This window comes from Hordeum vulgare, chromosome 4H (assembly GCF_904849725.1).
Source record: "Hordeum vulgare subsp. vulgare chromosome 4H, MorexV3_pseudomolecules_assembly, whole genome shotgun sequence".
NCBI classification, from domain to species: Eukaryota; Viridiplantae; Streptophyta; class Magnoliopsida; order Poales; family Poaceae; genus Hordeum; species Hordeum vulgare.
Window position 1 is genome coordinate 575,821,661 of NC_058521.1, and position 72,089 is coordinate 575,893,749.

Sequence of the window (72,089 nt, forward strand, 5' to 3'; positions counted from 1 at the left end):
CCGGAGCGGGGCGGGCTGTGCCGGCGCGGGGGCGAGGTTGGGCTGTGCCGGAGCGGGGGCGGGCTGTGCCGGCGCGGGTAGTGCTGGTGTCCGCGGTGGCGCACCACGGACGCGCTCGTTCGCCAGGCGGAGCGTCATCTTAGCTTAAAGGTAGGCGGCCTCCTGTGGAAGAAGCGTGCGGGGTGTGGACGGCGAGGGTGTTCTGGAAGAAGCCGGGCGTAGCATGGGCGCGCTCATGCGCCTAGTGCATCGTCCTCTTAGCCTGCAGGTAGGCGACCTCCTCTAGCAGCATCGCGCGGGCATAGACGACGAGGTTGTCGCCGTTGTCCATGGTTGTTGGGTCGTCGGCGAGGAAACAGAGGGGTGGCGAGATGGGGATGGGGGAGGGTTCTGGAAGCAAATGGCCGAACCCCACCGCACGCTTGGATTAAAAAAGGCCTACCATGGTCGCTGACGCGTGGGCCCGAGGATGGCGGTCGTCATAAATTATGTTAAACGCGGTGGTTGGGGGCGGACACCAAGGGGGCGCGCGGACGCGACGCATTTTAGTCCCAAATTTGGATCGAAAATGGGTCGGCGCGGACGCAAAGCGGACGCGTTTTGGCAATAGGTCGGTGTGTTGGGACATCATTTTTGTCCGTGCCGACCCAAACGGGGCGGCGAACGAAATGGATCACTCCATTAAAGTTACTCTTACGTCCGTAAAACAGACATGAGCGTCCGGATGTGGTCGTCCGACGGTCGGTCCGTCCAACCGGCCACCACATCTTCAATTTTATCCACTTTCAAGCTTTTAATTTAAAACGCATAAGGTATTGTAAAATAATTTAAAACGATAAATTCAAATAACTAAACGTTTCAAGAGTCTTAACGGTCGAACATGCAATTTATACAAAAACAGAAAAACATGGGGCCCTTAGATCGGGCCGTCCGTCGCCACCTCGCTCGTCGTCTTCGCTCGCCGTCGTCCTCGTCTTCATCTTTCCCGATGAGGTCAACGTAGGGGGTGGCTGCCACAGGCGCCCCCCTCGATGCGTGCTATGGTGGTGGCGGCGGTGGTGCTGACCACGGCTCGGCATACATCCACGATGATGGAGGCAGGCTCGATGACACCATGAAGGTTCTCCATGACTGGCCGACAAACATCGGGTTCCATACCAGGTCCTCCTCCATCTCCTCCTTCTTGACCTCCTCCTTGACTGCCACCTCGGGGGATGGTGATGTCGCCAACGGCCGAGAGGACCAACATCACGTCTAGGCCCTCCCATTGGGCCTAGACGTGCTCCCAGACGAAGTCCTCGAGCACTCGACTCATCAGCTCCTCCTCATCGGTTGACATGGTAGGAGGTGCTGGTGGTGGTGGTGTGGGAGAGTGCGCGCACCCATGCATAAACACTTTGTGGTGGGCTTGTGGCACGACTGGCAAAACTGGTTTGCCGACGCATGTCGTGCCATCCCGAAATCACGTGTCCCACAACGGGGAGGACATGGCGTACCTAGGGTTGTTAAGTAGACCTGGTGGTAGGAGGGCGCAACGACAATTTATCTCAACAACCCGTGCATGTTCTCTCATTAGGACAAATGCCACGAGAGCCTGATCTAGGCTCGGGTGCCAGTTGCTGAGGAGGTGGAGGCGGGTCCACGACAACGACGTCCCCATCTCCCAGTACCTCTGGCAAATCTCTGACTTGACGTATGGCGGTTGTGCGACGGGGCCGTCGCCAGGAAGATGGAGAAGGCTGGGGCGACGTTGCGTGGCCACAATGCTCCCGAACGACGCTAACGAGGACTCCCCCTCATGGTCGCTCCATCCCCTCTTGCCTTTGTTCATCCACCTCCACATTCCCATGGGGGGAGGTTGCCGATGGTCGCTACGAGGACAGCGATAGGCTAGGGTTTGTGTGTCGGGCGAGGAGGATGCACATGTCAGAAGTGAAAGTGTGTGGACTGATGAGTCCATGACTTTCACATTAAAAAGGATGCGGGGGTGTGCTACGGCAACAAAAGACCTTCCCCGACAGCGGCGCCAGAGATCCTTCTGCTGATTGCTACGCCTACAGGGACTTCCTTAGCAAATATGCAAAGGATTCCCCCGCGGCCTTGGAGCCTTGCGTTGGTGTTCCCTTGAAGAGGAAAGGGTGATGCAGCACCGCGGCAGTAAGTAGTTCCCTCAGTTTGAGAACCAAGGTATCGATCCAGTAGGAGGATCGCGTCAAGTCACAAGTACCTGCACAAACACAAAGAGCTTGCACCCAACGCTATGAAGGGGTTGTCAATCCCTTATAGATTGTTTGCAAAGTGAGAACTGAAAGCAAAAAGTAAACAAAGCAAAGTAAAAGTGAAAGTGAAGACGATAGTTGTGAATAGACCCGGGGGTCGTAGTGTTCACTAGTGGCTTCTCTCATGAAAGCAAGTAGACGGAGGGTGAACGAATTACTGCCGAGCAATTGATAGAACCGCGCAAAGTCATGACGTTATCTATGGCAATGATCATCATATAGGCATCACGTCCAAAACAAGTAAACCGATACTTTCTGCATCTACTACTATTATTCCACACGTCGACCGCTATCCAGCATGCATCTAGTGTATTGAGTTCATAAGAACAAAGTAACGCCTTAAGCAAGATGACATGATGTAGATGGACAATCTCAAATGTATGATGAAAGTGTTGGAAATATGCCCTAGAGGCAATAATAAATTAGTTATTATTATATTTCTTTGTTCATGATAATCATTTATTATCCATGCTATAATTGTATTGATTGGAAACACAATACTTGTGTGGATACATAGACAAAACACTGTCCCTAGTAAGCCTCTAGTTGACTAGCTCGTTGATCAAAGATGGTCAAGGTTTCCTGGCCATAGGCAAGTGTTGTCACTTGATAACGGGATCACATCATTAGGAGAATCATGTGATGGACTAGACCCAAACTAATAGACGTAGCATGTTGATCGTGTCATTTTGTTGCTACTGTTTTCTGCGTGTCAAGTATTTATTCCTATGACCATGAGATCATATAACTTACTAACACCGGAGGAATACTTTGTGTGTATCAAACGTCGCAACGTAACTGGGTGACTATAAAGATGCTCTACAGGTATCTCTGAAGGTGTTCGTTGAGTTAGTATGGATCAAGACTGGGATTTGTCACTCCGTGTGACGGAGAGGTATCTCGGGGCCCACTCGGTAATACAACATCACACACAAGCCTTGCAAGCAATGTAACTTAGTGTAAGTTGCGGGATCTTGTATTACGGAACGAGTAAAGAGACTTGCCGGTAAACGAGATTGAAATAGGTATACGGATACTAACGATCGAATCTCGGGCAAGTAACATACCGAAGGACAAAGGGAATGACATACGGGATTATATGAATCCTTGGCACTGAGGTTCAAACGATAAGATCTTCGTAGAATATGTGGGATCCAATATGGGCATCCAGGTCCCGCTATTGGATATTGACCGAGGAGTCTCTCGGGTCATGTCTACATAGTTCTCGAACCCGCAGGGTCTGCACACTTAAGGTTCGACGTTGTTTTATGCGTATTTGAGTTATATGGTTGGTTACCGAATGTTGTTCGGAGTCCCGGATGAGATCACGGACGTCACGAGGGTTTCCGGAATGGTCCGGAAACGAAGATTGATATATAGGATGACCTCATTTGGTTACCGGAAGGTTTTCGTGCATTACCGGAAAAAGTTTCGGGCTCATCGGTAGTGTACCGGGAGTGCCGGGAGGGGTGCCGGGGACCATCGGGAGGGGTGTCACGCCCCAAGGGGTCTCATGGGCTATGGGAAGAGATAAACCAGCCCCTAGTGGGCTGGAATAAGTTCCCACTAAGGCCCATAAGGTTTGAGAAGGAAAAAACACAAGGTGGAAAGAGTTTCCAAGTGGGAAGGTGGAATCCTACTCCAAGTAGGATTGGAGTAGGACTCCTCCACCTCCAATTTCGGCCAACCCTTGAGGGTTTGAGGCTGCCTCTTCCCTCCCCCTCCATCCTATATATACTAAGGTATTAGGGCTGATTTGAGACGACTTTCTCACGGCTGCCCGACCACATACCTCCATAGTTTTTCCTCTAGATCGCGTTTCTGCGGAGCTCGGGCGGAGCCCTGCTGAAACAAGATCATCACCAACCTCCGGAGCGCCGTCACGCTGCCGGAGAACTCTTCTACCTCTCCGTCTCTCTTGCTGGATCAAGAAGGCCGAGATCATCATCGAGTTGTACGTGTGCTGAACGCGGAGGTGCCGTCCGTTCGGTACTAGATCGTGGGACTGATCGCGGGATTGTTCGCGGGGCGGATCGAGGGACGTGAGGACGTTCCACTACATCAACCGCGTTCTCTAACGCTTCTGCTGTACGATCTACAAGGGTACGTAGATCACTCATCCCCTCTCGTAGATGGACATCACCATGATAGGTCTTCGTGCGCGTAGGAAAATTTTTGTTTCCCATGCGAAGTTCCCCAACAGTGGCATCATGAGCTAGGTTCATGCGTAGATGTCTTCTCGAGTAGAACACAAAAGGTTTTGTGGGCGGTGATGTGCGTTTTGCTGCCCTCCTTAGTCTTTTCTTGATTCCGCGGTATTGTTGGATTGAAGCGGCTTGGACCGACATTACTCGTACGCTTACGAGAGACTGGTTTCATCGTTACGAGTAACCCCCTTTGCTCAAAGATGACTGGCAAGTGACGGTTTCTCCAACTTTAGTTGAATCGGATTTGACCAAGGAGGTCCTTGGATGAGGTTAAATAGCAACTCATATATCTCCGTTGTGGTGTTTGCGTAAGTAAGATGCGATCCTACTAGATACCCTTGGTCACCACGTAAAACATGCAACAACAAAATTAGAGGACGTCTAACTTGTTTTTGCAGGGTATGATTGTGATGTGATATGGCCAATGATGTGATGTGATATATTGGATGTATGAGATGATCATGTTGTAATAGAAATATCGACTTGCACGTCGATGGTACGGCAACCGGCAGGAGCCATAGGGTTGTCTTTATACTAACATATGTGCTTGCAGATGCGTTTACTATTTTGCTAGGATGTAGCTTTAGTAGTGATAGCATAAGTAGCACGACAACCCCGATGGCGACACGTTGATGGAGATCATGATGATGGAGATCATGGTGTGGCGCCGGTGACAAGAAGATCGTGCCGGTGCTTTGGTGATGGAGATCAAGAAGCACGTGATGATGGCCATATCATGTCACTTATGAATTGCATGTGATGTTAATCCTTTTATGCACCTTATTTTGCTTAGAACGACGGTAGCATTATGAGGTGATCTCTCACTAAAATTTCAAGACGAAATTGTGTTCTCCCCGACTGTGCACCGTTGCGACAGTTCTTCGTTTCGAGACACCACGTGATGATCGGGTGTGATAGACTCAACGTTCACATACAACGGGTGCAAAACAGTTGCACACGCGGAACACTCGGGTTAAGCTTGACGAGCCTAGCATGTGCAGACATGGCCTCGGAACACATGAGACCGAAAGGTCGAGCATGAATCGTATAGTTGATATGATTAGCATAGAGATGCTTACCACTGAAACTATTCTCGACTCACGTGATGATCGGACTTGAGATAGCGGATTTGGATCATGTACCACTCAAATGACTAGAGAGATGTACTTTTTGAGTGGGAGTTCTTAAGTAATATGATTAATTGAACTAAATTGTCATGAACATAGTCTAATGGTCTTTGCAAATTACGATGTAACTTGCGCTATAGCTCTACTGTTTTTATATGTTCCTAGAGAAAATTTAGTTGAAAATTGATAGTAGCAACCTTTGCAGACTGAGTCTGTAAAACCGAGGATTGTCCTCGTTGCTACGCAGAAGGCTTATGTCCTCAATGCACCACTCGGTGTGCTGCACCTCGAGCGTCGTCTGTGGATGCTATGAACATCCGACATACACATTACTGATGACTACACGATAGTTCAGTGCAAGATACTTGATGGCTTAGAAGCAAGGCGCCGAAGACGTTGTAAAACGTCACGGAACATAAGTGATGTTCCGAAGAGATGCAATTGTGATTTCATGCTTGTGCCCTTGTTAAGAGGTACTAGACCTCCAACAAGATTCTTTGACCACAAAGTAAAGGAGAAAAGCTCAATCGTTGAGCATGTGCTCAGATTGTCTGAGTACGACAATCACTTGAATCAAGTGGGAGCTAATCTTCCAGATGAGATAGTGATGGTTCTCCAAAAGTCACTGCCACCAAGCTTTGAGAGCTTCGTGATGAACTATGACATATCAAGGATAGATACAATGATCCTTGAGCGATTCGCGACGTTTGACACTGCGAAAGTAGAAATCAAGAAGGAGCATCAATAGTTGATGGTTTGAAAAACCACTAAGTTTCAAGAAAGGCGAGGGCTAGAAGGGATACTTCGTGAAACGGCAAAACAGTTGCTGCGCTAATGAAGAGACCCAAGACTAAACCCAAACCCGAGACTAAGTACTTCTGTAATGAGGGGAACAGTCACTGAGGCGGAGCAACTCTAGATACTTGGTAGATAAGAAGGCTGGCAAAAGTCGAAAGAAGTGTATTTCATATACATGATGTTGATGTGTACCTTACTAGTACTCCTAGTAGCATGAGGGTATTGGATACCGGTTCGGTTACTAAGTGATTAGTAACACGAAATAAAAGCTACGGCATAAACGGAGACTAGCTAAAGGTGAGGTGACGATACGTGTTCGAAGTGTTTCCAAGGTTGATATGATCAAACGTCGCACGCTCCCTCTACCATCGGGATTGGTGTTAAACCGAAATAATTGTTATTTGGTGCTTGCGTTAAGCATGAACATGATTGGATCGTGTTTGTTGCAATACGATTATTCCTTCAAAGAGAATAAAGGTTACTCTATTTTGCTTGAATAATCACCTTCAATGGTTTATTGAATCTCGATTGTAGTGTTACACATTGGTGCCAAAAGATACGAGTTAATAATGATAGTACCACTTACTCGTGGCACTGCCGCTTGAGTCATGTTAGTATAAATTGCATGAAGAGGCTCCATGCTGATGGATCTTTGTACTCACCTGATTTCGAATCACTAGTGACATGCAAATCATACCACATGAGCAAGGCCTTGTTTTCATTAAGATGAAATAAGATAGTAACTTGTTGGAAGTGATACATTTTGATGTATGCAGTCCAATGGGTGCTGAGGCACGCAGTGGATATCATTATGTTCTTACTTCACTGACGATTTGAGTAGATACTAGAGTATTTACTTAATGAATCACAAGTCTGAAATATTGAAAAGTTCAATTCTGTTTCAGAGTGAAGATCGTCGTAACAAGAGGATAAACTGTCTACGATATGATCATAGAAATGAATATCTGAGTTACGAGTTTTGGTACGCAGTTAAGACAATGTGGAAGTTATTTCGCAGTTCATGCCACCTGGAACATCATAGTGTGATGATGTGTCTGAACATCATAGCCACGCACTATTTGGTATAATACATACTATGATGTCTCTTATAGAATTACCACTATCGTTTATGGGTTATGCATTAGAGACAACCGCACTCACTTTAAATAGGGCACCGCGTATTTCCGTTGAGATGACACAGTATAGACTGAGGTTTAGAGAAATCTAAACTGTCGTTTCTTGAAAGTTTGGGGTTTCGACACTTATGTGAAAAAGTTTCAGTCTGATGAGCTCGAACCCAAAGCGGATAAATGCATCTTCATAGGATATCCAAAACAGTTGGGTACATCTCCTATCTCAGATTCAAAAGCAAAGTGTTTGTTTCTAGAAACGGATCCTTTCTCGAGGAAAGTTTTCTCTCGAAAGAATTGAGTGGGAGGGTGGTGAAACTTGATGAGGTTATTGAACCATCACTTTGACCAGTGTGTAGCAGGGCGCAGGAAGTTGTTCCTGTGGCGCCTACACCAATTGAAGTGGAAGCTGATGATGGTGATCATCGAGCATCGGATCAAGTTACTACAAGCCTCGTAGGTCGACAAGGTCGCGTACTACTGCAGAGTGGTACGGTAACCCTGTCTTGGAGGTCATGTTGTTGAGCAACAGTGAACCTACGAGTTATGGAGAAAGCAATGGTGGGCCCGGATTCCGACAAATGGCTGGAAGCCATGAAATCCGAGAGAGGATCCATGTGTGAAAACAAAGTGTAGACTTTGGTAGAACTACTTGATGGTCATAGGACTATAGAGTAAAATGGATCATTAAAAGAAGACAGACGATGATGGTGATAAGTCACTATTAAGAAAAGCTCGACTTGTCGCAAAGATGTTTTCGAAAAGATCAAACAGTTGACTATGATGAGACTTTCTCACTCGTAGCGATGCTAAAGGTCTGTTAGAATTATGTTAGTTGTTGATGCATTATTTATGAAATATTGCATGTAGGATGTTAAAACATTGTTTCCTCGACGGTTTCCTTGAGCAAACATTGTATGTGATACAACCAGAAGGTTTTGTTAATCCAAAAGATACTAGCAAGTATGCAAGCTCCAGTGATCCTTCAATGGACTGGTGCAAGCATCTCGGAGTTGGAATATACACTTTGATGAGATGATCAAAGATTTTGGGTTTGTACAAGGTTTATGAGAAACTTGTATTTCCAAAGAAGTGAGTGGGAGCACTATAGAATTTCTGATAAGTATATGTGGTTGACATATTGTGGATCAGAAGTAATGTAGAATTTCTGTAAAGCATACAAGGTTGTTTGAAAGGAGTTTTCAAAGGAATACCTGGATTGAGCTACTTGAACGTTGAGCATCAAAGATCTATGGAGATAGATCGAAAGCGCTTAATGGAAGTTTCAACAAGATGCATGCCTTGACAAGTTTTTGAAGGAGTTCAAAATAGATCAGCAAAGAAGGAGTTCTTGGTTGCGTTGTAAGGTGTGAGTTTGAGTAAGACTCAAAACCCGACCACGGCAGAATAAAGAGAATAGACGAAGGTCGTCTTCTATGCCTTAGCCGTAGAATCTAAAGTATGCCATGCTGTGTACCGCACCTGATATGTGCCTTGACTCAAAATATGTTGAGAGGTACAGAGAGTGATCCATGATTGAATCACTAGCAGCGGTCAAAATTTATCCTTAGTAACTAATGGACTAAGGGATTTTTCTCGATTATGGAGGTGGTTAAAGAGTTTGTCGTAAAAGGTTACGTCGATGCAAGCTTTGACACTAATCCGAATAACTATGAGTAGTGAAACGGATTCGTATAGTAGAGTAGATATTTGGAGCATTTCCGAATAGCACGTAGTAGCAGCATCTATAAGATGACATAAAGATTTGTAAAGGACGCACGGATCTGAAAGTTTCAGAACCGTTGACTAAAACCTCTCTCACGAGCAAGACGTGATCAGACCCCATAACTATATGGGTGTTGGATTCATTGGAATCACATGGTGATGTGAACTAGATTATTGACTCTAGTGCAAGTGGGAGACTGTTGGAAATATGCCCTAGAGGCAATAATAAATTAGTTATTATTATATTTCTTTGTTCATGATAATCGTTTATTATCCATGCTATAATTGTATTGATTGGAAACACAATACTTGTGTGGATACATAGACAAAACACTGTCCCTAGTAAGCCTCTAGTTGACTAGCTCGTTGATCAAAGATGGTCAAGGTTTCCTGGCCATAGGCAAGTGTTGTCACTTGATAACGGGATCACATCATTAGGAGAATCATGTGATGGACTAGACCCAAACTAATAGACGTAGCATGTTGATCGTGTCATTTTGTTGCTACTGTTTTCTGCGTGTCAAGTATTTATTCCTATGACCATGAGATCATATAACTTACTAACACCGGAGGAATACTTTGTGTGTATCAAACGTCGCAACGTAACTGGGTGACTATAAAGATGCTCTACAGGTATCTCCGAAGGTGTTCGTTGAGTTAGTATGGATCAAGACTGGGATTTGTCACTCCGTGTGACGGAGAGGTATCTCGGGGCCCACTCGGTAATACAACATCACACACAAGCCTTGCAAGCAATGTAACTTAGTGTAAGTTGCGGGATCTTGTATTACGGAACGAGTAAAGAGACTTGCCGGTAAACGAGATTGAAATAGGTATACGGATACTAACGATCGAATCTCGGGCAAGTAACATACCGAAGGACAAAGGGAATGACATACGGGATTATATGAATCCTTGGCACTGAGGTTCAAACGATAAGATCTTCGTAGAATATGTGGGATCCAATATGGGCATCCAGGTCCCGCTATTGGATATTGACCGAGGAGTCTCTCGGGTCATGTCTACATAGTTCTCGAACCCGCAGGGTCTGCACACTTAAGGTTCGACGTTGTTTTATGCGTATTTGAGTTATATGGTTGGTTACCGAATGTTGTTGGAGTCCCGGATGAGATCACGGACGTCACGAGGGTTTCCGGAATGGTCCGGAAACGAAGATTGATATATAGGATGACCTCATTTGGTTACCGGAAGGTTTTCGTGCATTACCGGAAAAAGTTTCGGGCTCATCGGTAGTGTACCGGGAGTGCCGGGAGGGGTGCCGGGGACCATCGGGAGGGGTGTCACGCCCCAAGGGGTCTCATGGGCTATGGGAAGAGATAAACCAGCCCCTAGTGGGCTGGAATAAGTTCCCACTAAGGCCCATAAGGTTTGAGAAGGAAAAAACACAAGGTGGAAAGAGTTTCCAAGTGGGAAGGTGGAATCCTACTCCAAGTAGGATTGGAGTAGGACTCCTCCACCTCCAATTTCGGCCAACCCTTGAGGGTTTGAGGCTGCCTCTTCCCTCCCCCTCCATCCTATATATACTAAGGTATTAGGGCTGATTTGAGACGACTTTCTCACGGCTGCCCGACCACATACCTCCATAGTTTTTCCTCTAGATCGCGTTTCTGCGGAGCTCGGGCGGAGCCCTGCTGAGACAAGATCATCACCAACCTCCGGAGCGCCGTCACGCTGCCGGAGAACTCTTCTACCTCTCCGTCTCTCTTGCTGGATCAAGAAGGCCGAGATCATCGTCGAGTTGTACGTGTGCTGAACGCGGAGGTGCCGTCCGTTCGGTACTAGATCGTGGGACTGATCGCGGGATTGTTCGCGGGGCGGATCGAGGGACGTGAGGACGTTCCACTACATCAACCGCGTTCTCTAACGCTTCTGCTGTACGATCTACAAGGGTACGTAGATCACTCATCCCCTCTCGTAGATGGACATCACCATGATAGGTCTTCGTGCGCGTAGGAAAATTTTTGTTTCCCATGCGACGTTCCCCAACAGAAAGCCCATCTTGTTACCCTTGATGGCAACAACACGATGCATGCCTTGCTGCCCCTTCTGTCACTGGGAAAGGTCACTGCACGGTATGAACCCAAACCAAGCACTTCTCCCATTGCAATAATCAAAAATCTAGTTGGCCAAACAAAACCCAAGACTCGGAGAGACTTACAAGGATATCAAATCATGCAAATAAGAAATCAGCAAAGACTCAAATATAATTCATAGATAATCTGATCACAAATCCACAATTCATCGGATCTCGACAAACACACCGCCAAAGAGGATTACATCGGATAGATCTCCATGAAGATCATGGAGAACTTTGTATTGAAGATCCAAGAGAGAGAAGAAGACATCTAGCTACTAACTATGGACCCGTAGGTCTGAAGTAGACTACTCATGAGTCATTGGAGAGGCGATGATGTTGATGTAGAAGCCCTCCAACTCCAAAGTCCCCTCCGGCAGGGCACTGGGAAGGGTCTCCAGATGAGATCTCGCGGAAACGGAAGCTTGCGGCGGCGGAAAAGTGTTTTCGTGGATGCCCTGATTTTGTCTGGGATTTTAGGGAATATATAGGCCAAAGAGCTAGGGCAGGGGGGCGCCAGGGAGGCCACAAGCCTGGTCGCCGCGGGGCCCCCTGGCCGCGGCGTCAGGGATTGTGGGCTCCCTGTGGGCCTCCTGCCTTGGCCCTCAAGTCCCCCGATCTTCTTCTGTTCTGTAAAAAAAAATGGGGATTTTATTCCGTTTGGACTCCGTTTCTAAATCAGATCTGAAAAGAGTAAAAAACACAGAAAAAACATGAACTAACACTTGGCACTGAATTAATAAGTTAGTTCCAAAAAAGATATAAAAGGTATATAAAACATCCAAAGTTGACAAGATAACAACATGAAACCATCAAAATTTATAGATACGTTTGAGACGTATCAGGGTGGGCGGGTGTGCGGCTGATTGGAGGGCTGCGCCATGCATGCGAATTTAATGGCGTCATTGAGAAGCCATTGGACGCCGATATGCGGGGCTGGGACGGACAACATGCGGGGCTGGGGCACACGAAGATGATGATAGTGCTCGAACACACACATGATCATCATCTATTTATACTATGATATGGTCACATACAAGAGAAGAGCCATCACTATGAGCAGGTGCAGGATTATGTAGTAGTTCTTGAGTCGGTTCTGATTCCTCTCTGGCGCTAGCATGAACCTCAAGTAAGTATCTTTCATTTGGCCTCTACTTTGAAACCCTTTGTGGCTGCTGTCCGGATAGTAGTCGACTTGGGCTTGACATTCTGGCCACTCGCCGTACACTCATGGAACCCTCCCTATGTACATGGCATATCACTTCTTCACCATCTATAATCTATATCCCCGAAAGATATGCATCGTCATCAGGCGAATTCATCGATAATATGCAATATAATATACTTGAGCAACACGAAGAGAAAGCGGTAGCAAATAGAAGTAACATAGAGTAAACATAATTAACGGAGTTCATCGTACTCAAACTAATTAATTAGAGCGCCACACAAGTTCTAGATGACTATTTACATCACAATGTTTTGTCGTACATAAAATTTAAAGTTTCGTCCTGCACGAAGTACCAATTCAACAGACACATCATCATCATGCTGCCATTCGTCCATATGTGGAGGATGCACCCTAGCTTCATGAAAGGTGTCATGTCCTTGACGTTGTAAGCCTATGTGAGTTCGGACGATAACTGTGGGCCGTCATAGAACATCTCATCCTTTTCGACGGTGTCTTTGATGAGGGTCGTTGCAATGTCCCGGTGGATGAGACAGAAGTCATTTCTGAGTTTACGATCCGGTTCGGCTCCTAAGGCTTCGACTCATTTGCGGATATGGCCATCAGATGTAGATGACATGCTAAGTTTCTGGTGACCCCTTTCATACTCAATCATGAGATGGATGACGTATAATCCATTATTCGTACTTGCTGCCGGTTGATGGACGCAGTAGGAGTCAGTTTTATGGTTCAAAGACGGCACACCCTTTCTTTGTTTCTTGATCTTGATGTGGCCACCCCTCATGCCGAAGCGTATGGGAGCACGATCGAGAACACCCATTATGTGTGTATAGTCTTTCTTATCCTTGATTTTGATGAGTCCAAATACACAATGTGGGAGACTCGTGGTAAAGAATGATAATGATGACGCGCCCCCTCGCTGCGTACGTAGAATAAATACACCTCAAATTAGCCTCCATGCGTGCAAAAAAATTATGCACTATGTTTTATGTTATCTACTTGTTTAAACTCAAAAACAGTCAAATTCAAACAAAAAACATTGATTTTTATAAAATGGTCCGAAGATCAACACAGTTTTTGCCATTTTAAAATTCTAAACCTTGGTTGCGGCGAGGGATGTGTCGTCATTACCGAAAAAGGCTTTCGCCCCGCTTTATATATAAAGCAACGACGAAAGACACATATCCGGATACAACGCGCCACCACCCCACACACCCAAGGCAAGATACAAGGATGTCGATGCACCGCAACACTACCCAGTCGACCACCAAGTACACTACAGATGAGAACTACTTGGGGCCAACGAGGACCTCTTGAGACCTAGCCATCGAGAAGTGAAGTGGGAAAGTGAAGAAACATGGACTCCAAGGCGGTGCTTTCAAGAAGGGCACGACATTGAAAGTCGCCACCGCCCGATTCCGAGGATCAGGTTTTCACCCGGAGCAACGTGGAGAGCTGAGGACACCACGACAGAGGCTTCAAGAAGGAAACGACGCCCGTGGCCGCCGCCATCGTCGGCCGGAGAGGACTGGGCAAGTTATGCACTTTGATGTTAACCCTCCACCAAACAACCATGCTACCCCAAACATCAACAACCATGTCACCCCGTGTGACCATACCTGCCCGACCGCACCAAGACGTGCGCTCCGCCCACGAACACCGCGTCTCCCGCTGCCAGGGCCGCCGCCCTGCATCCAAGCAACTCCGTGAATGCCCAAAGGGCTTGGCTTTGGCCTGACTGGCAGCACCCGCCAATGGAGCAGCAAGCTGCTGCCCTGCCTCGAATATCGTAAGATCCGCACCAAAAGGCACACGACCGAGGAAAGAGGGAGTAGGAGCGGACACGTCCTCACCGGTGCACCTCCGCACCGGTGACGTGTGGCCCCACATCAGCGCCTCCCATCCCTCTTGTGAACTCCTCACCGGACACACCGCCATGTCGCCTCACCGCGACGACCGACGCAGCTCCATGCGAGGCCACCAACGACAACTCGTCCAACCACCGACAAGGAGCATGAAGCCACCCCTCACCCGCAGCCAAGAGTATTCACTGGAGAGCCATCCCGCTTCGTTGGCCATCGTCCAGGGGTCGGAACAGGGGAGGACCGATTGGAGCTCGGCCAGCGTGCACCACCAGCACGCGTGCCCTTCCCGAGCCCGACCACCGTGCCGCACGCAGCAGCAGAAGCGCCCGCACCCTCCGGCAAGGCGCCGCGCGCCGCCCGCACCCGTAGGCCCACCAGATCTGGCCGAGTCCAGATCTGGCCTCCACCGCAGCCACGAGCGCGAGCCGCCCCGTGAAGCCCACCGCGCCGCCACCAAGCCTTCGCTACCCCGCCGCCAGAGCCAACCCGCCGCGCCTCCGCGCCCCTCACAAGCGTGAAGCACCACCGAACGCCGTAGCCCCGCGCCAACAGCCTCTGAGCGGGATGAAGAGGAGCCCCGCCCCCACCGACGTCGGCGAGGGAGGGAAGGGAGGAGGGGGAGGCTTGGAGGTGGTCGCCTAGGGTTTCCTCCCCGGTCGCCACACGGGAGGGACGCGAGGAGGAGGGAGTTTTTTCGATGTGTCGTCATTTGAGCGAGTGTTGACGATCCCTCAATCTTGGGATCTAGTGAGTCCAAGGTGATGCGTGCGCCAAATCGAGTATAGAGATAGGCGAGGTCCGTCTTGGGATGAAGCCACATCGCTAGACCATCTCACTCATCATCCGACCATTGCTCCCAGGTCGTTCGGCACTGGGCCCAGACATTTTGCACTAGAATCTTGCCTTGGTCATGTGATTTCCACAGCATCTGAACCGAGTTGACTGTTTTGACTCTTAGTTCCATCTTCGTGGACCGTCTAGATGTGAATTTATTACACGAGACAACCATTTCCCCCTACCTTAAAAATACTACTCACTCCGTTTCTAAATATATGTCTTTTAAGATATTTTTCTAAATAACTACGTACGAAGTGAAATAAATGAATCAACACTCTAAAGTATGTCTATATACATACGTATGTAGTCTCTTAGTGAAATCTTTAAAAAAACTTATATTTAGGAACGGAGGGAGTACCATTCTCCCCGACGAAGTAGAGTTAGCGCTTCTAGCTAACATTGGACCAAACTCCCATTGCTATTCCTCGCTCTACCGAGCCTCCATTTGTTGACTGTTTGTGATTGAGAGAGATAAGTTGAGACATGGTTTAGAGAGAAGCTACCCTGAGTTGAAATCCAAGCACCACCCATTTCTTTAATTGAAAGAGACCCCTTGATCTTGTTACTGTTTGAGGTTGAGACGAACCAATTCTTCAAAAAAAATCCGCTATGAAATTATTGTGCCGTTATGCAATGATTTGAAGAAAACAATATTTGATAAATGCATGGGTGAGTTCCTCGATGACTTTTGGCCATGTCATGCAAGCAAGCATTGAGGACTACACATGGGATGACATGATCAACAACTAATGATATGAACTCGCAAGTGCACAAAAGGATTGCATGTAGGATTGATTTTGGTGTCTCTGCCTTAAATTTATGTAGACAGAATATTTGATGACTAACGAGAAGATGGTGTCGCTTATGTGATAAATCAAAGGAGTAGATTGAGCGAGAAAATCAAGGATTATGTTGGTCAATTAGATACTCAAAAATATCATGACCGATCAACTTCTATGCCTATCATGGTCGTGTCAGGCCCATGTATCCGACTCCCGCGCATAGTATACCATGGCTAATAGATCATTCTTCTCCTCCGAAAAGTTAGAAAATGATTTGGTGGTAGATTAAGATTGAAAGGCAACTTCATGCGAGGCAAAATGAAGAAGAAAAGTTAGTTCTAGCACATACGTCACCTCGCCATTTATATTAAGCTTCCTGGAGATTGAAAATCTTGGAGGCTAAATCTAGAGCACACAAACGAATTCTCCAAATTATGCTTTGAAGTTTTTGTGCCGCGGTGCCATGTTCGAGAGGAAACCATAGCACACAGACGAATTCTTCAAAACTGGCATTGAAAGTTTTGTGCCGCAATGTGATGTTCTAGAGGAAACCCGGACTCACTAACAAATGGCTTAGATTCTCAATGACAATCGCAAATCAAGGACTTCTGGACAAGTGTGCATAGGTGTATTGCACGTGGAAGTGATTTTCTATGACACCACTTTAACTTTTTATAATAATGTGCTTATTAACGAGAAAACGATAACGCTTACACGACAAATTAAATAAGCAGGATGAGCGAGAAATCACGTGACTTTGTTGCTCGATTCAAGTCCTAGAAAAAACACCCTAGCCTTGGTTATTACTACTACCTTGCGTGTGCGCACACACACATATAATATATGTGTATGTATGTATATATATATATATATATATATATATGCACAATACCCTAGCCTTGGTTCAGGAGACTTTCTTCGAGTATATATATGCTTGCACCAAAAGAAAGAGAGTAATCGAAGTTAATCCCAAAATAGATATAGAAAAATAAAACATAAGGAAGCAAAGCGTTGGGTCGAAACCGACGACGGCTGGAGCGCTGAGCAGCCAGTCACCAATCAGCTGGCTCATCATCATCAGCCAGCCACAGCCAGTCTGCTCGCGGAGGCAGGCTCAGCCTCTCTTTTGCTTTGCTTTGGCCTTTGGCTTGGCTCAGCAGCTTGGCTTGGGCAGCAGCAGAGAGCAGAAGCGCAGACAGAGAAGATCCCATCGCCCACCGCCCACTCGCCTCCCCCCCCAAATCCCCATCTTCCCACTCCTCCCCACCTCACTCTTCCCCCTCCCCCGCCGCCGTCCTCCGGCCATGGACAACCCCAACCCCAACCACCCGCCGCCTTCCGCGGCCGCCTCCACCGCCGCCCTCCGAGCCCTCAACAAATCCTCCTACAAGATCTCCAAGCAGTCCTCCTCCACCTCCTCCTCCGCCTCTTCCCCCTCAAAGAAGGCGCCTTCCCCCCCGCCGCCGTCGCTGCCCTCCCGCATGTCCCCTCCACTCCTCGCCCCGCCGCATCCCCCCTCCCCCGCCGACCACCCGCCGCCCCAGCCCCCCGTCTACAACATCGACAAGTCCGACTTCCGCGACGTCGTCCAGAAGCTCACCGGCTCCCCCTCCCACCTCCTGCCTCCCCAGGCCCCGGCGGCCGCGGCCCCGCCGGCGCGGCCCGTCATGGCCCCTCCGCCTCCGCGCCCTATCATGGCCAATCCGCCCCAGACCCCGCTCTCCGCCATCCCGTCCCGGCTCCACCGCATCCGGCCGCCGCCGCTCGCCCCGCCCCGCCCGGCGCCCATCCTGCCGGCGCCGGCCCAGCCGACGCTCTCCCCCCTCCCGGCGCTCCCTTCCGTCTGCATGTCGGCGGAGTCCCCCATCTCGGCCTACATGCGCCGGCTCCGCGGGATGCCGTCGCCGATCCTCGTGCCCACGTCGCCCCTCGGGTTCGGCTGCCTCCACTCGCCGCGGGCGCCGACGTCCCCCGGCGTGGCCATGCCGGCCACCAGCCCCCGCGTCCGCGACCCGTGACCAAGAAACAACAACTGCTGCCGCCGCTGCTGCTTCCGATGTGTAGATATGGCCGGCCTAGGAGAGAGATCTGGGGAGGCGGCGGCGAGGGAAGGGGACGGAGCAGCAATACAATTACAATGTGTTAGCTTCGCCTTGGAATCCAATCTCAAATTCTTTTTTGTAGCGTGTTCTACCTTACCTACCTTAATATTTTCTTGGTGTAGTATATGGAGCATGCTGTGTTTGACAAAGGATGGACTTGTTCATGTCTGGCCGAATTCTTTTGTAACAAGCTTATGCAATATGCAATATGCAGTGGCAAACCCCAAACCTTTATATGCAAAATTTGTTTAGGACAAATGTTATGGATGATGTTATGATATGATATGATATGCAAAGTTATTAGCCATCTCTGCTCTGCTTGGCTACTCTTGGAAACCTTCACTTGGAGCACATCACTAGCTTTACTTTCTTAGCGCCACTGAGGCTTTCAAGCTGCTCTTATCCAATTCAGGCCCGGTCGCATACCGGAATTCCGGTATGGACCTGGTCTTTGTTGACTGATTGGTATTTGGATCATCGCTATTGACAGATTTTGTTCGTAGGCGGCTACTATATACAATTAGGCTTGGATTTCTGGTGTGATGTGGACATTGTTTTTGTTTTTTGGTGTGCACCATGGGCCATCTAATTATGTTCACATGGGTTGTAAAGGATGTTGGGTGACACATCGCCGTTTGGTTTTGCCCTTTTCTCTTGTTAATCATGGGGTTTCATTTGTTTATCATGTGGCTGGTATAGGCTTTTCAGGGTGCACACCCTACATATTGCATGATCTATTAGCAGTGACAGACCCCCCTGAATCTATTTCCTACTAACAGTGAGCTGCTCAGTGATGCTCAAATCATGCTTCTTGAGTTGCTTTCGACTCGAGCACATTGTGATCTCTCTTCCCCAATCTGACTGGGAACTAGTTTGAATAGTACTCCCTCCGTTCCTAAATATAGGTCTTTTTAGAGCTTTCACTAGAGATTGCATACGGAACAAAATAAATGAATCTTTACTCTAAAGTATGTCTATATACGTCCGTATGTAGTCCGTAGTGAAACCTCTAAAAAGGCTTATACTACTATTTAGGAACGGAGGGAGTAGTAAGATTGAGAAATGGGTGTCAGTTCAATAGTCACCGATTCCTTGATAAGCAGAACTTTTTATGGGTAATAGATTGCTGGCTTGGCCAGAGTTGTTAGTTCTTCACCTCTTGTCACTCTCACTTTCAGAAAAAAAATGACTTGCAGCGAATTAGCACAGAAGTATCAGGGCTGTCGACATTTCATTTTCTTCATTCTTTGACCTCATCAGGGCTGTCGACATTGTAACAGAAAGATGTGCTTCTTAGGTTTCTTGGTGGATGTGGACCGTGGAGGAGGAACATATTCAAACGGGTGGCGAGATATTCTCAACTTAGGAATTAAGGATCTGATTTGAAAAGGAGGAATTGAGAAGCACAGATGCCCGTTTCTGTGGTGGGCTGGCTTTGGAGGAGGGGATAATCACTGGTACCGCAAGACCAGTCAGAAAGTGGTGTGTTGAGAAGGAACGATGGATGCCGGCGTGGTGGTCTGGCCGTCATTTTCACCATTTTCCTCTACTACCTCGTGCGTGTATATATGTTCACCACCAGTCAGCTCCTGGTGTGGTAATCTTGGTTATTTAGGCTTATACCAGTACCAGCAACCATGTTGTTTGGTTTAGTTACATGATGAATCCGTGATTCTCACTTTGATTTGGGCAGTGAGATGAACATACAGCAGCATTATCAGTAGCAGTAATACTAGATACTACTGCAAGGCCTGCGATTTGAAGATCCGGGAGCCAATGATACAGTACAAACATAGGAGTAGATGGCAAGGTGGGAAAGGCAGCACACAAGTTGGCCTGCGCGCCGTACCAGGAGCAGCTGGGCTACCACCACTCTCTGCCACCGCCGGTTGGTAAAGAGGGGAAGTAATAATAATGTAGTAATGGCAGTCCGTCCGTCGGTAGAGGAGAGGAGAGGGCCGGAGCATGTTGTGACTGACTTGTCCCGTCCTGCCTCATCAGAATTCAATTCAATTCATATGCTGCTGGAGGCCAAGCAAACGGCGATCTACCCTAGCAGTAGCTGCGAGGACGGACGCGCACGCCAAGCTACCTCTCCCTTTGCATGGAGAAAAGAGTCTACCTAGATGATCACGGGATACTGTACTGGTGGTATGTACGTACAAGCTAGAGCCTGCTGCTGTGAGCCTGCCTCTGAACCTCTGCTTGCCCAATCCGGACGCCTCCGGCTAGACAACTGCCATTGAATTTCTACTGGAGTAGAGTAGCTGTGAAAGATGTGTCTGTGTCTGTGTCTGTCTGTGTTTTCTTTATTCCATTTGTTAAACTGCAATAAGAAGGAAGCGTTTCTCTGATATCTGTTGCCTCCAGAGTGTCAAGACTGTCAATGGTGGCCCGTGTGTATGTCTGTCTGTCAGGCAAGCATGCCGTTCCTGGCCAGCGCCAGGCCGGAAGCCAGCGCCATCCCGAGCACGGCGTGCAGCCGCACGCAGTAATACTTGGCCATGAAGATCTTGGCGTCATCCTGCATTTTTATCCAACCCCAGCCAGTGTTAATGTGCAAAAAAATCAGAAGGAAAAAGGGAGGGGGTGAGAAGGGAGGATTACTTACATCATGGTTTCTCTGCACGTAGTCCACGACCCATTTGCCCAGAGGGAGAGTCAGGGCGCCAAGGACCTGTGATACGGCAGCAATGGCACCTGAGGTGAGAACTGTGTTTTGTGATAATTTTCTTAAGAGGAACAGCATGATGAATCAGTAGCTTACAATGCAGGATGGCGGGAGGCATCTGCTTATGCCGAAAGCCGCCAAGAGAGCGTAGAGGGCGCCGATCGCAAGCGTTACTACTGTCGAGCCTGTTTTGGTGCCGATTCTTACCTGTTTGCAGATTCACACGCAAAAAACTTGTGTTATACGTAGTGCTGATTATTTGTACATGAGTGAAATCAGATGTGCTGAAAAAACAGAGAGTGGAATACCAGGGGAGACATCTTTCCGACAGCCCTGTCTCCGTCGATCTACAGATTGTGAGGGAGTTCGTCAGCTAATGATCCTTTCACAGATATAAAAATATTGCGTCAATCGTATATGTCAGGGGGGTTGAGTTTCTTATACCTGGTGAAAGTGGCTGCAGAAGAGTATCAGTGTGGTTGTCAACCCGACAAGAATCGATGAAGCTATGACTGTTTTGGTGATAGGGAGAAGCGCAGTCCCGCTGACAAATTCCAACATTTCAAACATATTTGTAGAGAAATTAAGATAGAACATCGTCCTTCAACACTCTAAAGTGCTGATTATACACACAATAGTTGATAACTAGACAACTGGTTGTTCTAGGGTGTACCTTGAAATGCTTCTGCTGCTGTTTGAGAAGTAGAAAGCTGATGTAGCCAATGGGCCAAATGCAGCAAAACACAATGGTTCGCCTAGGCCACGATAACTCAATCGGAACGGCGGGCACTGTGAAAATGCACATGATAGACATTAAAGAGAATGTGATATAAACATTAAAGCACAACTTCATTCTGCCAGATTAGCTGAAATACAGAAAGTAAGTGAAATGCGGCTAAGTACTAAAATGCACCAGTCGTTTTAGATATGAGAACCCAAGGTTTATCACCAAAAGGCAAATATATTGTATCATGATACAGATTACACAACATAAAGAAGCACAAATGTTCCAGGAAGAAGGGCACAAGATTTTACCTGATAAACATAGCCGCAGAGGATTGCACATAGCACCAACACGATGAACCTGACGTCCCCTGCTTCAGCAAAGGCCCAAAATAGCCCTCCAAACCCGAGCAGAAGAGAAAGGTTCGCTGCATACTGTGTCACTGCTCGACTGCACATCAGATGACACTGTAAAATGTTTCATTCCTGAATACAGGTATGGAAGCATGTAGGATGTTACTACTGCCCGGTAATGGAAACGAGCAGTACCTGCCAACAATGTTGACGACAGATTCTTTCTTGTTCTTATCAGCACCGGTATCTGAATCGTAAACGTCATTGCTGCAGCAGAGTGGGTCAAAACACAGTTAAGTCCAGAACAGGGGAATGTCTGAATGGTTGAACAGTGCTTTTGATATAAGCAGAATGTATGTTGTATGTTCTTGCTGCAGTAGAGTAAAAAGTACAGTAGATCCGTAGCAGGGGAATGAGTGGTTGAACAGGGTAATGAATGTTGCATGTTTCTGTACTGTACGCGAGTTTTACCTCAGATTGAGCCAGGTGATCACGAGGACAGCAGCTGCCAAGAGGCCGAAGTAGCGCCCGGCGAAGAACAGCCCCGCGTGGTTGTAAGCAGCAGCAGCCCCTACCTGCAGGTGCAAGCAACCGTCAATGCAAAGCAAATGTGTATGGTGATCGTAGTTGCAAACCATCAAATGTTGTGTGATCTTCCAGTTTGGCTTGTTGTTGCAATTAGCTGCGATCAATGATCCAATGCTCATTCTGATTTGCATGCTAACAGGTTACAATCCTGAATTGTAGGGTTAAGCATTGGCAAGGGCCTGCACCGACCGGGGTCATGGGGAGGGAGGAATTTGCAGCCGCGGGGAACTCACGGTGAGCGGCACGAGCGCCACGGAGTAGATGGGCAGCTTGGCGGCCCTCCAGAGCAGCGTGGCGCGTGACAGCTCGCCGGCGTCACCGCCTCCGCCGGACGCCGCTGCGGCCGAGCACCGCACCCGCCGTAGCGCGCGGCGCCTTCCCCGGGGCTCTGCGGAGACTGCAACGCCGCCACGGGCACAGGGAGAGGGAGGCGCGAGAGGGGATACGAGGAGAGGCGCGAGGGCAATGCCGGCGAGCGGCATCGGCTCCGAACGCTGGCTGGGGGAGGGAGCTCGGGTTAGACTAGGAGTGGCGTAACATCGAGCGGGGCACGGCCGCCGGCCAGGGGCAGCTGGGAGCGGCGGTGCGGTGCTTGGGTTCGGGCTAGCGCGCGTGCATGGATAAGGCTGGGCCGCTGGGGGGATCGGAGACGTCGACGCGCGGCAGAGGCAGTGGGCTGGGCGGGGGTGACCAGCGAAGCGTGAAAGGTTCTTTGAGTTCGAGCGGCGGAGAGGCGTCCCACGTCGCCCATGATCAAGCAAGGGCAAGGCTCCAATCTTCCGTTCCGTTTGCTGGCGCCCCGTCTCCGTGTCACCGTGTTGCCATTGCTCGTGTGCTCCGTTGCGATGCCAACGAGACCAGACATTCATTGTGAGCATTTCCCGGTCCATGTCACGCTCACGCTTGCCCTGAAAAACTCAAGTTCGGTCCGTCAGCGCTCCCGCTAGAGTTTATTAGCGCAACTCCTACGCGCACCACTCCAGAGTCCAGACTCCTCGATCATTCATCTCTGTTTTAGTCCAAACAAACGCATGATCTCATTTTCAAATTCCGTCCGTTTAACATTTGGTTCGACCTATTTTCGATGCAAACTTATCCCGGTTTACGTCTAGACGGCTATCGAAAGGACACCCATGTGTCTGCTTCTTGTCCGTCTCGGGCCCGACTGTCGACCACCCACCTACCTCCCACCACTCGATGTACGCATGGAGGAACCCACCTGTCAGTCATCCATCCGGCCGGTCGTCATCCTTTTTAATGTGGAAGTCGTGGACCTACCAATTCACGTTTCAAGCCCTCTCCACGCGTGCCTTCTCAAACCCTAGTGTCCAGTGCCATTTCCTTTTTTGCGGTTTTTTTACCTTTGTCAGTACCAGACAGAGTCCAAACATAATGGATTTTTTTTTGAAAGATATTGGACCCATGAAGCTTCCGGAGGAGGCTAGACGCCGCACGAGGAGGCAACAAGCCTGCATGGCACGCCAGCCCTTGTGACCTGATTCCAGTTCTATAAATTCCAAAATATTCTGAAAACATCAGAGAGCCACTAGAAACACCTATTCCGTCGTCGCAAGTCTTTATTCCACCGTGATCCCATCTGAAAGACCTCTCGCGCCCTGCTGGAGGGGGAATCGATCATGGAGGTCGTCTACATCAACCTTGTTGCCTACATGATGATGTATGAGTAGACCACCATAAACATACGGGTATATATGTAGTACCTAGATGGCTTCTTTTCTTTCTATGATTTTCAGTATGTTTTTATCGCAATTCCCACGCTGATCTATCTGATGTAATCCTCTTTACGGTATGTTCATTAGAATCTGATGAATTATGGGTTTATGATCGGATTATGCACTGAAACAAATTGAGTATCTTCTGAATTCTACCATGCATGATAACTACACCCACACACAGCAAGGCTAAACCCAACCGGACACACACCAGACCTACACCCACACCAGCACGGGCACACAACAACAAGATTGGACCGTCGAACAACAGCAGGACAAGGACGACGATGATGATGATCTGTATGATTTGGCCGACAATCCGAGAAAGAGGGGTAGAGGAGAAAGCTTCAGTATGTGGGAGGACGAGCTATTGTGCGATAGTTTTATAGCCTGATATGCATAGTTTTGTGGCCGGGTATGCATAGTTTTGTTCGTCACTAGCCGGATACACATACTTTTGTTTCTCACTAACCGATATGCATAGTTTTGTTGATCACTAGCGGATATGCATAATTTTGTTGATCACTAGAGAATATGCATATTTGTGTTGGTCACTTGCCGATATGCATGGTTTTGTAGCCGAAAATCTATGCGCAGTTGTGCAGTCGAATATGCATCGTTGGCAATGTTTTTTTTGTAGCCCTCTCGTACATGTATGGTGTTCAAGAAATGGGAGAAGATAAACTTCACCGTCATACATCTAGCACCGTGACTGACTGATGGGCTGCAGCGTCTTCCTGATGTAAGTAACCAGGGCCGAAGCACTCCAGTAGCAGCATTCGAGGCCTCTCACCTGTGGGCTCTGGTTTAGTCCGCTTCCTGCTTTGCTGCACGCACTGTTGAGCCACTCCACACCCCTCCAATTAGTCCCACCTCGCTAGTTTACGAGAAGAATTGCCAACTTAAATACCCGGCTGGAGGGAAAGAATCGCTGAGCTCAGTCACGAGAGCTTGTAACCCATGTGGGGGCGTCTAAGGTGGTGTGGATGTTTGGTGTGGACTGTGGGCCTGGGCTTGTGTTGTAACATTGCCGGCCTGCCCGTTCCAAGTTGGTAGTGGGCTGGGTGACCTGGGCGAAAGCTCCGGTCTCTCAGGCCCTGAAGCGGCAGGCACCACGTTAGGCTGGTTTCACAGAGCAGCGTTCACTGCCCGCTTCCAACGGTGGAAGGATAACAGACCGCTGCACCATGGGCCCGCTCTGGCACATGGTCCCTCTATAACAGACCATCATCTTTTTTTTCCCCACGCTTAGATTTTCATTTACTTAATTTCTCATTGTGTTCAGATTTTGGATTCTGTTTTTTTTCAGCTCGAAGATATCCCGTGGATGTTTCTCATCTATACATTCCAAAAAAAGAAAGATTTCCCTTAAAATAACATATGGCTCACGGTCCCTCTATAACAGACCACCATCTTTTTTTTTTCCCCCACGCTTAGATTTTCATTTACTTAATTTCTCATTGTGTTCAGATTTTGGATTCTGTTTTTTTTCAGCTCGAAGATATCCCGTGGATGTTTCTCATCTATACATTCCAAAAAAAGAAAGATTTCCCTTAAAATAACATATGGCTCACGGTCCCTCTATAACAGACCACCATCTTTTTTTTTTCCCCCACGCTTAGATTTTCATTTACTTAATTTCTCATTGTGTTCAGATTTTGGATTCTGTTTTTTTTCAGCTCGAAGATATCCCGTGGATGTTTCTCATCTATACATTCCAAAAAAAGAAAGATTTCCCTTAAAATAACATAATTCATTTCTTCAATTTTCCTTTCGCCGTATTCGATTTTTTTCTAGAAAAATGCCATGTCATTTCATATTTGATTCTAAATTTTTCTACGCTCAAAGTTCTCTTGTGGGTGTTTCTCACCACCATCTTTTTTCATCCACGATGGATTTCTTTCATTTACTTAATTTCTAATTGTGTTCAGATTTTTGGATTCTGATTTTTTTGAGCTCAAAGATATCCCGTGGATGTTTCTCATCTATACATTTCACAAAAAAGAAAGATTTCCCTTAAAATAACATAATTCATTTCTTCAATTTTCCTTTCACCGTATTCGATTTTTTTCTAAAAAAATGCCATGTAATTTCATATTTGATTCTAATTTTTTCTACGCTCAAAGTTCTCTTGTGGGTGTTTCTCACCACCATCTTTTTTCATCCACGATAGATTTCTTTCATTTACTTAATTTCTAATTGTGTTCAGATTTTTGGATTCTGTTTTTTTTTCAGCTCAAAGATATCCCGTGGATGTTTCTCATCTATACATTTCACAAAAAAGAAAGATTTCCCTTAAAATAAAATAATTCATTTCTTCAATTTTCCTTTCACCGTATTCGATTTTTTTCTAAAAACAAAAGGCCATGTCATTTCATATTTGATTCTAAATTTTTCTACGCTCAAAGTTCTCTTGTGGGTGTTTCTCACCACCATCTTTTTTCATCCACGATGGATTTCTTTCATTTACTTAATTTCTAATTGTGTTCAGATTTTTGGATTCTGATTTTTTTGAGCTCAAAGATATCCCGTGGATGTTTCTCATCTATACATTTCACAAAAAAGAAAGATTTCCCTTAAAATAACATAATTCATTTCTTCAATTTTCCTTTCACCGTATTCGATTTTTTTCTAAAAACAAAAGGCCATGTCATTTCATATTTGATTCTAAATTTTTCTACGCTCAAAGTTCTCTTGTGGGTGTTTCTCACCACCATCTTTTTTCATCCACGATGGATTTCTTTCATTTACTTAATTTCTAATTGTGTTCAGATTTTTGGATTCTGATTTTTTTGAGCTCAAAGATATCCCGTGGATGTTTCTCATCTATACATTTCACAAAAAAGAAAGATTTCCCTTAAAATAACATAATTCATTTCTTCAATTTTCCTTTCACCGTATTCGATTTTTTTCTAAAAACAAAAGGCCATGTCATTTCATATTTGATTCTAAATTTTTCTACGCTCAAAGTTCTCTTGTGGGTGTTTCTCACCACCATCTTTTTTCATCCACGATGGATTTCTTTCATTTACTTAATTTCTAATTGTGTTCAGATTTTTGGATTCTGTTTTTTTTTTCAGCTCAAAGATATCCCGTGGATGTTTCTCATCTATACATTTCACAAAAAAGAAAGATTTCCCTTAAAATAACATAATTCATTTCTTCAATTTTCCTTTCACCGTATTCGATTTTTTTCTAAAAACAAAAGGCCATGTCATTTCATATTTGATTCTAAATTTTTCTACGCTCAAAGTTCTCTTGTGGGTGTTTCTCACCACCATCTTTTTTCATCCACGATAGATTTCTTTCATTTACTTAATTTCTAATTGTGTTCAGATTTTTGGATTCTGTTTTTTTTTCAGCTCAAAGATATCCCGTGGATGTTTCTCATCTATACATTTCACAAAAAAGAAAGATTTCCCTTAAAATAACATAATTCATTTCTTCAATTTTCCTTTCACCGTATTCGATTTTTTTCTAAAAACAAAAGGCCATGTCATTTCATATTTGATTCTAAATTTTTCTACGCTCAAAGTTCTCTTGTGGGTGTTTCTCACCACCATCTTTTTTCATCCACGATGGATTTCTTTCATTTACTTAATTTCTAATTGTGTTCAGATTTTTGGATTCTGATTTTTTTGAGCTCAAAGATATCCCGTGGATGTTTCTCATCTATACATTTCACAAAAAAGAAAGATTTCCCTTAAAATAACATAATTCATTTCTTCAATTTTCCTTTCACCGTATTCGATTTTTTTCTAAAAACAAAAGGCCATGTCATTTCATATTTGATTCTAAATTTTTCTACGCTCAAAGTTCTCTTGTGGGTGTTTCTCACCACCATCTTTTTTCATCCACGATGGATTTCTTTCATTTACTTAATTTCTAATTGTGTTCAGATTTTTGGATTCTGTTTTTTTTTCAGCTCAAAGATATCCCGTGGATGTTTCTCATCTATACATTTCACAAAAAAGAAAGATTTCCCTTAAAATAACATAATTCATTTCTTCAATTTTCCTTTCACCGTATTCGATTTTTTTCTAAAAACAAAAGGCCATGTCATTTCATATTTGATTCTAAATTTTTCTACGCTCAAAGTTCTCTTGTGGGTGTTTCTCACCACCATCTTTTTTCATCCACGATAGATTTCTTTCATTTACTTAATTTCTAATTGTGTTCAGATTTTTGGATTCTGTTTTTTTTTCAGCTCAAAGATATCCCGTGGATGTTTCTCATCTATACATTTCACAAAAAAGAAAGATTTCCCTTAAAATAACATAATTCATTTCTTCAATTTTCCTTTCACCGTATTCGATTTTTTTCTAAAAACAAAAGGCCATGTCATTTCATATTTGATTCTAAATTTTTCTACGCTCAAAGTTCTCTTGTGGGTGTTTCTCACCACCATCTTTTTTCATCCACGATGGATTTCTTTCATTTACTTAATTTCTAATTGTGTTCAGATTTTTGGATTCTGATTTTTTTGAGCTCAAAGATATCCCGTGGATGTTTCTCATCTATACATTTCACAAAAAAGAAAGATTTCCCTTAAAATAACATAATTCATTTCTTCAATTTTCCTTTCACCGTATTCGATTTTTTTCTAAAAAAATGCCATGTAATTTCATATTTGATTCTAATTTTTTCTACGCTCAAAGTTCTCTTGTGGGTGTTTCTCACCACCATCTTTTTTCGTCCATGATAGATTTCTTTCATTTACTTAATTTCTAATTGTGTTCAGATTTTTGGATTCTGATTATTTTGAGCTCAAAGATATCCCGTGGATGTTTCTCATCTATACATTTCACAAAAAAGAAAGATTTCCCTTAAAATAAAATAATTCATTTCTTCAACTTTCCTTTCATCGTATTTGATTTTTTTCTAAAAAAATGCCATCTCATTTTATATTTGATCCTGATTTTTTCTACGCTCAAAGTTCTCTCGTGGGTGTTTCTCATCAAAAATACATTTTAAATCAATATACAACAACAACAACAACAACAAAAAGAGCAACATTGACAGGTTAGAGAAACAGAACAACTCTGCTCTTCAACATTGATCTGTAATCACTTCATTTGTTCTCTCCCTTCAAAAAGTTTTGAATTGTTTCTCTTAGTTCTCATGTGCCAAAACCTGTTCGGGTACTGTCAGACTGGTACCAATTTTGTTGATGTCGATTTGATTGTTTCAATCAATATTTTGCATCAAGTTGTTTGGTGATTACACTGTAGTTGCATCTTAAATGATTGTATGGCTAATCATCTACTCCCGCCGATTCAACATAAGTGTTATTGTTTTAGTTTAAATTTGAACTCAAATCACGACACTTATTTTTGATCGGAAGGAGTACATCAATGCCGAGAATTGGCCCCCAGCCGTCCGATACAGTCGCGCACACCCTAGAGGCAAAGCCAGGATGAAAATCGAGAGGGGGCAAAGAGGTGCACAATATTTTTCTAGAAACGTGTATACGAACTAATGAATAGATCATTTAGGAAACCGACCTCACAAACAAACAGATTAGAAAGGAGCCAGACGGGCGGCACGTAGGTTTCTTACCGGCTTCGCCCCCATGCAACAACCCCACCCTTGCGGTTACAAATTCATGTGACAACCGTCGTAGCTCTGGTGACGACGATTGAAGCTCGCTGCCGCTCATCCCCGACGATGCAAGCTTGTCGGGCGCACCTGACGCTTGCACCAAAAATGAAACGAGTGTTAGCTCTCTGTATCCGAGTGACAAGCTTAGTTGCTGTGCCTCAGCCAGATCCTGCATTTCCATCATGTCTAACATAACATTTCTTCTGGAAGTTTAGGTGCAGCCACTACTCCTTGTAGGATAAAATGTAATTCAGCAGTAGCATTCTTCCCGCATTCGTGTGTTGGGTCGTACTTTTCCCCGCGGCGAAAACAGAGTGCATTGGCACGTCTAAAATAAATCCATGAGCTGCTTATCCTTCCAAAATTTACCAGTACCAGAGAATTGGTCGTCCTAATATGGGTAGTGCACTGAAATCTAAGACAGAAGCTCCTGGAACTGGTGCTGATGCTCTTCCAGCCACAGCGCTGCGTTGCTTGAGTGACAGTAAGGTCTTGATGCATGTGTTTCGGATGAAATCGTACCACGCGGCCCTGGGTCGATACCAACTGTCACGTCCCCCTGGGTCTTGGGAGAGGTTCACCATGCCAGACTTAGGAGAGAAGAACATGAAAGACATAGACGAAGACTTCAGTTTATTTGATTCATCAGACGTAGTACTAGATTGTTTCAGTTACAGTACAGTCCAGCACACAGCTTATAAGCTCCACACAACCGCTGGCACGATAGCTTTAACTTAACACACACTTGCGCCATCTTATTTACGGTCGTCCACATCGGGTGGCGTACCCCTGCGATCTAGAGTACGTTTCTTCTTCTTCCCCGGACGTGACATAGATTCTCTACTTGAGGCACCAATTCAGCAGCAGAATCACGCCGATCACCAAGATGAAGATGAAGAGGAAAACAGTGAACACCACAAATTCCTGCAGCAGTTCATCTCAACGGGTCAGTTCAGTTCAGCAGCGATACCAGAATGCAAGCACATGTTGAAACAAGAACGCGTATAAAACCCGGAAACTAGTACGCGTATGAAACCAGTATTCTAGACCTGGCAAACTGAAATTAGTACGCGTATAAAACTAACATTGGCCTTATGTTTAATCCATCAAGCAAAGTAATATTTCACGAGGTACTCGTAAGGCCGGGGCGTTGCCTCCTTTTCTAAAAAAAACGAGGTACTCGTATCGTTTGCTAATTAGTACTCCCTCCGTTTCAAAATAAGTGATTTAAAAAGAACTCAACTTTATACTAAATTAGTTAGTATAGAGTTGAGTCGTTTTTGAGTCACTTATTTTGGGACGGATGGAGTAGTTTACTGGCAACAACATAGAGAAACACGAATCACATTTAAGCGAGGAAGGAAAAAGTAGCAGCATCGATATATCTCGATAGAAATAAGTTCGAATCGCATTACCACAGCTCCATGCGGTGACGCCGCCTGTGCTGGTGGATTCACTGGTGGGTTCACTGGATTGATGACCACAGTCGCTGCAGGAGCTCTCACCACCATCTGCAGCAGTTGAGCTCAGCATGTAAGTACATGTTCCACCTCAAGCAGCGAACACTAAAATTGGCCTACATGTAGGCTGTAGCTCGAATCTGAACGCCTTATGTTAATTTAATTCCATCAAGCGATTGTCACAAGCTACTCCTGTAATCCTACGTTCTACTATATGTCAGATCGTTTGCTACTTACCTTTACTGCCGATTGATCATCACGTAGAGAAAACTGAGCATAATCAAGCAAGGAAGGAAAGTATCAGCGTGGATATATATTGACAGAAATGATTGTGATTTGTGAACCACATACCGAGACCGACAGAGAATATGCACCGTTGTTGGCCGCCGCCGCCGCCGGAGGTTTGCCCGTGTTGTCGGCCGCTGCTGCCGCCGCCGGAGGTTTGCCCATGTTGTCGGCCGCTGCCGCCGCCGGAGGTTTGCCCATGTTGTTGGCCGCTGGTGCCGACGTCGGAGGTTTGCCCGTGTTGTTGGCCGCTGGTGCCGCCGGAGGATTAGCAACCTTGTTGGCCGCTGGTGCCGCCGGAGGTTTGGCCACGTTGTGGGCCGCTGCCAGTGCCACTGCCTGTGGATTGGTCACGTTGTTGGCCGCCGCCGGCACGGCTGGAGGATTGTCCATGGCGTCCGTTGCTCCGAGCACGCGTTCAGAGAGAGGGAGGGAGAGTGGCGAGAGATGGAGAAGGGTATGAGCTGTGGGGCGAAGTGCTCTCTGGCCAGCGATGGAAGAAGTAACCGGGTAGAGTAGTTGTAGCCAGCAACCAACCGATCGAGAATGAATTTCTTTTGCGATTCGGGTGTAGCAAAGGCTCCTGTGGGACGGCACCGATAGGGCTCCTCTTCCGGGGAAAGCTCCAGATTCGACTGTGGAAACCGCGTGCATGCATGTGAAAGCAGAGCTGAGAAAATGGCAACGCTAGCTATCCCTCGTATACACCGAAATGGCAACTCAATTATGGACCGCCTGCACTGCACGGTGCACCTTCTCTCCATGATTTCATCGAGCACCATGTTCCTGTGACTGGCTCGAGGTGTCACGGAATCGGTACATGAAGGTGGATCACTATAACTATAACTCGAGATTTGAACGAGCAAGTAGGTCAGGATGGCGTGCATTGCCGAACCTTTTAGTTTTGATGATAGAATGATATAACTCTGCTTAAATATAAGGTTGTATGGAACGAGAAAGTTAATTTTTTCATGAAGATTTTTTTTGCTTGTTAGAGCATCTACAGCCCGACCGCCTATATACTCCTCAAACGTTCTCCCGGTCAGTGTCCGGTCAAAGAAAGTTGATCCAATCGGCCCCCCACTTCCTTCCTAAACATTCGGACTGACCAACACCCTTTGTATCCATCTTAAATATGAGAACGATATGAGGGCTCGTGGACGCGTCCGGGCACTCTTGATCAGTCCATCATGTAGGACGCGACCCTACCCCGGTTCATCTTTTCCTTTTTTGTATTTATTCTTTTTTCCTCTTTCTTCCTTTTCATCAATTACGTACAAGTAATCGGAAATATAAGAAAAGACAATAAGTAGTACGAATGCGCGGACGAAAAAAATAGGGGCTCAAAACTGACATGCCCGGTCACTGACCGGACGCGTCCGCAGACGTTTATAGGGTCAAAAAGTTTCTTCTCCTAGTTTCATACATGAAATCTCAGGCCTCAAAATCTCCCATGTGGGTAATACGGTGGAAAGTGATTGATTATGACCAGAGATCACTGTGAGTATAAGCCATTGTCAGGGGCGGACCCAGCCCAAGAATCCAGTAGGGGCCCAAGTGACTGGGGGCACTAATATTTGGCTAACTGGGGGCCCAACTAGTAAAATATTGGGCTTCATAGTAGTAAAAATAGAAAATGACTGGGGGCCGGGGCCCCACTCAGCCCAACGTGGGTCCGCCCCTGGCCATTGTGAGTTCTAGAAACTAATGCAACTGCTCCTCCACCCTCATGTCATGCAATAGCTCCGTTAACATTACACTTGGCGAAACAAATCACTGGCAATGTCCACGATAACCTTCCAGACTCTTCTTTCTTTACTGAACTTCTTTCTTATCTTTGTCCGCAATTTCCCGCAACACACTTGCGAAGCTTTGGATAAATAGATGAGTTCAAATAGGGAGTTGAAGCTCATTCTCATAGATCGCTTTTCGGCGGGTCGCTGAAATCACCCCAAATGTGGCTACCATCATCACAAATTCAATATGCGATAAGGAACCCTTCATCACAAAAAGCGATGGTTTGCATTGCCCTCGTTTGTCAAAATCATATGTTCCAACACTTCAGGCTTTGCCAATGCCCATACACTTCTCGACATGCAATAGTTAGAAGAGCATGTTGCCAGAAGTCTTCTCTTCAGTGCGAAGAGCAGCAAGGTCAGGGAGCCATACTACGATTGTGGGGTGTATCAATAGTTGACAAAAAGTGCAAAGATAATCTCCACCTTTACATTTCAGTGACAGAATACACCAATCTCTCCCTTTAGTTGCAGTTGTCGATGACCCAAATTTATGAAATAACCACCCTTCTCGATTGTATTTGACACTAAGAGAATTTTGGTCTTGTAAGATCCCCCACGTGTACCTCGCGAGAAAAACTAAGTTAAATAATTCTAAATCTCTGAACCCCAAACCTCTCGTTGATTTAGTTGAATCATAACATCCCATGAAACCTATGCCACTTTTAGTTCACTGGCTTTACAACCCCACCAAAACTTCCTAATTATTTTATTCGTGTATTCGCAAAGACCTCGAGGTAATTTAAAGCACCCAATTGAATATACTGGGATAGCCTGCACAGCAGACTTGATCAAGACCACCTTTCCTCCCACAGATACGAGTTTGTTAAGCGAACCTTGAATCTTGTTCCTAATTCTGTCTTTCAAATACTTGAAAGTCCCATTCTTGGACGTTCCAACATCAATAGGCAAACCGAACATTTATCCCTTAAGGTTTCATTTTGCATGTTAATGCTAGATTTTGCTTCATACCTGATACTATGAAAGCACCCTATGCGAAAGAAAACCGAAGACTTCTCTAAATTAGAGTTTTTTTGTTGAAGCCTTGCAATAAGTCTCCAAAAGGTTTGATACTTCTCTAGCTCCTTCTTTACTTGCAAATAGTAGGTGATTTACCTGAGGTACCGGCTGATCCGCTTTAATTCCTATTAAGTGTGGTGACTGGTCAAAATATTTTAGGTGGCACGAAAGGCTCTCTGCTACGAGGAAAAAGAGGTAGGGTGAAAGAGGATCTCGCTGTCGGATACCTCTGGTGGGTTTATATTCATCCAAGTTCTTCCCACTGAACATGACATAAAAAGAAACATAGCTCACCATGTTCATAATTATCAAGGTACATTGCTGATAAAATCCCAACTTGATCATAATTGTTTCAAGATAAGTTCATTCAACCTCATCACAGAATCATGTCAAGTTTCAGAGTGCATGACCTATGTTTTCGGGCTTTGTTGCTCTTCTTATATTTAAGCACCCATAAGCCGATATAATATTATCCATAATAAGGTGCCCCGATCAGAAGTTATCTATTCAGAAATGATCTCGGGGAGGATTTTCTTTAACAAGTGAGCCAAGGCCTTAAAGCAATCTTGTATTGTGCAATCTAATAGACCAAAACTGAGAGATGCTAGAGGGGTTAGGTACCGTCAGAATTAACACCAAACTATATTAGTTATTGACTCCACAATATCCTTTCCCTCAACAATTTTAAGAACCGTTTGAGTGACATCCGGTCCACACACTTCCCAATGATGCTAATTTTTTGGGCCCAAAAACCGTCCAGGCTAGGAGATTTCAAAGGAGACATTAATCTCCTCTTCGGTGCATATTTGGCCGCACACACTCGTGGCATGTGAAAATAAAGGCATGCCATCACTAACCTATTAGTGCTTGCATACCAAATATGCCCACGCCACAAATATTCTAGGAAATTAGTGATGGCGTGGATTGAAAATGGTGTGTCACCAAATGAGATTATGTATAAGCATTTCTGCACAACTGAGTAGTAATGCCTCTAGGAAGGGAACAACACCTAAATTTTGCTATCACTTGATCAAACTACCAATGGTCAGGTCCTTGGTTTCAGCCTAGAGATAAAGTATGAGCAAAACCGAGCAATTCCTTCAACAAGGTTACGACGCAAAACACCGCCATTGCATGTATAACCGACTAGGGTAAAACGCAACATTTGCAGCATAGAGCTCGATACTAGGTACTCGAGAAGCACCACCAAATCCAAGCCATCATGTGTTGTCGCCATCAATTTTCAGAATCACATCAGGTAGTAGTATGGTAAGTGCGAGTATGCACCAAAGGCTCGGAACAATGAAGTTTGCCTTCACACATACAACGAAGATTGGTGAGCGAGGAAGGTCGCCGATATCGCTACTCAATTCGGGACACTCCAGCACTTACGCACTGTCACCATGCTCTGTCTGTTGGAAATATGCCCTAGAGGCAATAATAATTAGTTATTATTATATTTCTTTGTTCATGATAATCGTTTATTATCCATGCTATAATTGTATTGATTGGAAACACAATACTTGTGTGGATACATAGACAAAACACTGTCCCTAGTAAGCCTCTAGTTGACTAGCTCGTTGATCAAAGATGGTCAAAGTTTCCTGGCCATAGGCAAGTGTTGTTACTTGATAACGGGATCACATCATTAGGAGAATCATGTGATGGACTAGAACCAAACTAATAGACGTAGCATGTTGATCGTGTCATTTTGTTGCTACTGTTTTCTGCGTGTCAAGTATTTGTTCCTATGACCATGAGATCATATAACTCACTGACACCGGAGGAATGCTTTGTGTGTATCAAACGTCGCAACGTAACTGGGTGACTATAAAGATGCTCTACAGGTATCTCCGAAGGTGTTCGTTGAGTTAGTATGGATCAATACTGGGATTTGTCACTCCGTATGACGGAGAGGTATCTCGGGGCCCACTCGGTAATACAACATCACACACAAGCCTTGCAAGCAATGTGACTTAGTGTAAGTTGCGGGATCTTGTATTACGGAACGAGTAAAGAGACTTGCCGGTAAACGAGATTGAAATAGGTATGCGGGTACTGACGATCGAATCTCAGGCAAGTAACATACAGAAGGACAAAGGGAATGACATAGGGGATTATATGAATCCTTGGCACTGAGGTTCAAACGATAAGATCTTCGTAGAATATGTAGGATCTGCTGGGGAACGTTGCATGGGAAATAAAAATTTTCCTACGCTCACGAAGACCTATCATGGTGATGTCCATCTACGAGAGGGGATGAGTGATCTACGTACCCTCGTAGACCGTACAGCAGAAGCGTTAGAGAACGCGGTTGATGTAGTGGAACATCCTCACGTCCCTCGATCCGCCCCGCGAACAATCCCGCGATCAGTCCCACGATCTAGTACCGAACGGACGGCACCTCCGCGTTCAGCACACGTACAGCTCGACGATGATCTCGGCCTTCTTGATCCAACAAGAGAGACGAAGAGGTAGAAGAGTTCTCCGGCAGCGTGACGGCGCTCCGGAGGTTGGTGATGACCTTGTCTCAGCAGGGCTCCGCCCGAGCTCTGCAGAAACGCGATCTAGAGGAAAAACCGTGGAGGTATGTGGTCGGGCTGCCGTGGAAAAGTCGTCTCAAATCAGCCCTAAAACCTCCGTATATATAGGTGGGAGGGAGGGGAGGAGGCAGCCTCAAAACCTAAAGGTTTGGCCGAAATTGGAGGTGGAGGAGTCCTACTCCAATCCTACTTGGAGTAGGATTCCACCTTCCCACTTGGAAACTCTTTCCACCTTGTGTTTTTTCCTTCTCAAACCTTATGGGCCTTAGTGGGAACTTATTCCAGCCCACTAGGGGCTGCTTTATCTCTTCCCATAGCCCATGAGACCCCTTGGGGCGTGACACCCCTCCCGATGGTCCCCGACACCCCTCCCGGCACTCCCGGTACACTACCGATGAGCCCGAAACTTTTTCGGTAATGCACGAAAACCTTCCGGTAACCAAATGAGGTCATCCTATATATCAATCTTCGTTTCCGGACCATTCCGGAAACCCTCGTGACGTCCGTGCTCTCATCCGGGACTCCGAACAACATTCGGTAACCAACCATATAACTCAAATACGCATAAAACAACGTCGAACCTTAAGTGTGCAGACCCTGCGGGTTCGAGAACTATGTAGACATGACCCGAGAGACTCCTCGGTCAATATCCAATAGCGGGACCTGGATGCCCATATTGGATCCTACATATTCTACGAAGATCTTATCGTTTGAACCTCAGTGCCAAGGATTCATATAATCCCGTATGTCATTCCCTTTGTCCTTCGGTATGTTACTTGCCCGAGATTCGATCGTTAGTATCCGCATACCTATTTCAATCTCGTTTACCGGCAAGTCTCTTTACTCGTTCCATAATACAAGATCCCGCAACTTACATTAAGTTACATTGCTTGCAGGGCTTGTGTGTGATGTTGTATTACCGAGTGGGCCCCGAGATACCTCTCCGTCACACGGAGTGACAAATCCCAGTCTCGATCTATACTAACTCAACGAACACCTTCGGAGATACCTGTAGAGCATCTTTATAGTCACCCAGTTACGTTGCGACGTTTGATACACACAAAGCATTCCTCCGGTGTCCGTGAGTTATATGATCTCATGGTCATAGGAACAAATACTTGACACGCAAAAAACAGTAGCAACAAAATGACACGATCAACATGCTACGTCTATTAGTTTGGGTCTAGTCCATCACATGATTCTCCTAATGATGTGATCCCGTTATCAAGTGACAACACTTGCCTATGGCCAGGAAACCTTGACTATCTTTGATCAACGAGCTAGTCAACTAGAGGCTTACTAGGGACAGTGTTTTGTCTATGTTTCCACACAAGTATTGTGTTTCCAATCAATACAATTATAGCATGGATAATAAACGATTATCATGAACTAAGAAATATAATAATAACTAATTTATTATTGCCTCTAGGGCATATTTCCAACAGTCTCCCACTTGCACTAGAGTCAATAATCTAGTTCACATCACCATGTGATTCCAACGAATCCAACACCCATATAGTTATGGGGTCTGATCACGTCTTGCTCGTGAGAGAGGTTTTAGTCAACGGTTCTGAAACTTTCAGATTCGTGCGTTCTTTACAAATCTTTATGTCATCTTATAGATGCTGCTACTACGTGCTATTCAGAAATGCTCCAAATATCTACTCTACTATACGAATCCGTTTCACTACTCATAGTTATCCGGATTAGTGTCAAAGCTTGCATTGACGTAACCCTTTACGACAAACTCTTTAACCACCTCCATAATCGAGAAAAATTCCTTAGTCCATTAGTTACTAAGGATAAATTTCGACCGCTGCTAGTGATTCAATCATGGATCACTCTCTGTACCTCTCAACATACTTTGAGTCAAGGCACACTTCAGGTGCGGTACACAGCATGGCATACTTTAGATTCTACGGCTAAGGCATAGAAGACGACCTTCGTCTATTCTCTTTATTCTGCCGTGGTCGGGTTTTGAGTCTTACTCAAATTCACACCTCACAACGCAACCAAGAACTCCTTCTTTGCTGGTCTATTTTGAACTCTTTCAAAAACTTGTCAAGGCATGCATCTTGTTGAAACTTCTATTAAGCGCTTTCGATCTATCTCCATAGATCTTTGATGCTCAACGTTCAAGTAGCGTAATCCAGGTACTCCTTTGAAAACTTCTTTCAAACAACCTTGTATGCTTTACAGAAATTCTACATTACTTCTGATCCACAATATGTCAACCACATATACCTATCAGAAATTCTATAGTGCTCCCACTCACTTCTTTGGAAATACAAGTTTCTCATAAACCTTGTACAAACCCAAAATCTTTGATCATCTCATCAAAGTGTATATTCCAACTCCGAGATGCTTGCACCAGTCCTTTGAAGGATCACTGGAGCTTGCATACTTGCTAGTATCTTTAGGATCGACAAAACCTTCTGGTTGTATCACATACAATGTTTGCTCAAGGAAACCGTCGAGAAAACAATGTTTTGACATCCTACGTGCAATATTTCATAAATAATGCATCAACAACTAACATAATTCTAACAGACTTTTAGTATCGCTACGAGTGAGAAAGTCTCATCATAGTCAACTGTTTGATCTTATCGAAAACATCTTTGCGACAAGTCGAGCTTTTCGTAATAGTGACTTATCACCATCATCGTCTGTCTTCTTTTAAAGATCCATTTTTACTCAATAATCCTATGACCATCAAGTAGTTCTACCAAAGTCTACACTTTGTTTTCACACATGGATCCTCTCTCGGATTTCATGGCTTCCAGCCATTTGTCGGAATCTGGGCCCACCATCGCTTTCTCCATAACTCGTAGGTTCATTGTTGCTCAACAACATGACCTCCAAGACAGGGTTACCGTACTACTCTGCAGCAGTACGCGACCTTGTCGACCTACGAGGTTTGTAGTAACTTGATTCGAAGCTCAATGATCATCATCATCAGCTTCCACTTCAATTGGTGTAGGCGCCACATGAACAACTTCCTGCGCCCTGCTACACACTGGTTGAAGTGATGGTTCAATAACCTCATCAAGTTCTACTACCCTCCCACTTAATTCTTTCGAGAGAAACCTTTCCTCGAGAAAGGATCCGTTTCTAGAAACAAACACTTTGCTTTCAGATCTGAGATAGGAGATGTACCCAACTGTTTTGGATATCCTATGAAGATGCATTTATCCGCTTTGGGTTCGAGCTTATCAGACTGAAACTTTTTCACATAAGTGTCGAAACCCCAAACTTTCAAGAAACGACAGTTTAGATTTCTCTAAACCTCAGTCTATACTGTGTCATATCAACGGAAATACGCGGTGCCCTATTTAAAGTGAGTGCGGTTGTCTCTAATGCATAACCCATAAACGATAGTGGTAATTCGATAAGAGACATCATAGTATGCACCATACCAAATAGTGCGTGGCTATGACGTTCACACACATCATCACACTATGATGTTCCAGGTGGCATGAACTGCGAAACAATTTCCACATTGTCTTAACTGTGTACCAAAACTCGTAACTCAGATATTCATTTCCATGATCATATCGTAGACAGTTTATCCTCTTGTTACGACGAACTTCACTCTGAAACGGAATTGAACTTTTCAACATTTTAGACTTGTGATTCATTAAGTAAATACTCCTGTATCTACTCAAATCGTCAGTGAAGTAAGAACATAATGATATCCACTGCGTGCCTCAGCACCCATTGGACTGCATACATCAAAATGTATCACTTCCAACAAGTTACTATCTTATTTCATCTCAATGAAAACAAGGCCTTGCTCATGTGGTATGATTCGCATGTCACTAGTGATTCGAAATCAGGTGAGTACAAAGATCCATCAACATGGAGCCTCTTCATGCAATTTATACTAACATGACTCAAGCGGCAGTGCCACAAGTAAGTGGTACTATCATCATCAACTCGTATCTTTTGGCACCAATATCATGAACATGTGTAACACTACGATCGAGATTCAATAAACCATTGAAGGTGATTATTCAAGAAAATAGAGTAACCATTATTCTCTTTAAATGAATAATCGTATTGCAATAAACACGATCCAATCATGTTCATGCTTAACGCAAGCACCAAATAACAATTATTTAGGTTTAACACCAATCCCGATGGTAGAGGGAGCGTGCGACGTTTGATCATATCAATCTTGGAAACACTTCCAACACGTATCGTCACCTCGCCTTTAGCTAGTCTCCGTTTATGCCGTAGCTTTCATTTCGCGTCACTAATCACTTAGCAACCGAACTGGTATCCAATACCCTCGTGCTACTAGGAGTACTAGTAAAGTACACATCAACATCATGTATATCAAATACACTTCTTTCGACTTTTGCCAGCCTTCTTATCTACCAAGTATCTTGAGTTGCTCCGCCTCAGTGATTGTTCCCCTCATTACAGAAGCACTTAGTCTCGGGTTTGGGTTTAATCTTGGGTCTCTTCATTAGTGCAGCAACTGTTTTGCCGTTTCACGAAGTATCCCTTCTAGCCCTTGCCTTTCTTGAAACTTAGTGGTTTTACAAACCATCAACTATTGATGCTCCTTCTTGATTTCTACTTTCGCAGTGTCAAACATCGCGAATCGCTCAAGGATCATTGTATGTATCCTTGATATGTTATAGTTCATCACGAAGCTCTCACAGCTTGGTGGCAGTGACTTTGGAGAACTATCACTATCTCATCTGGAAGATTAACTCCCACTTGATTCAAGCGATTGTCGTACTCAGACAATCTGAGCACATGCTCAACGATTGAGCCTTTTCTCCTATGCTTTGTGGACAAAGAATCTTGTCGGAGGTCTCGTACCTCTTAACAAGGGCACAAGCATGAAATCACAATTTCATCTCTTTAGAACATCACTTATGTTCCGTGACGTTTTACAACGTTTTCGGCGCCTTGCTTCTAAGCCATTAAGTATTTTTGTACCGAACTATCGTGTAGTCATCAGAAACGTGTATGTCGGATGTTCACAGCATCCACAGACGACGCTCGAGGTGTAGCACACTGAGTGGTGCATTAAGGACATAAGCCTTCTGTGCAGCAACGAGGACAATCCTCGGTTTTACAAACTCAGTCTGCAAAGTTTGCTACTATCAACTTTCAACTAAATTTTCTCTAGGAACATATAAAACAGTAGAGCTATAGAGCAAGCTACATCGTAATTCGCAAAGACCATTAGACTATGTTCATGACAATTAGTTCAATTAATCATATTACTTAAGAACTCCCACTCAAAAAGTACATCTCTCTAGTCATTTGAGTGGTACATGATCCAAATCCACTATCTCAAGTCCGATCATCACGTGAGTCGAGAATAGTTTCAGTGGTAAGCATCTCTATGCTAATCATATCAACTATATGATTCATGCTCGACCTTTCGGTCTCATGTGTTCCGAGGCCATGTCTACACATGCTAGGCTCGTCAAGCTTAACCCGAGTGTTCCGCGTGCGCAACTGTTTTGCACCCGTTGTATGTGAACGTTGAGTCTATTACACCCGATCATCACGTGGTGTCTCGAAACGACGAACTGTAGCAACGGTGCACAAATCGGGGAGAACACAATTTCGTCTTGAAATTTTAGTGAGAGATCACCTCATAATGCTACCGTCGTTCTAAGCAAAATAAGGTGCATAAAAGGATTAACATCACATGCAATTCATAAGTGACATGATATGGCCATCATCACGTGCTTCTTGATCTCCATCACCAAAGCACCGGCACGATCTTCTTGTCACCGGCGCCACACCATGATCATCCATCAACGTGTTGCCATCGGGGTCGTCGTGCTACTCATGCTATTACTACTAAAGCTACATCCTAGCAAAATAGTAAACGCATCTGCAAGCACAAACGTTAGTATAAAGACAACCCTATGGCTCCTGCCGGTTGCCGTACCATCGACGTGCAAGTCGATATTTCTATTACAACATGATCATCTCATACATCCAATATATCACATCACATCGTTGGCCATATCACATCACAATCATACCCTGCAAAAACAAGTTAGACGTCCTCTAATTTTGTTGTTGCATGTTTTACGTGATGACCATGGGTATCTAGTAGGATCGCATCTTACTTACGCAAACACCACACGGAGATATATGAGTTGCTATTTAACCTCATCCAAGGACCTCCTCGGTCAAATCCGATTCAACTAAAGTTGGAGAAACCGACACTTGCCAGTCATCTTTGAGCAAAGGGGGTTATTCGTAACGATGAAACCAGTCTCTCGTAAGCGTACGAGTAATGTCGGTCCAAGCCGCTTCAATCCAACAATACCGCGGAATCAAGAAAAGACTAAGGAGGGCAGAAAAATGCACATCACTGCCCACAAAAACTTTTGTGTTCTACTCGAGAAGACATCTACGCATGAACCTAGCTCATGATGCCACTGTTGGGGAACGTCGCATGGGAAACAAAAATTTTCCTACGCGCACGAAGACCTATCATGGTGATGTCCATCTACGAGAGGGGATGAGTGATCTACGTACCCTCGTAGACCGTACAGCAGAAGCGTTAGAGAACGCGGTTGATGTAGTGGAACGTCCTCACGTCCATCGATCCGCCCCGCGAACAATCCCGCGATCAGTCCCACGATCTAGTACCGAACGGACGGCACCTCCGCGTTCAACACACGTACAGCTCGACGATGATCTCGGCCTTCTTGATCCAGCAAGAGAGACGAAGAGGTAGAAGAGTTCTCCGGCAGCGTGACGGCGCTCCGGAGGTTGGTGATGACCTTGTCTCAGCAGGGCTCCGCCCGAGCTCTGCAGAAACGCGATCTAGAGGAAAAACCGTGGAGGTATGTGGTCGGGCTACCGTGGAAAAGTCGTCTCAAATCAGCCCTAAAACCTCCGTATATATAGGTGGGAGGGAGGGGAGGAGGCAGCCTCAAAACCTAAAGGTTTGGCCGAAATTGGAGGTGGAGGAGTCCTACTCCAATCCTACTTGGAGTAGGATTCCACCTTCCCACTTGGAAACTCTTTCCACCTTGTGTTTTTTCCTTCTCAAACCTTATGGGCCTTAGTGGGAACTTATTCCAGCCCACTAGGGGATGCTTTATCTCTTCCCATAGCCCATGAGACCCCTTGGGGCGTGACACCCCTCCCGATGGTCCCCGGCACCCCTCCCGGCACTTCCGGTACACTACCGATGAGCCCGAAACTTTTCCGGTAATGCACGAAAACCTTCCGGTAACCAAATGAGGTCATCCTATATATCAATCTTCGTTTCCGGACCATTCCGGAAACCCTCGTGACGTCCGTGCTCTCATCCGGGACTCCGAACAACATTCGGTAACCAACCATATAACTCAAATACGCATAAAACAACGTCGAACCTTAAGTGTGCAGACCCTGCGGGTTCGAGAACTATGTAGACATGACCCGAGAGACTCCTCGGTCAATATCCAATAGCGGGACATGGATGCCCATATTGGATCCTACATATTCTACGAAGATTTTATCGTTTGAACCTCAGTGTCAAGGATTCATATAATCCCGTATGTCATTCCCTTTGTCCTTCGGTATGTTACTTGCCCGAGATTCGATCGTTAGTATCCGCATACCTATTTCAATCTCGTTTACCGGCAAGTCTCTTTACTCGTTCCATAATACGAGATCCTGCAACTTACATTAAGTTACATTGCTTGCAAGGCTTGTGTGTGATGTTGTATTACCGAGTGGGCCCCGAGATACCTCTCCGTCACACGGAGTGACAAATCCCAGTCTCGATCTATACTAACTCAACGAACACCTTCGGAGATACCTGTAGAGCATCTTTATAGTCACCCAGTTACGTTGCGACGTTTGATACACACAAAGCATTCCTCCGGTGTCCGTGAGTTATATGATCTCATGGTCATAGGAACAAATACTTGACACGCAGAAAACAGTAGCAACAAAATGACACGATCAACATGCTACGTCTATTAGTTTGGGTCTAGTCCATCACATGATTCTCCTAATGATGTGATCCCGTTATCAAGTGACAACACTTGCCTATGGCCAGGAAACCTTGACCATCTTTGATCAACGAGCTAGTCAACTAGAGGCATACTAGGGACAGTGTTTTGTCTATGTTTCCACACAAGTATTGTGTTTCCAATCAATACAATTATAGCATGGATAATAAACGATTATCATGAACTAAGAAATATAATAATAACTAATTTATTATTGCCTCTAGGGCATATTTCCAACAGGATCCAATATGGGCATCCAGGTCCCGCTATTGTATATTGACCGAGGAGTCTCTCGGGTCATGTCTACATAGTTCTCGAACCCGCACGGTCTGCACACTTAAGGTTCGACGTTGTTTTATGCGTATTTGAGTTATATGGTTGGTTACCGAATGTTGTTTGGAGTCCCGTATGAGATCACGGACGCCATGAGGGTTTCCGGAATGGTCCGAAAACGAAGATTGATATATAGGATGACCTCATTTGGTTACCGGAAGGTTTTCGTGCATTACCGGAAAATTTTCGGGCTCATCGGTAGTGTACTGGGAGTGCCGGGAGGGGTGCCGGGGACCATCCGGAGGGGTGTCACGCCCCAAGGGGTCTCATGGGCTATGGGAAGAGATAAACCAGCCCCTAGTGGGCTGGAATAAGTTCCCACTAAGGCCCATAAGGTTTGAGAAGAAAAAACACAAGGTGGAAAGAGTTTCCAAGTGGGAAGGTGGAATCCTACTCCAAGTAGGATTGGAGTAGGACTCCTCCACCTCCAATTTCGGCCAAACCTGTAGGTTTTGAGGCTGCCTCCTCCCCTCCCTCCCTCCTATATATAGTGGGGTTTTAGGGCTGATTTGAGACAACTTTTGCCATGGCAGCCCGATCACATACCTCCACGGTTTTACCTCTAGACCGCGCTTCTGCGGAGCTCGGGCGGAGCCTTGCTGAGACTAGATCACCACCAACCTCAGGAGCGCCATCACGCTGCCGGAGAACTCATCTACCTCTCCGTATCTCTTGCTGGATCAAGAAGGCCGAGATCATCGTCGAGCTGTACGTGTGCTGAACGTGGAGGTGCCGTCCGTTCGGCACTAGATCGGAGCGGATCGTGGGATGGATCGCGGGACGGTTCGTGGGACGGTTCGCAGGGCGGATCGAGGGACGTGAGGACGTTCCACTACATCAACCGCGTTTCTTAACGCTTCTGCTATACGATCTACAAGGGTACGTAGATCGGAAATCCCCTCTCGTAGATGGACATCACCATGATAGGTCTTCGTGCGCGTAGGAAATTTTTTGTTTCCCATGCGACGTTCCCCAACAGTGGCATCATGAGCTAGGTTCATGCGTAGATGTAATCTCGAGTAGAACACAAAAGTTTTTCTGGGCGGTGATGTGCGTTTTGTTGCCCTCCTTAGTCTTTTCTTGATTCCGCGGTATTGTTGGATCGAAGCGGCTCGGACCGACATTACTCGTACGCTTACGCGATACTGGTTTCATCGCTGTGAGTAACTCTGTTGCTCAAAGATGACCGGCGAGTGTCGGTTTCTCCAACTTTAGTTGAATCGGATTTGACCGAGGAGGTCCTTGGATGAGGTTAAATAGCAATTCATATATCTCCGTTGTGGTGTTTGCGTAAGTAAGATGCGATCCTACTAGATACCCATGGTCGCCACGTAAAACATGCAACAAAAATTAGAGGACGTCTAACTTGTTTTTGCAGGGTATGCTTGATGTGATATGGCAACGATGTGATGTGATATATTGGATGTATGAGATGATCATGTTGTAATAGTTAATATCGACTTGCACGTCGATGGTACGGCAACCGGCAGGAGCCATAGGGTTGTCTTTATACTAACGTTTGTGCTTGCAGATGTGTTTACTATATTGCTAGGACGTAGCTTTAGTAGTAATAGCATGAGTAGCACGACAACCCCGATGGCGACACGTTGATGGAGATCATGATGATGGAGATCATGGTGTGATGCCGGTGACAAGAAGATCGTGCCGGTGCTTTGGTGATGGAGATCAAGAAGCACATGATGATGGCCATATCATGTCACTTATGAATTGCATGTGATGTTAATCCTTTATGCACCTTATCTTGCTTAGAACGACGGTAGCATTATGAGGTGATCTGTCACTAAAATTTCAAGACGAAATTGTGTTCTCCCCGACCATGCACCGTTGCGACAGTTCTTCGTTTCGAGACACCACGTGATGATCGGGTGTGATAGACTCAACGTTCACATACAACGGGTGCAAAACAGTTGCACACGCGGAACACTCGGGTTAAGCTTGACGAGCCTAGCATGTGCAGACATGGCCTCGGAACACATGAGACCGAAAGGTCGAGCATGAATCGTATAGTTGATATGATTAGCATAGAGATGCTTACCACTAAAACTATTCTCGACTCACGTGATGATCGGACTTGAGATAGTGGATTTGGATCATGTACCACTCAAATGACTAGAGAGATGTACTTTTTGAGTGGGAGTTCTTAAGTAATATGATTAATTGAACTAATTTTCATGAACATAGCCTAATGGTCTTTGCGAATTACGATGTAGCTTGCGCTATAGCTCTACTATTTTTAATATGTTCCTAGAGAAAATTTAGTTGAAAGTTGATAGTAGCAAACTTTGCGGACTGAGTCTGTAAAACTAAGGATTGTCCTCGTTGCTGCGCACAAGGCTTATGTCCTTAATGCACCACTCAGTGTGCTGCACCTCGAGCGTCGTCTGTGGATGTTGTGAACATCCAGCATACACGTTTCTGATGACTACGCGATAGTTCGGTGCAAAATACTTAATGGCTTAGAAGCGTGGCGCCGAAGACGTCTTGAAACGTCACGGAACATGAGTGATGTTCTAAAGAGATGAAATTGTGATTTCATGCTTGTGCCCTTGTTAAGAGGTATGAGACCTCCGACAAGATTCTTTGTCCATGAAGTAAAGGAGAAAAACTCAATCGTTGAGCGTGTGCTCAGATTGTCTGAGTACGACAATCACTTGAATCAAGTGGGAGTTAATCTTCCAAATGAGATAGTGATGGTTCTCCAAAGTCACTGCCACCAAGCTGTGAGAGCTTCGTGATGAACTATAACATATCAAGGATAGATACAATGATCCTTGAGAGATTCGTGATGTATGACACTGCGAAAGTAGAAATGAAGAAGGAGCATCAATGGTTGATGGTTAGTAAAACCACTAAGTTTCATGAAAGGCAAGGGCTAGAAGGGATACTTCGTGAAACAGCAAAACAGTTGCTGCACTAATGAAGAGACCCAAGTCTAAACCCAAACCCGAGACTAAGTGCTTCTGTTATGAGGGGAACGGTCACTAAGGCGGAGCTACCCTAGATGCTTGGTAGATAAGTAGGCTGGCGAAGTCGAAAGTAGTATATTTGATATACATGATGTTGATGTGTGATTTACTAGTACTCCTAGTAGTGCGAGGGTATTGGATACCGGTTCAGTTGCTAAGTGATTGGTAACACGAAATGAAAGCTACGGAATAAACGGAGACTAGCTAAAGGCGAGGTGACGATACGTGTTGGAAGTGTTTCCAAGGTTGATATGATCAAACGTCGCACGCTCCCTCTATCATCGGGATTGGTGGTGAAACCCAAATAATTGTTATTTGGTGTTTGCGGTGAGCATGAACATGATTGGATCGTGTTTGTTGCAATACGATTATTCATTTAAAAGAATAATAGTTATTCTATTTGCTTGAATAAATACCCTCAATGGTTTATTGAATCTCGATCGTAGTGTTACACATGTTCATAATATTAGTGCCAAAAGATAAAAAGTAATAATGATAGTACCACTTAGTTGTGGCACTGCCACTTGAGTCATGTTGGTGTAAAATGCATGAAGAAGCTCCATGCTGATGGATCGTTTGGACCCACTTGATTTTGAATCACTTGAGACATGCAAAACATTCCACATGAAACAAGTAGAGTAACTTGTTGGGAGTAATGCATTTTTGATGTGTGCAGTCCAATAAGTGCTAAGGCACGCAGTGGATATCATTATGTTCTTACTTCACTAACGATTTGAGTAGATACAAGAGTATTTACTTGACGAATCACAAGTCTGAAATGTTGAAAAGTTCAAAGCTATTTTAGAGTGAAGATCGTCGTGACAAGAGGATAAACAGTCTACGATATGATCATAGAGATGAATATCTGAGTTACGAGTTTTGGTACGCAGTTAAGACAATGTGGAAATTGTTTCGCAGTTCATGCCACCTGAAACACCATAGTGTGATGATGTGTCTGAATGTCATAGCCACGCCCTATTTGATATGGTGCATACTATGATGTCTCTTATCGAATTACCACTATCGATCATGGGTTATGCATTAGAGACAACCGCATTCACTTTAAATAGGGCACTGCGTATTTCCGTTGAGATGACACGGTATAGACTGAGGTTTAGAGAAATCTAAGTTGTCGTTTCTTGAAAGTTTGGGGCTGTGATGCTTATGTGAAAAAGGTTTCAGTCATATAAGCTCGAACCCACAACGGATGAAAGCATCTTCATAGGATATCCAAAACAGTTGGATACATCTCCTATCTCAGATCCGGAAGCAAAGTGTTTGTTTTTGGAAATGGGTTCTTTCTTGAGGAAAGGTTTCTCTCGAAAGAATTGAGTGGGAGGGTGATATAACTTGATGAGGTTATTGAACCATCACTTCGACTAGTGTGTAGCAGGGCACATGAAATTGTTCCTGTGGCGCCTACACCAATTGAAGTGGAAGCTGATGATGGTGATCATTGGGCTTCGGATCAAGTTACTACAAACCTCGTAGGTCGACAAGGTCGCGTACTACTACAGAGTGGTATGGTAACCTTGTCTTGGAGGTCATGTTGTTGAACAATAATGAACCTACGAGCTGTGGAGAAGCGATGGTGGGCCCGGATTCCGATAAATGGCTGGAGGCCATGAAATCTGAGAGAGGATCCATGTATGAAAACAAAGTGTAGACTTTGGAAGAACTACTTGATGGTCGTAGGACTATTGAGTAAAGATGGATCTTTAAAAGGAAGACAGACGACGATGGTGATAAGTCACTATTAAGAAAAGCTCGACTTGTCGCAAAGATGTTTCCGACATGATCAAACAGTTGACTATGGTGAGACTTTCTCACTCGTAGCGATGCTAAAAGTCTGTTAGAATTATGTTAGTAGTTGTTGCATTATTTTTGAAATATTGCACATAGGATGTCAAAACATTGTTTCCTCGACGGTTTCCTTGAGCAAACATTGTATGTGATACAACCAGAAGGTTTTGTCGATCCTAAAGACACTAAAAAGTATGCAAGCTCCAGCGATCCTTCAATGGACTGGTGCAAGCATCTCGGAGTTGGAATATACACTTTGATGAGATGATCAAAGATTTTGGGTTTGTACAAGGTTTATGAGAAACTTGTATTTCCAAAGAAGTGAGTGGGAGCACTATAGAATTTCTGATAAGTATATGTGGTTGACATATTGTTGATCAGAAGTAATGTAGAATTTCTGTGAAGCATAAAAGGTTATTTGAAAGGAGTTTTTCAAAGGAATACCTGGATTGAGCTACTTGAACGTTGAGCATCAAGATCTATGGAGATAGATCAAAACGCTTAATAGAAGTTTCAACAAGATGCATGCCTTGACAAGTTTTTGAAGGAATTCATAATAGATCAGCAAAGAAGGAGTTCTTGACTGTGTTGTAAGGTGTGAATTTGAGTAAGACTCAAAACCCGACCATGGCAGAATAAAGAGAATAGACGAAGGTCGTCTTCTATGCCTTAGCCGTAGACTCTAAAGTATGCCATGCTGAGTACCGCACCTGATGTGTGCCTTGCAGCAAGTCTGTTAAGAGGTACACAGAGTGATCCAGGATTGAATCACTGATCAGCGATCAAAGTTATCCTTAGTAACTATATAGACTAAGGAATTTTTCTCGATTATGGAGGTGGTTAAAGAGTTCGTCGTAAAGGGTTACGTCGATGCAAGCTTTGACACTAATCCGAATAACTATGAGTAGTGAAACAGATTCATATAGTAGAGTAGATATTTGGAGCATTTCCGAATAGCACGTAGTAGCAGCATCTATAAGATGACATAAAGATTTGTAAAGAACGCACGGATCTGAAAGTTTCACAACAGTTGAATAAAACCTATCTCACGAGCAAGACGTGATCAGACCCCACAACTATATGGGTGTTGGATTCGTTGAAATCACATGGTGATGTGAACTAGATTATTGACTCTAGTGCAAGTGGAAGACTGTTGGAAATATGCCCTAGAGGCAATAATAATTAGTTATTATTATAATTCTTTGTTCATGATAATCGTTTATTATCCATGCTATAATTGTATTGATTGGAAACACAATACTTGTGTGGATACATAGACAAAACACTATCCCTAGTAAGCCTCTAGTTGTCTAGCTCGTTGATCAAAGATGGTCAAGGTTTCCTGGCCATAGGCAAGTGTTGTTACTTGATAACGGGATCACATCATTAGGAGAATCACGTGATGGACTAGACCCAAACTAATAGACGTAGCATGTTGATCGTGTCATTTTGTTGCTACTGTTTTCTGCGTGTCAAGTATTTGTTCCTATGACCATGAGATCATATAACTCACTGACACCGGAGGAATGCTTTGTGTGTATCAAACGTCGCAACGTAACTGGGTGACTATAAAGATGCTCTACAGGTATCTCCGAAGGTGTTCGTTGAGTTAGTATGGATCAATACTGGGATTTGTCACTCCGTATGACGGAGAGGTATCTCGGGGCCAACTCGGTAATACAACATCACGCACAAGCCTTGCAAGCAATGTGACTTAGTGTAAGTTGCGGGATCTTGTATTACGGAACGAGTAAAGAGACTTGCCGGTAAACGAGATTGAAATAGGTATGTGGGTACTGACGATCGAATCTCAGGCAAGTAACATACCGAAGGACAAAGGGAATGACATACGGGATTATATGAATCCTTGGCACTGAGGTTCAAACGATAAGATCTTCGTAGAATATGTAGGATCCAATATGGGCATCCAGGTCCCTCTATTGTATATTGACCGAGGAGTCTCTCGGGTCATGTCTACATAGTTCTTGAACCCGCACGGTCTGCACACTTAAGGTTCAACGTTGTTTTATGCGTATTTGAGTTATATGGTTGGTTACCGAATGTTGTTCGGAGTCCCGGATGAGATCACGGACGCCACGAGGGTTTCCGGAATGGTCCGGAAACGATGATTGATATATAGGATGACCTCATTTGGTTACCGGAAGGTTTTCGTGCATTACCGGAAAAGTTTCGGGCTCATCGGTAGTGTACTGGGAGTGCCGGGAGGGGTGCCGGGGACCATCAGGAGGGGTGTCACGCCCCAAGGGGTCTCATGGGCTATGGGAAGAGATAAACCAGCCCCTAGTGGGCTGGAATAAGTTTCCACTAAGGCCCATAAGGTTTGAGAAGGAAAAAACACAAGGTGGAAAGAGTTTTCAAGTGGGAAGGTGGAATCCTGCTCCAAGTAGGATTGGAGTAGGACTCCTCCACCTCCAATTTCGGCCAAACCTTTAGGTTTTGAGGCTGCCTCCTCCCCTCCCTCCCTTCTATATATAGTGGGGTTTTAGGGCTGATTTGAGACAACTTTTGCCACGGCAGCCCGACCACATACCTCCACGGTTTTATCTCTAGATCGCGTTTCTGCGGAGCTCGGGCGGAGCCCTGCTGAGACTAGATCACCACCAACCTCCGGAGCGTCGTCACGCTGCCGGAGAACTCATCTACCTCTCCGTCTCTCTTGCTGGATCAAGAAGGCCGAGATCATCGTCGAGGTGTACGTGTGCTGAACGCGGAGGTGCCGTCCGTTCGGCACTAGATCGGAGCGGATCGCGGAACGGTTCGTGGGACGGTTCGCAGGGCGGATCGAGGGACGTGAGGACGTTCCACTACATCAACCGCGTTTCTTAACGCTTTTGCTGTGCGGTCTACGAGGGTACGTAGATCACTCATCCCCTCTCGTAGATGGACATCACCATGATAGGTCTTCGTGCGCGTAGGAAATTTTTTATTTCCCATGCGACGTTCCCCAACACTGTCGTCCTCACATGTGATGCATAATTAGTCGGCAAAACATACTCGTCCTAGCAGCACGTGACCATGGATCCATCCGCCCCCCAAGCGCATGACTCCGCATGACTCCTCACTGGGATGCAATGCACGCCGCTGCCGCATGAGTACCAATGTGTGGATTCACATCAACTGTTGGCTCGCCACCAGAAACCGTCGGTCCAGTCACACTAACGACGCCGCTACATAGCCATATCATTTGCCTCAAGTCATCACCCGTAGATCGCATCTCACTGTCGAAGGCTACCATAGCAAAAACCTCCGAGCTGCCGTCATCATCGACCCGTGCCGGTACTCAGCATGTCCACTGGTCTCCAGCGACAATGAGGGAAACGGTGGATGAGGATGCAGGAGATGGCGTCAGCTATGTTTTAAAAGGTAGCCTTGACATTAGCAAATTGGGAGGAAAAAAGATTTTTATTTTTTGGAAAAGGAGGAACTTAGCCCCCGGCCGGGAGGGAGGAAAAAAGATGGTTTACAAGTCAAAACAATCCGGAAAAACATACATGTATACTTTTTTTATAAAGAGGGCCCCCCCTCCGATTTGATTATGGAAACCAAATGTGTTAATACAGCAGCCTAAAAGGTATAGATGTACACGTTTCATGTTGTTTATGTTAAAGACATGATTTAATGCTTAAAAAGTTGCTTATAACATGATTGTTAAAGACTCATTTCAGGGGACAAAACTTGTCATTTGGTTGTGAAGTATAGACAACATGCAAAATTGTATATGTACACAAAACTTAACTTTGCAATAGATATAAATATTACTATTATAACTTTTATTATTATTATTATTATTATTATTATTATTATTAATATTATTATTATTACTACTACTACTACTATTCTTTTCAGATGCTCCAGGGGGCTTTTTAGCTACCCCGTGGTTCGAAGTTTCACTGAAGTTGCATTCCTTTCACTAGTGCAATTATATTCTGTATTGTGCAATATTGGGGAGGGTTATGATTTTGGTCCTTTTTGGACGCACACACACAACACCATGCATATAATCTTTCTTTCTTTTTGTGGGTTCCTGGTTCCATGCATATAATCACACGAGGACACAAACAAATTGCACATCAAAGTTTATGAACGTCAGAAGGAGTCGGCGAATCTCACTAAATGTGTAGTGCAAAATTTTGAACATGGCTACGTGAAGTTCGGGTCTCGTAGCTTCAACAACCCACAAAGAAAGAATAGAAGCACGTGCGAAGAAAAAGAGTACTGAATTCAGTGAGCAGTGAGCTCTAAGCAGCTGTTGCACGTTCACCTTAGGCACATCAATCTGAAATTTTACTTGGTTCGCAATGATCTAGGTACATAGATGGTACGAAGAACAAAGTACGTACTACATGGTACGAAGAAGAAACTCCATAGATTGGACATAGAGTAGTAGTTACTCCTTCACCGCGCCCACGATCAGGTCGCTCGATCTCACAAAAGTACTATTCAGAGCACGCCGCGCATGTGTGCAGGAGGGTTCTTGATGCATATAGGTTCTCTACTTCTTCCAAGGCTCGAGGCACAACACCACAACCAGAACCAGGACGATCACCATAACGGTCAGCGATATGATTGCAAGCTTCTTGTCCTTCTTCTTCCAAGCGGCGTGGCGCGCGGCGCGCGCTGCGGCGGCGTTCGCTGCTGGAGCAGCCTGCAGCAGTTGAGCTCAACGGGTCAGTTCAGTTCAGTTCAGAATGCAAGTACATGTTGCATCTCGTGTCATCGGGGAAAGAAAGCTACAAGCTTGCTCGTTCGTCATGAGAATTAATTAACAAGTCAGTTCAGTTCGGCGGCGATGACACCCGCAGCCTGCACCTAGCTCAACGAGTGAGTTCAGTTCGGCGGCGATGCCAGTGTGCAAGCACATGCTCTTTTTTTAGTCATCCCCGAAAGTAAAGTTGCAAGCACATGTCCCTCGCCTGTTCGATCGTCAGGAAAATAAACAAGGGTTTTTAGCTCAACTGCAACCAAGCTAGGGAAAACTATACAGCTTCAAATAAACGCCACCTTGGTTATGATCTGTAACTAGCAGCAGAGTTTCTGAAGAGAGCGAGGAGCAAGTATAGCTCGTGGAGTCGCTGTGTAGCTCTAAATCTCTAATTAGATCTGACCAAATTGAAATAAGAACACCTAGATAGAAAACTAAAATTGGCCTACATGTATTAATTCCATCAAGCGATTGTCGCGGGGTACTCCTATGATCCTCTACTACATATGTCAGATCGTTTGCTAGTTAATTTACTGCCGAGCGCGTAGAGGAAACCGAGCATAATCAAGTCAGGAAGGAAAGTATCAGCGCCGGTATATGTTGACAGTAATTATTGTGATTTGTGGACGGCATTACCGCAGGTGCCGCCGCCGCCGGAGGATTGGCCACGTTGTTGGCCGCTGCCACTGCCTGTGGATCGGCCATGTTGTTGACCGCCGCCGCCGCTGCCGCTGCCGGAGGATTGTCCATGGCGTCCGTGCACGCTTGCAGAGAGGGAGAGAGAGTGTCGAGAGATGGAGAAGGGTATGCGCTGTGGGGGCGAAGTGCTCTTTGGCCAGCGATGGAACTAACCCGATCGAGTGGCAGTAGCCAGCAGGCAACCGATGGAGGATAATTTGTTTCTCGTTTCGGGCGTAGCAAAGGCTCCGGTGGGACGGCACCGATAAGCTCCTGTTCCGGGGAAACTCCTCCCAAAAGCACTAGCTATGCCCTGTGGAAACCGCGTGTGGAGCTTGGAGGCTCACATGACCACCGGCCGGCATGTGAAACCGGAGCTGGAAAAATGGCAACACTGGCCATCTCATCTAAAGCGGACTGTGCACCGAAATGGCAACGCAATCATGCAGTGCAGCGTGCGTGCCAACGCCTCCCGTTGATCTGATCGACCACCGCGTTCTGTGACTGACTCTAGGTTCCATCGAAGATGGAACTGGTACATGAATGTTGGAGACGGCCAGACGTACGGGAGATGATGCACAAATCCGTTGCATCGCATGATGTTCGAGGTTTTGAGACGTTTTTCTTCCTGTCTTCTTTTTTTTTTCTTTTTTCTCAAAAGGAACAAACGTTGGATTTCTTATATCATTTTCTGAAAGCTTGAACGTTTTTTAAAACAGCGAACAAATTTGAAAACGCGAACAATTTTTTAAAAGACGAACATTTTTTGAATCTTGAGAACAAATTTTTAAACCAAGAATAATTTTGAAAAAGTCCAGTACAGATTTAGGACCTCGACCAAAATTTTCAAATACGAACATTTTTTGAATTTTTAGAACAAAATTTTTAAATAGAGAAATATTGTCAAAACCTCGAACAAATTTGGAAGCATGAACAAGTTTCTAAAATCATGAACAGTTTTTAAAATCTGGAGAACAAATTTCGAAAAATCCTGAACAAATTCATAAAAATTAACAATTTTTGCAAATATGAACATTTCCTGCATTTCGAGAACAAATTTCAAAAAACAATAACATTTTGTGAAAAGCAATTTAAAAAATCTAGAACATTTTTTGAAAACCCAGATTTGTTTTTGAAATTCTAGAAGATTTTCTTAAAGCCAAAACATCTCTACTATTAAATGGGGATCTGCCGTATGTCGTGATGGTTGGACCACGACAGATCCCCCTCGTTAGCACTGCGACCGCTAGCAGTTCTATCGACTTTTTCCATCCCTCCAAAAACCAATCATCAATTAAATATAGAAAAAACCCGGTTCACACAGAAAACCCTCTACCTCCCCCTCTTGATTTCCACTTTCCCGATAAAAAACAGAAAGAGAAACTACATCCAAAAAAAACGCCCATGACCACGCACCCACGTCCCCAACTCTCCTCAAACTACCAGATCGCTCCTCTCACCCATCCCATCCGAGAAAAATCCCCCATCACCGCCACGCCAGCACCATCACCAGGCGACGACGCCACCGTCTACTACTTCCCGCAAGGCCATAGCCGCCGTAGACTTGTCCGCCGCGCGCGTCCCCGCGCTCCTTGCCTACCGCATCTCCGCCGTGCGCTTCATGGCCGACACGCACAACGACGAGGTCTTTGCCAAGATCCGCCTCGTCCCGATCCGCCACGGCGACCTCGCGGTCCGACTGCCCGAAGCCGGCCTCCTTCGCCAGTACGCTCATGCAGTCCGACGCCAACAAAGGTGGGGGCTTCTCGGTCCCACGTTTCTGCACCGAGACCATCTTCCCGGCGCTCGACTACAGCTCGGAGCCACCCGTGCAGAGCATCGTCGTCAGGTACGTGCACGGGGACGAGTTCAAGTTCCGCCACATCTACCGGGGCACCCCGCTCCGCCACCTGCTCACCACCGGCTGGAGCAACTTCGTCAACCAGAAGAAGCTCCTCGCTGGCGACTCCATCGTCTTCCTGCGTTGTCAAATGTCAAATCATCACCTTCCTGCGTTGTCAAATTATCGTGTCCAGTCCGTCGTCAAGGAGAAGGACAGGACTTGCTCAGGCGCTGCGACCCCTAAGGACCGCACCAGTACGCCGCCACTGTCGTCGTTCAATTTATTTAGTGATCTACTCTTTTTCCCAAAGTTGGATCCTTTTTCATGTGTCTTCCTCCTGGAGATGTGATCGTTGGTAGTAACTAAGGTGGATTGGTGCTTCTTCATGAAGTTGACCAGGTCAGTTGGTGCTCATGCCGTGGTGGTATGCCAGCTGCTTGCAGCATGCGTTCGCTATGAACACCAACATTCCATAAAAACCCAAAGAGAAGCCGAGCAACAATGAATGTATGTACCGAGCATGTAGGAGCAGCCTGCAAGTTGCTAGTGTTCTTCATGTTGCTCTTGATGTCCATGGTGAGTATAGATTCTCATCCATGTTGATGCATCCTTTTCACTTACTTTATTCACATTTTGTAGCAATTAAAATGGAATTATGATCGATGACTCTTGGTAGCCTCGCGCAGCTGCGCCTCCTGGATGGTGCTCCTGTGCTTGGTGCGCTCACGTGCGTTTGTGCGACGGCGGCTGTGTTTCTTGAGGTGACCTCCTCTACCGCATGATGGCAGTGGTTGAACACATGGCAACCGCGGCAGCAGTTGTGTCCCACAGCAGCTACAACCTATCCGGTGAGTTCATCTCGGTTCCATCTCCTACCTCTGGCTCCTTCTCTTCTGCTTTGAGCTCCTCGCCATCGAGCCACAACTATACCATTCTCTATTTCATGGCCATTGATTCATAGATGATTTATATGGCATCACACAGTTGCCGGTCATGAAATCTCAATTTGGCATTCACATTACTGGATTTTATGCATTATTGAGCGTCGTACATATGCACTCTCCTCCCATGCTGCCAACAAACAGTGTATAAGTGAAAGAAGTTTCTCAGTGCATCGAGCATGCAATATGATAAAATAGATGCATGCCCACAGAAGTCAGAGTCTCTATCATACATGTTATTTTGCTTAATGAGTCTGAGTGTTAGATTCCTATCATATATGTTTGTTATGGATGGAATGAAAACTGGAGAAGACTGGTAATGCCCTCAACTGATTAAAAGAACTGGTTACTGTAAATTGAAAGAACTAGGTTGCTTCTTTTTCATTTTTCATTGCAAACTGGTTAGTCCAGCATCCATGCATGTGTGGGACAATTTTGATGTTTGTCCCTAATACGAGATCCAACCTTGATTAACTTATCATGCTACATAATGTAGATTTAAGTTTTCTAGATTTAAGTTGTACACATATTTGAATAAAAAAATTCTTTGTTGCAGGCAAAAAGGTTTTGGGCAAGAGATAAGCTATACAGTCACACATGGGAGGTTTCTGGACTTTTTAGGTTGAAGCTGAAGCAAGCCTACCATGACCAATACAATATATCATAGGGGAGGAAGTCAAGACAGCACAGAAGCAAACACATGGTCGATGCTGCTGCATGTGAAGCTCAACACAGGAGATGGAAGAGGGGAGAGTGCCAAAACGATTTTTTTGCCCACATGGATGGCTTGAATTTTGATTGCTTGGATCTTGAGATATGGGAAGAGGTTCAGGGATTGAGACATTCACCGGGATTAACTGGATGACGGAGTGCTGATGGAGGACATGGTGAATCACTGATGTGCAGGTTTGACTTCTTTATGAATTTCAGAGGTATGACGCATGGCTTGCAATGGTTTACGAAATTGAATCTTCTATCATTTTCTTCTAATTTGGTAGACTTGATGAGGTAGGTTTCTCATACGGCACACATAACAATTTTTCTAAACCTTCTGCCCGGTCAATGTTATGACTAGATGAGTTCATCTAACTTTTTCCATGCGGTCTTAATCAGTTTCGGAGGTTGCAGTTTCGGGGGTTGGATATGGAAACGGATGCATCTTATGATGTTATTCTTGATAGATGTACTAATCAACATGATTTGTCTCTATCTACATACTAAGATCGAATTCACATATGCAGGTAATGAAAAGACTGATCTTCTTTCGGATGTTTTTGTGGTCTTTACCACTGCAAATATGTTTCCATTTGTTCAGTTCTAGCTATATCAATTTTTTTATGCAATTAAATGTAAAATTGTTGGTGTTGAGGGTCCTTTATCTTTTTATGTCCCAGCCAGTACACAGGTGCATTACAAAGGTGGGCGTGTGATGTTTGTGATGTTTTTTCACTGATTGAATGCAAGTAACGCGTGTTCTTCTCCTGTTCAATTTCTGTTATCTCGGGATTGATCTTCTTATTGAAAAAAGAAATTCACACTTGGATGGAAGGATTTGTTATGTGCTTAGATCGATTATAAGATTCAGCAATAAATTTTATTTTTGTGGAAATACATATTTAGATTTGGTTATTTTATCCACACACCCACATGCATAGAACTCAAGCTTGTTCTTTTTCTTCACATAATTGTGTTAAGGACAGGGAGATCGTAACTTTCTCTACTGATAGCTGCACAACATAATACGAGTACGTGTTGCTCGGGTATTGATAACCCACAAGTGTAGGGGATCGCAACAGTTTTCGAGGATAGAGTATTCAACCCAAATTTATTGATTCGACACAAGGGGAAGCGAAAGAATATTCTCAAGTATTAGCAGCTGAGTTTGTCAATTTCAACCACACCTGAAAGATTAGTGTCTGCAAGCAAAGTATCAGTAGCAAAGTGGTATGATAGCAACGGTGTCAGAAAAAGATCTATTGACGGCAGACTATTCCTAACTTGTTGCATCAATGGCGCCAGTAAATAGCACGTGGACGGGGGACTATTCTTCCCCGGCAACGGCTCTAGAAAAGTCTTGCAACAAGTAGCAGCAAAGTAACATCAGTAGTGACAGCAGTAGCAAGGAACATCAATAGTGACAACAGTAGCAGCAGCAGTAGTAACAGCAGAGTAACAGCAGTAGCAGCAAAGTAACGTAGCAAAGACCAGTAGTAAAAGACTCGTAGGCAATGGATCGGTGATGGATGAGTATACTGTATGTGATTCATCATGTAACAGCTATAACACAGAGAGATAATTAACTAGCTCCTGTTCGTCAATCTTATGTAGGCATGTATTCCGTATGTAGTCATACATGCTTAGGGAAAAGAACTTGCATGACATCTATTGTCCATCCCTCCCGTGGCAGCGGGGTCCTAATGGAAACTACGGGATATTAAGGTTTTCCTTTTAATACAGAACCGGACCAATGCATTAAAACTTGGTGAATACATGAACTCCTCATACTATGGTCATCTCCGGGAGTGGTTCCGGCTATTGTCACTCCGGGGTTGCCGGGTCATAACACATAGTAGGTGACTACAACTTGCAAGATAGGATCTAAAACACACATATATTGGTGACAACATAATAGGTTCAAATCTGAAATCATGGCACTCGGGCCCTACTGACAAGCATTAAGCATGGCAAAGTAGTAGCAACATCAATCTCAGAACATAGTGGATACTAGGGATCAATCCCCGTCAAAACTAACTCGATTACATGATAGATCCCATCCAACTCATCACCGTCCAGCAAGACTACGATGGGATTAATCACGAACACTGAAGAGCATCATGGAATTGGCGATGGAGGAAGGTTGATGATGACGATGGCGACGATTTCCCGTCTCCGGAGCCCAGAACGGACTCCACATCTGTCCTCCAGATGAAGAACAGGAGGTGGCGGCGCCTCCATATCGTAAAACGCGATGAATCCTTCTCTCTGATTTTTTTTCCGGGCGAGACGGAATAAATAGAGCTGAGTTTGGAGGCGGTGGTGCCACGTGGGCCCCACAAGCCCTCACGGCACGGCCTGGGGTGGCCGCGGCCCAGGGGCTTGTGGCCCACTGGCACACCTCCTCCAGTGGATCTTTGCGCAGGTATTTTTCATTAATTCCAAAAAATTCTTTGTAAATTTTCAGGTCATTCCGAGAACTTTTATTTCTGCAAAAAAACAACACCATGGCAATTCTGTTGAAAACGGCGTTAGTCCGGGTTAGTTCCATTCAAATCATGCAAATTAGAGTCCAAAACAAGGGCAAAAGAGTTCGGAAGAGTAGATACGATGGAGATGTATCAACTCCCCCAAGCGTAAAGCCTTGCTTGTCCTCAAGCAATTCAGTTGACAAACTGAAAGAGACAAAAGAAAAACTTTGACGAACTCTGTTTGATCTTGTTGTTGCAACTATGTCTAACTCATAACCAGAATTTCAGCAAGATCACAAGCAAACCACATAAGCAAATGACATCTAGGTCTCACGATAAACTCGTATCAATGGCATAATCAGCTAGCGAGCAAATAATAATAAGCCTCAAATGTCAACACTTCAATCAAAACAACATGAAGCAGTACGAACAGGTGGTATCTCACTAGCTCTTTCTGAGACCGCAAAACATAAATGCAGAGCACCTTCAAAGACCAAGGGCTGACTAAACATTGTAATTCAAGGCAAAGAAGATCCAGTCGAAGTCATACTCAACACAGTTAAAAGCACAACATAAAAATGACAGAGGTGCTCTCCAATTGGTGCTTTTATAAGAGGAGGATGACTCAACAAGAACATAAATAGACAGGCCCTTCGTAGAGGGAAGCATTGATTTGCATAGGTGCGAGAGCTCAAGCTTTGAAAACAGAGATAATAATTTTGGGTGGCATGCTTTTATTGTCAACGCAATGACTAAGAGTTCTCAACATCTACCACGCTACACATGCTATAGGCGGTTCCCAAATAGAAAAGTAAATTTTTGACTCCCCCACCACCAATCAATCACACTCCACGGCTAGCCGAATCCTCGGGTACCGTCCATACCAACATCAATCCTAGGGGAGTTTTGTTTGCAATTATCTTTTCGATTTGAGCATGGAACTGGGAATTCCAATTACCGGCCCCTTTATCGTGAATGATAGTGAATAAACACATATTGAGGATAACAAGCCTAGCACGGAAGATACTGATAGCCCCCTGTCACCACATGAGCGGTTCGGGCATGCAAAACAGATTATTTCTTGAAGGTTTAGAGAGTGGCACATGCAAATTTACTTGGAACGGCAGGTAGATACCGCATATAGGTAGGTATGGTGGACTCATATGGAACAACTTTTGGTTTATGGAAGTGGATGCACAAGCAGTATTCCCGCTTAGTACAAGTGAAGGCTAGCAAAAGACTGGGAAGCGACCAACTAGAGAGCGACAACAGTCATCAAAATGCATTGAGATTAACTAACATTGAGTGCAAGCATGAGTAGGACATAAATCACAATGAACATGAATATCATAGAGGCTATGTTGATTTTGTTTCAACTACATGCGTGAACATGCGCCAAGTCAAGCCACTTGAATCATTCAAAGGAGGATACCATCCTATCATACTACATCATAGTCATCTCAATATTCATGTGGGCATCCAAGACAAACTATTATAAGCTCCTAGCTAAGTAAGCATGGCATAAGCAACTATGATCTCTAAGTTGTCATTGCAAACATGTTTCTCTCACAACAAAGCTGAATCAGGCATGATGAGCTAGTCATATTTACAAAAACAAAATAGATCGAGTTCATACCAGCTTTTCCAGGCTTAGTCACTTCATCATATATCATCATTATTGCCTTTCACTTGCACGATCGAATGATGTGAAAAATAATAAGCGTGCTCGTGCATTGGACTACAGTGGAATCTGCAGGCAAACACAAAGGAGAAGACAAAGTAATATGACTCTTTGAAAGCTAAACAGGTATGCATGCAAGAGCCTCTAAACATTGTAACCAATATCTTCTACCTTGACCCAAAGAAAAAAGAAAACTATCTACACGGGAAAGCTCCCAACAAGCAAAAGAAGAAAAAGAAAATCTTTTTGGTTTTTCTCAAACTAGACAGACACACGAAAAGAAAACGAGAAAAGGAAAATAACTAGCGTGGATGATACAGTGGCAAAGTGTGAATACCGGCTAACAAAGTGGAAGCATAAGCAAGAATGTAAAGTCGGTGAGAACACGTACTCCCCCAAGCTTAGGCTTTTGGCCTAAGTTGGTCTACTCCCATGGATGGTCCTGGCGAAACCCAAAATCATAATGGGGGTTATACGGGAGCGCTGCAGCCACTGCCTGAATAGCTGCCTCACGGAGATGAGCATCCTTTGCCTCCCTCTCATACTCCTCTGCCCCTCCTATGGTTATGTAATATCTCCGTTTTACCTGAAAGTCAAAGAAGGCAGGAGCAGGAAGGGTAATATGGAAAACACGCTGTCGGTTAAATATAAAATGGTATGGGAGGGATTCGTCATCCCTCTCAAGGAACTGGTAGCGTGTCAAAGCAACGTGGTCAAAGAAAGTTGTATGGAGCAGGGGATCTCCTTCGTGGATGGGTACTCCAAGAAAATTTGCTATGCGAGTGGCATAGATCCCACCAAAGAAATCCCCTTCATTACCATTCTTATTCAGCCTCCTTGCTATTATAGCTCCCATGTTGAAGCTTTTGTCACCCGTCACCGTGCTCTTAAGGATACTAAGGTCGGGTGCGCAGAGGTGACAACGCTCAATCTTGCCATTAATGCATATGCCTATGAAGAGAGAAAAGTAATGCAAGGCAGGAAAATGAATACTCCCCATGGTAGCTTGCGTAACGTCTCTAGTTTCTCCAACAGTAATACCAGAGCAAAAATCTCTAACCGAAGATTTAGGAGGATCATTGAGGCTACCCCAAATAGGTATTTTGCAAATTCTATTAAAATCCTCTAAATCCATGGTATACGACTTATCATAGAGATCAAACAGTACCGATGTCTCACGGCCAGCTGAAAATTTGAATCTACGAACAAAAGAGGCAGTGAGAGCAACATACTGTTCACATTTATCGGAGATGAATTCTTCGAGTCCGACATTGTGAACAAGTGCATCAAACTCATCTTTGAAACCTGCCTCAATCATAAATTCATCAGAAGGCCATTCACATGGTTGTACCTGCGCGTCCCTTGGTTGGTAAGGATCAGGCTCCCGAATCGCAAGACGGGGACCTCTCTTGCTTGAGGAACCACCATGATAGTTTCTCCTGAACATCTTCCTTTTTAGAAATTTTCAGTGACCCAAAGGAAAAATGAACAAGGCTCAACTAAACTAGTAGCAACTACTCCCACAAGTGCCTAGAGGCCATATTACGCATCAAAACTACTTGGGACCAGCTAAAATTAGCATGCAAAGCTCAAGAACATGGTCACCAAGGCAGCAAAAATACGCGGAGTATAAGGCACTAGACCAAAAACTAATTGGACCAATGGAGGAGTCACTTACCAAGGAGTAATTTCCCCAAAACAGTTCAGAGAATGGTGATTTGAGCAAAGAGATCGAAAATCCCAGCAAGAGGAGCAAGAACACGGGTTTGAGCTGCGAAACAACTTTTTATGGAGGTAGGAGAACCAGATAAGAGTAAGAATGAGTGGAGGGGGTGCCTGTGGGCCCCACAAGCCTGGGCGGCGCGGCCAGGGGGGTGCCCGTGCCGTCAGGGCTTGTGGCCCACTGGTACAGCCCCCAGACAAGCTCTTTGTCTCAGAATTTTTCAAAAATTCCAGAAAAAATCATACTAGATTTTCAGGACATTCGGAGAACTTTTATTTTCGGGGTACTTTTCTACCGCATGCTAAAACAGAAAACAGGGAAAACTAAACTAAACCTATCATTTTTCTTCTAAGCAACCAAAAGAGAAAGCTTGGAACAGAGGTTTGTGACTCCTCGATTCATCCATCTCATGGTCATCGAAAGAAATCCGTCAGTGAGGTTGATCAAGCCTTCTTGACAAACCTTCCTGAATCGCAAAAGAGAATGGAGAATTTTCGAATAGTCACTAGGTTACCTCAATGGGGATGTATATCTCCCCAACAAGCAAATCATACTTCATCTTGACACAAGGAATAGGGCATTCAAAGCTCCCAATAAGAATCGATGATGTTTTTTCGATAGCATTGATGCAATGTACTCGATATTGTTTCTCCGGAAAGTGCACCGTATGCTCATTACCGTTGACATGGACATTGCCTTTGTTGCAATCTATAACAGCCCCGACAGTGTTTAAAAAGGGCCTTCCAAGGATGACCGCCATAACATCGTCCTCGGGAATATCCAAGATAACAAAGTATGTTAAGATAGTGACGTTAGCAACCACAACAGGCACATCCTCGCAAATGCCGATAGGGAAACCAGTTGATTTGTCGGCCATTTGCAGAGAGATTTTAGTGGGTGTCAACTTATCCAGTTCAAGTCTACGATAAAGAGAGAGAGGCATAACACTAACACCGGCTCCAAGGTCGCATAACACAGTTCTAACGTAGTTGCCTTTAATGGAGCAAGGTATAGTGGGCACACTGATACGTCCATTTTGCATCATGCTTTCATGTTGATATTTATTGCTTTATGGGCTGTTATATTACTTTGTGGTACCATATTTATGCCTTTTCTCTCTTATTTTGCAAGGTTTATTTGAAGAGGGAGAATTCAGGCAGTTGGAATTCTGGACTGGAAAAGGAGCAAATCTTAGTCCACTATTCTGCACATCTCCAAATGCCCTGAAAAGTTACGTGGAATTTTTTGGGATTATATAAAAAATACTGGGCGAAAGAAGTACCGGAGGGGGGCCACCAGGGCGCCACAAGCCCTGCCACCGCCATCCCCCTGGTGGCGGAGGGCAAGCTTGTGGGCTCCCTGACGGCCCACTAGCCCCCCATCTTTTGCTATATGAAGGGTTTCGTTCTAGAAAAAAAATCACTCGGGAGCTTTTTTGTGGTTTCGCCGCCGCCACGAGGCGGAACTTGAGCAGATCCAATCTAGAGATCCGGCAGGACGATCCTGCCGGGGAAACTTCCTTCCCGGAGGGAGAAATCGTCGCCATCATCATCACCAATACTCCTCTCATCGGAGGGGAGGCATCTTCATCAACATCTTCATCAGCACCATCTCCTCTCCAATCTCTAGTTCATCTCTTGTAACCAATCTTCGTCTCGCGACTTCGATTGGTACTTGTAAGGTTGCTAGTAGTGTTGATTACTCTTTGTAGTTGATGCTAGTTGGATTACTTGGTGGAAGAGTTTATGTTCAGATCCTTGATGCTATTCATTACACCTCTGATCATGATTATGATTATGCTTTGTGAGTAGTTACTTTTGTTCCTGAGGACATGGGATAAGTCATGCTGATAATAGTCATGTGAATTTGATATTCGTTCGGTATTTTGATATGTTGTATGTTGTCTTTTCCTCTACTGGTGTTATGTGAACGTCGACTACATAACACTTCACCATATTTGGGCCTAGAGGAATTCATTGGGGAGTAGTAAGTAGATGATGGGTTGCTGGAGTGACAGAAGCTTAAACCCCAGTCTATGCGATGCTTCGTAAGGGGCTGATTTGGATCCACTAGTTTAATGCTATGGTTAGACGTTGTCTTAATTATTCTTTTGTAGTTGCGGATGCTTGCGAGAGAGGTTAATCATAAGTGGGATGCTTGTCCAAGTAAGGGCAGTACCCAAGCGCTGGTCCACCCACATATCAAACTATCAAAGTAACGAACGCGAATCATATGAACATGATGAAACTAGCATGACAGAAATTCCCGTGTGTCCTCGGGAGCGTTTTTCCTCCTATAAGACTTTGTTCAGGCTTGTCCCTTGCTACAAAAGGGATTGGTCCACTTGCTGCACCGTTGCTACTACTTGTTACTTGTTAGTTTTTGCTTATTACGTTTCACCTGCTACACCATCACTTGTTACCGCTACTTTCAGTGCTTGCAGTTATTACCTTGCTGAAATCCGTTTATCAGAGCCTTCTGCTCCTCGTTGGGTTCGACACTCTTACTAATTGAAAGGACTACGATTGATCCCCTATACTTGTGGGTCATCAAGACTCTTTTCTGGCGCCGTTGCCGGGGAGTGAAGCGCCTTTGGTAAGGAAACATTTTTATACTGTGCTGAAATTTATTGTCACTTGTCACTATGGAAACTGTTCCTTTGAGGAGTTTGTTCGGGGTATCTTTACCATGAACGGAAGCATGAGGAGTTGTTCCTCAACCTGAGGTACCTACTGAAAATATCTTTTATTAAATTCCTTCGGGTATGCTTGAGAAACTGCTGGCTAATCCTTTTACAGGAGATGGATCTTCACATCCAGACTTGCATCTAATCTATGTAGATGAAGTTTGTGGTTTATTTAAGCTTGCAGGTTTGCCCGAGGATGAGGTAAAGAAGAAAGTCTTTCCTTTATCTTTGAAGGATAAGGCTTTGACATGGTATAGGCTATGTGATGATACTGGATCATGGGACTACAATCGGTTGAAATTGGAATTTCATCAAGCTTTTATCCTATGCATTTAGTACATCGTGATCGGAACTTTATTTATAACTTTTGGCCTCGTGACAGGGAAAGCATAGCTCAAGCTTGGGGGAGGCTTAAATCAATTCTATATGCATGCTCCAATCATGAGCTCTCGAGAGAAATCATCACTCAAAACTTTCATGCTCGGCTTTCTCATGAAGATCGTACCATGCTTGACACTTCTTGTACCGGTTCTTTTATGAAGAAGGATATTGAACACAAGTGGAATTTATTGGAGAGAATCAAACGTAACTCTGAAGATTGGGAGCTGGAGGAAGGTAAGGAGTCAGGTATGAATTTCAAGTTTGATTGCGTTAAATCTTTTGTTGAGACAAACACTTATAGAGATTTTAGAGCTAAGTATGGACTTGACTCTGAGATAGTAGCTTCTCTATGTGAATCTTTTGCTGCTCATGTTGATCTTCCCAAAGAGAAGTGGTTTAAATATCATGCTCCTGTTGAAAGCAACATAGCCAAAACCAATCTAGTTGAGGAGAAAGTCATTGCTTTTAGTGATCCTGTTGTTCCTTGTGCTTTCACTGAGAAACCACCATACCCTGCTAGGATAAAGGATTATTCTAAAGCTCCAACTATGATACGTAGGGGTTACATTAGACCACTTGCACCCCTGAGGAGATTAGAGTTGAACCTAGTGTTGCTATTATCAAAGATCTCTTAGCCGAAGACGTAGACGGGCATGTTATCAAATTCTGTGAGGACTCCGCTAGAATTGCTAAACCTCACGCAAAAGACAAACACGAACCTGTAGTTGGCCTGCCCGTTGTTTCTGTCAAGATAGGAGATCACGGTTACCATGGTTTATGTGATATGGGAGCTAGTGTTAGTGCAATACCCCGTTCTCTATATGATGAAACCAAAGATGAGATTGCACCTGCTGAGTTAGAACCCATTGATGTCACTATTACGCTAGCTAATAGAGACACTATCTGCCCTCTGGGAATTGTGAGAGACGTAGAAGTCCTGTGTGGTAAGACGAAGTATCCTACTGATTTCCTCGTCCTTGGTACTGCACAAGATAGCTTTTGTCCCATCATATTTGGTAGACCCTTTCTCAACATTGTCAATGCTCACATTGATTGCATTAAGCAGACCGTCACAGTTAGTTTCGAGGGTGTGTCTCATGAATTTAACTTCTCCAAGTTTGGAAGACAACCCCATGAAAAAGAGTCGTCTGGTAGGGATGAAATCATTGCTCTTGCCTCTATTGTCGTACCTCCTACGGATCCTTTAGAGCAATATCTGCATGAGCATGAAAATGATATGCATATGGAGGAGAGAGATGAGATAGATAAAATTGTCTTAGAACAATATCCTATTCTCAAGAATAATCTGCCTGTTGAACTGCTTGGGGATCCTCCCCCACCAAAGGGTGATCCTGTGTTCGAGCTTAAACAGTTGCCTGATACTCTTAAGTATGCCTATCTTGATGAGAAGGATATATATTCTGTTATTATTAGTGCTCTCCTCTCAGAGCACGAAGAGAAGAAGTTACTAAGAACTCCGAGGAAGCACCGTGCTGCTATTGGATATACTCTTGATGATCTTAAGGGTATTAGTCCCGCTCTATGTCAGCAGAAGATTAAAACCAATCCTGACTTTAAACCAGTTGCTGATCATCAAAGGAGATTAAATCCTAAGATGAAAGAGGTCGTTAGAAAAGAAATATTAATGCTTCTCGAAGCAGGAATCATTTATCCTGTTGCTCATAGTGATTGGGTAAGTCCAGTACATTGCGTACCTAAGAAGGGAGGTATCACCGTCGTTCCTAATGATAAGGATTAACTAATCCCACAAAGGATTATTACTCGCTATAGGATGGTGATAGACTTCTGGAAACTGAACAAGGCAACCAGGAAAGATCATTATCCTTTCCGTTTATCGACCAAATGCTAGAAAGGCTATCAAAACACACACACTTGTGCTTTCTAGACGGTTATTCAGGTTTCTCGCAAATACCTGTTGCACAATCTGATCAGGAGAGAACCACTTTCACCTGCCCCTTCGATACCTTTGCTTATAGACGTATGCCTTTTGGCTTATGCAATGCACCTGCCACCTTTCAAAGATGTATGATGGCTATATTCTCTGAATTTTGTGAAAAGATTGTCGAGGTTTTCATGGATGACTTCTCCGTTTACGGGTCTTCCTTTGATGATTGCCTCAGCAACCTTGATCGAGTCTTACACAGATGCGAAGATACGAACCTCGTCTTGAATTGGGAGAAGTGCCACTTTATGGTTAATGAAGGTATCGTCTTAGTACACAAAATCTCTGAAAGAGGCATTGAAGTTGATAAGGCTAAGGTTGATGCAATCGAGAAAATGCCTTGCCCCACAGGTATACGAAGTTTCCTAGGTCATGCTGGTTTCTATAGAAGGTTCATTAAAGACTTCTCTAAGATTTCTAGGCCTCTTACCAACCTCTTGCAGAAGGATGTTCCTTTTGTTTTTGATGAGGATTGTGAGGAAGCTTTCGAAATACTTAAGAAGGCTTTGATAACCGCACCTATTGTTCAACCACCTAACTGGAACTTGCCCTTTGAAATCATGTGCGACGCTAGTGATTATGCTGTTGGTGCTGTTCAAGGCAAAGAGTTGACAAGAAGTTGAATGTTATTCACTACGCTAGTAAAACTCTAGACAGTGCCCAAAGAAACTATGCCACTACAGAGAAGGAATTTTTAGCAGTCGTGTTTGCATGTGAAAAGTTCGGATCTTATATAGTTGACTCCAAAGTCACTATTCACTCTGATCATGCTGCTATTAAGTACCTTATGGAGAAGAAGGACGCTAAGCCTAGGCTGATCGGATGGGTTCTCCTGCTACAGGAATTTGATTTGCACGTCGTGGACCGAAAGGGTGCTGATAACCCTGTAGCAGATAACTTGTCTAGGCTAGAGAATGTCCTTGATGACCCACGACCTATTGATGATAGCTTTCCTGATGAGCAATTGAATGTCATCCGCACTTCACATAGTGCATCGTGGTATGCCGATTATGCAAATTATATCGTAGCCAAATACATACCACCCAGTTTCACCTATCAGCAAAAGAAGAAATTCTTATTTGATTTGAGACACTACTTTTGGGATGATCCTCACCTTTATAAGGAAGGAGTAGATGGTGTTATTAGACGTTGTGTGCTTGAACATGAACAGGGACAGATCTTGCAGAAGTGTCATTCCGAAGCCTACGCAGGACACCACGCTGGAGATAGAACTGCCCATAAGGTATTGCAATCAGGTTTCTATTGGCCCACTCTCTTCAAGGATGCTCGTAAGTTTGTCTTGTCTTGTGATGAATGCCAAAGAATAGGGAACATCAGTAAGCGTCAAGAAATGCCTATGAACTATTCACTTGTCATTGAACCATTCGATGTGTGGGGCTTTGATTATATGGGACCCTTCCCGAGTTCCAATGGGTACACTCACATCTTAGTTGCTGTGGATTACGTCACTAAGTGGGTAGAAGCTATCCCCACTAAGAATGCTGATAACCACACCTCCATTAAGATGCTTAAAGAAGTCATTTTCCCAAGATTTGGAGTCCCTAGATATTTGATGACTGATGGCGGTTCATGTTGGGTAACGTAGCATAAATTCAAAATTTTCCTACGCCATATTCAGATCTTCCTATGGAGAGACCAACAACGAGAGGGGGTGAGTGCATCTTCATACCTTTGAAGATCGCTAAGCGGAAGCGTTACTAGAATGCGGTTGATGGAGTCGTACTCGCGGTGATTCAGATCGCGGTGTGATTCCGATCTAGCGCCGAACTACGGCACCTCCGCGTTCAACACACGTGCAGCCCGGTGACGTCTCCCGCACCTTGATCCAGCAAGGAGGAGGGAGAGGTTGGGGAAGAACTCCAGCAGCACGACGGCATGGTGTCGATGGAGAGACGACGTCTCCCGGCAGGGCTTCGCCAAGCACCGGCAGAGAGGAGGAGAAAGAAGGGCAGGGCTACGCCGAGGGAGAGGGGAAAGTCTATGTCAAAACATCCCCAAACCTCAACTATATATAGGGGGAGAGGGAGGGGGTGCAGCCCTTAAGGTTCCCACCCCCAAGGGGTGCGGCAGCCCCCATCTGCGCCAGGAGGTGGCGGCCAGGAGGGGAGGAGGGGTGTGGCGCACCCCTGGTGGGCCTTAGGCCCACCTGGCTTACGGTTTGCCCCCTTCCCTCTCCCCTGCGCCTTGGGCTGAGTGGGGGGGGGGCGCACCAGCCCACCTAGGGGCTGGTTCTCTCCCCC

General features: G+C 44.9%; 4 protein-coding genes across 5 annotated transcripts; 1 reads left to right on the forward strand and 3 right to left on the reverse strand.

Annotated features, from left to right (window-relative positions):
- The first annotated feature begins 17,141 nt into the window (after positions 1-17,141).
- LOC123449670 (VQ motif-containing protein 9-like) lies at positions 17,142-18,440 on the forward strand. Its single transcript, XM_045126960.1, has one exon. The coding sequence runs from the start codon at positions 17,336-17,338 to the stop codon at positions 18,047-18,049; it is 714 nt and encodes a 237-aa protein (XP_044982895.1). The 5' UTR covers positions 17,142-17,335; the 3' UTR covers positions 18,050-18,440.
- A 1,346-nt stretch (positions 18,441-19,786) lies between these two features.
- Positions 19,787-23,170, reverse strand: LOC123449669 (2-carboxy-1,4-naphthoquinone phytyltransferase, chloroplastic). Its single transcript, XM_045126959.1, has 10 exons — positions 22,703-23,170; positions 22,353-22,456; positions 22,077-22,148; positions 21,840-21,978; positions 21,478-21,593; positions 21,249-21,348; positions 21,113-21,151; positions 20,901-21,011; positions 20,745-20,810; positions 19,787-20,657 (listed from the first exon to the last, which is right to left on the reverse strand). Exons 1-10 carry the CDS (start codon positions 22,949-22,951, stop codon positions 20,547-20,549), a joined length of 1,107 nt encoding a protein of 368 aa, XP_044982894.1. The 5' UTR covers positions 22,952-23,170; the 3' UTR covers positions 19,787-20,546.
- Positions 23,171-30,419: 7,249 nt separating this feature from the next.
- On the reverse strand, positions 30,420-32,169 carry LOC123447180 (transcriptional regulatory protein AlgP-like). 2 transcript variants are annotated; one of them, XM_045123762.1, is made up of 4 exons: positions 31,615-32,169; positions 31,501-31,533; positions 31,219-31,314; positions 30,420-30,727 (listed from the first exon to the last, which is right to left on the reverse strand). In XM_045123762.1, the coding sequence occupies exons 1-4, from the start codon at positions 31,939-31,941 to the stop codon at positions 30,644-30,646; spliced, it is 540 nt and encodes a 179-aa protein (XP_044979697.1). In that variant the 5' UTR covers positions 31,942-32,169; the 3' UTR covers positions 30,420-30,643. The 2 variants fall into 2 exon arrangements, with proteins under 2 accessions (XP_044979697.1, XP_044979698.1); XM_045123763.1 differs by lacking the exon at positions 31,501-31,533.
- A 22,092-nt stretch (positions 32,170-54,261) lies between these two features.
- LOC123447182 (ice-structuring protein-like) lies at positions 54,262-55,758 on the reverse strand. The gene is made up of 2 exons (XM_045123764.1): positions 55,384-55,758; positions 54,262-54,690 (listed from the first exon to the last, which is right to left on the reverse strand). Exons 1-2 carry the CDS (start codon positions 55,495-55,497, stop codon positions 54,538-54,540), a joined length of 267 nt encoding a protein of 88 aa, XP_044979699.1. The 5' UTR covers positions 55,498-55,758; the 3' UTR covers positions 54,262-54,537.
- Positions 55,759-72,089: the final 16,331 nt, after the last annotated feature.

Bases quoted from the DNA above. Each gene is read 5' to 3' on its own strand.
- LOC123449670 (XM_045126960.1), top strand. From the start codon at position 17,336: ATGGACAACCCCAACCCCAACCACCCGCCGCCTTCCGCGGCCGCCTCC.
- LOC123449669 (XM_045126959.1), bottom strand. From the start codon at position 22,951: ATGCCGCTCGCCGGCATTGCCCTCGCGCCTCTCCTCGTATCCCCTCTC. The intron at 21,349-21,477 runs GTACACCCTAGA...GGAATTTGTCAG, and splicing joins AGCAGCAGAAGCATTTCAAG to CGGGACTGCGCTTCTCCCTA. The intron at 20,811-20,900 runs GTAAGCTACTGA...GCCGTATCACAG, and splicing joins GCCTCCCGCCATCCTGCATT to GTCCTTGGCGCCCTGACTCT.
- LOC123447180 (XM_045123762.1), bottom strand. From the start codon at position 31,941: ATGGACAATCCTCCAGCCGTGCCGGCGGCGGCCAACAACGTGACCAAT. The intron at 31,534-31,614 runs GTATGTGGTTCA...GATTATGCTCAG, and splicing joins CATATTCTCTGTCGGTCTCG to TTTTCTCTACGTGATGATCA. The intron at 31,315-31,500 runs GTAAGTAGCAAA...CAACTGCTGCAG, and splicing joins ATGATCAATCGGCAGTAAAG to ATGGTGGTGAGAGCTCCTGC.
- LOC123447182 (XM_045123764.1), bottom strand. From the start codon at position 55,497: ATGGACAATCCTCCGGCAGCGGCAGCGGCGGCGGCGGTCAACAACATG. The intron at 54,691-55,383 runs GTAATGCCGTCC...CAACTGCTGCAG, and splicing joins CGGCGGCGGCGGCACCTGCG to GCTGCTCCAGCAGCGAACGC.